This window comes from Aptenodytes forsteri, unplaced genomic scaffold, assembly GCF_000699145.1.
Source record: "Aptenodytes forsteri isolate BGI_AS27 unplaced genomic scaffold, ASM69914v1 Scaffold2, whole genome shotgun sequence".
In the NCBI taxonomy this organism is placed as follows: domain Eukaryota; kingdom Metazoa; phylum Chordata; class Aves; order Sphenisciformes; family Spheniscidae; genus Aptenodytes; species Aptenodytes forsteri.
In genome coordinates, this window is record NW_008795695.1 from 11,937,451 (window position 1) to 11,997,875 (window position 60,425).

The window sequence follows — 60,425 nt, forward strand, 5'->3', positions numbered from 1 at the left end:
AAGACGGTTTTTTTTTTTTTTTTTTTTTAATGTCACTGCTGTGTGGCATCATGTCATGAAAGCAGAAAAGAAACCACCACAGAAAGATGAGAGTACAAGACAGCAGAAGGCGTAGTAAGCCTGTGGCAGAAAAATCACTCAAAGGAGAAGACTGTGACTCTCCCAGCAAACAGCCAGTAATCGTTTAGAATGGCAAAACCCACAGTTTAAGGCACTACTGCTACACATCTCAACCTGTCGTGATGACCATTCTGTAGTACGCAGTCTTGCCAAGACAATTCACCTTCTAACACATCAGTCCTACTTGCACCAGAAGTTCATGAACTACAATGTCTCAGCAGCTGGAGGCAGATGAACAGCAGATTAATCTATTAGATTTCTTCATTGAACAGTTGATTATTTTTGTGGTTGAAAACTTTCCTTTCTTAACTCCTATGTAAAACACTAACTTGGTTCTACAGTTCTGCTCACGTAGCTTCGAGCCTCAAATTTTCTTACCCGCTGTCACAGAGGTGACAATGGAAAGGACGTTCATCACAGTGTCAGAATCTAATGTGTGCTTTCAGTGAGCAGACACTTGTGCATACCGTATCACAAAGGGCACATGTAACATGATTAACTAGAAAAGACAGTAGAAAAAAAGATACTTTCAGTTCTGTATCACAACTTCACCAGGACATTGTCTGCTATGACATGTGACAAAAAATGTATTGAAATATCATATTAAAATTAACATTATTATAATACATTTGGGAATAAAATATACAGAGAAAAAAGATAAAAATGAAATGCAGGTACAATAAAGAGAGTAGTGAAATAATAGCCAGTCCTACAACGTTTCAAGTTACTTTCAAAAAATAGATGGTAAAGGCAAAAGATGTAGAGGATCATGTTTCACTCTCTAGGCGCTAACAAAAAGGATGATTATCGTCTTGCCCTTGGCACTTTGGGAGGATTTCTAAAAGGTGGATGTTGTCTGGAGGCCTTCTGACAGACAAGCACTGGCAAATCTGCTTTTAGTGTTTAAGGTATTACCACTCTTAAAAAGGTGGCAGAAAGAATATATGTCTGTCCTCCACCTCCCCATTTCACATTCGGATATATTTCCTTAAGGCATAATGATGCTAGGTGCTTGCTAAGCTGCCAGACTACGAACTGCAATGGCTGAGGCACAGGTTTGCTCTGACGACTCTGGAACTGGGGAGAACCTCTGGCAGACTGGCAGGCAGGACTGTAACATCTTAAGCTGAACAAACGCTTGTTTTGGTGCATATGTATCAGCAACCTGATGAATGGAGTAGGAACAGTCTCAACAGAGAAGCTTTGGATTTAGACAAAATCTGTTCTATTTAGACAATGCATTATCTTATAATCAACCCAGTGCTTTACAGGTGGCCAAAGAAAAACATGCAGTTGAAGTGCTCATGTTTTCTCAAAAAAGGAAGTAAATAGAATGCACTGTAACTATTCTGGAATCATTCCCTGCACGGGCACTTTTCCTCATAGTTTGTCTTAAACCAGGAAAAATGATTTTTTTTTCCCCTCCTTAAAATAAATAGCTTCATGTGGAAAACTAGTCTGGAATAACTTAATCTGCAAAACTGCATCAGTGAAGCTCAGCAGTCTCTTGAAATGGGAGTATCCAACAGTTTACTTAGTTGTCTGGCATATAAATATGTCCACGTAGGGAGTAATTTCAGAATACCCACAGCGTCTGCATTCACATCACAGCTTATTTCAGAGTAATTTCTTATAGGTAGGCAAGCTCTTTAAAATAAAATTTCAATATTTATCTATACCAGCAAGCTGTTATGAAATACGCTGAGGTAAGAATCTGAAAACGTCATGTCTGCACTGGCAGTCTGCACTAACATGCAGACATGTATGCTGCCAGAATTTTTAAAGAAAGCTGAATCATGAACCAGGGAAGTAACTGGCTCTAATATCCAAAGGGATTTAGGTTGTGCCGAAACAGCTGGACCCAGGAATGCCTCCCAGCTCCCTCAGCCAAGTTCACATTGCAGCTGGTTCGCTGTGGCTTACTGGGACATTGCACCGGTTCACATCATCCTTGTTCCTAGGTCCAGCCACCTTGTGATTTTCCCTGGCTATGCAAGCAGAACACAGTCGGAATTATCAGGGAACAAGGACAGGCAGGCACATTGTACAATTCACAAAGGTTTAAGTGCAGCCAGACTGACCAGAAACAAATAGTTCAGTTAGCCATGCGCTTTATTTAATATATCAAATCTATCTTAATGTGTGTTATGCTTCAATTAAAAAGAAAAGCATATTTAAACTGCCTCATTAGCTAATAAAAACAAAATAAAAAAAAAAAAATCTTACTTTGTATTTATTTCAATTTCTATCCAAAATCATCTTTAGACAAAGTAATAAAACTAGTAAACAAAACAACAATAATTCTCTATTTTCTAATATAAAATTTAAGATATTTTAGTCAGATGCATGTCAATTATAAAACTATTTAAATACGAACATGGTCAGTCCTGGTAGCTCACAGTAAGCACCAAATCAAACGCATAGTTGTTAAGCATCAATGTGTTGACTTGCAGACAGTGAAAAATCACGTTTCCTTAAGAATGCAACTAGAAAGTAGAATCTACCCTGACTGAGCAAGTCTGCACAAAGCTACTTGTATGTTTATACAACCTAAATGACTGGTACCCAGGTCTGGCTACATGGTTCAAATATTCCTATTCCCAAAGCAAAGACTCACCCGCCTCTTGGCTTCTGCGTTTCCTGTATGTCCAACAGCAATATCACATGTTTCCTTGTGCTTAGATGCTGTAGGATTCTTTCCCAGCAAGTCATAGCTGTTGTAGTATAACTTGTGGGAATAATTTGGGGACCTCATGGACATTGTGGTTAGGTCAATGAAGGACTACACTATTTGAGTGAGGCTGATTATGCACTGCAAGGTGAGCAGAGTTGCAGCCCAAGCTAAAACACAGCTTTGGCTTTAACCATGCCCCTAGTCATGAAAGCAAGTAAACAGACATGCAAGTGAAGAATAAGCATCTGCACCGGCGCTACTGCAAAATAGAAAAGCCCCTTAAACTTTTTGGTCAGAAGGCATGAAGAAGGGAATTTCCATGCTTCAGAGGGACTGGCAATGAAATTCTTACTTTCCAGCATTTGTAACACAGTTGCCCTAGTTTTGTATATTAATTTTCTTAGCTGATAAACTACAGAGTTATAAGTATCGTTATATCAAACCTGTTCCGTGCAAGGTGACCTTGAGAAAAGTACGTTTTATTTTAAAAAGCTCTGACTTACCATGTCCCCTCACGTGATCTCGTAGCAGCCTTTCATTAGCAAAATGTTTGTGACAGTTCTGGCAAACAAGTATTTGTTCTGAATTTAAATAGGGACTACTTAGTGGCAATACAAATAACTTATGAAAGATTTATTAATTAATAACCTATAGCTGCCAGTTTCATGAATAAACTAACACAACATTGAGACAGTTTCAATATACTTTTTCATTACCGATACTCTTCAGAAGAAAATTTAGTTTAGGCTTAATGAAAATGATTGTTTATCAGTAAGTTAATTTTATCCTAAACAGAGTAACAATCTGTTCAAAACACTAAGTTTGAAATTTGAGCTCTTCTGTCAATTACCTAGAATGCACCTACTTTCCATCACCAAAACATCCACAATTCCTAAATATATTCCAAGCACTTAAAAACAGAAAAAACAACCACCTCTCCCTTCCTCTTTAGCATGCAGGAAGGCATGCCAACTAATACACAGTTGGTTGAGGTAGGGAGTGTTCTGGTGAAGAAAATACTTACTGGAAAAGCAAAGCTGAAGAGAAAAAAATTGCCTTTTGACCTGAAAGTAGTTGGATGCTCATTGGGATTACTTGCAGAGATTTTGTAATCCAAGCCTGGCTCCCGTGGAGGTTCTCTCTTCAATAATCAAAGGTCTTTCCCATTCACGGGCAGTTTCCCAGTGTCAATGGAATGTCACGCTGTGCTATGGGCACCAAGGGAACAGAGGCAGTGCGATGCCACAGCTGCCAAGTGAATAGCTTTTCTGCTGCAACACAGATCTAAGGGTGTTCTGTTGCTCACTTTCATTACCCTAATTCATCAGACATGCAAAATCAAGAGAACTTCTGTGCTTTATGAAAACAACTTCCTTCCTGGAGTAAACCCTGCTTTCATGCAATTGACTTATATGAAAAATAGAAATATTTATGAAATTACACGTGCACGTTACCACAAAGCGCCTTAAATGAAAATCTCTTAGAAATATAAACAGAAATAAAAGTATATCCACTTACTATCTTCTGAAACTTGTCTCTTTGCATGATCAAAAAAACTTAGTGTTATTGGAGAACATTCCTCCACAAGTAGGACATGCTACAGCTCTTTCTTGAGTGTGGGTTCTTAAATGATCCCATAGCTTATGCTTTCCTTTAAATATGCCTAAACAATCTAAACCAAACAAACAGAAAAAAAGCTGCACGAGTACTGTACTCTTTCTTACACAGAAAAGAGAAACAGAAAAGGCTATTACATACTTACGTCTTACTGTTATGGTTTTAGAAACACACAAAAAAGCTTCTTCTAGGGGAAAAAAAAAAGTCAGACTGGTACTATAACAAACATCACGTGACATTTAACCCTGCAAATATCCATGCCAAAGCCAGATTATTTGTCAGTAATCAGAATTCTTCAGGACATGTTGGCCATCTATCTGTCTTACAAAAATTTCAGTTTTGAATCAGCAGAGAGCATGCTGCTATACTTTCCACCCTCATGTGTCAAAGTTTTTGACTCCACATGTGTGGTGTTACAGTAGAATAGAGATAATATTCATTACTATTTCTGTTGCCCCCCTCATCACAGAACTCCAGCAAACTTCAGGGTCTCTGGAGAACCAGGAGAACAAGATGGGGTAGTGAATACATGTCAACTGTAAATCTCCAAGAACTCCACTTACCGACCTCTTTTTTTTATATTCACATTTTCTATCTTTACATACACATTCACACAGTGGTTAACCACAAGCAATCAGCTATCCACCAAACAACCTTTGCATATAAACAGCTATGTTCTCAGATCTCTCGAGCTCGGGAACAGTCTGGTACTGTAGACACAGTGAAAGTTTTACCAGCACAAGTAGAAAGCTCTGGCTATTGACATGTGACAAATAAGGGGAAAATCCCTAGTAGGTTAATGTATTGGTGTAAATGGAGCTAAGAACTACTTTCAGGAGAAAACTTCAGACAGATGTGAAGGAATAGCCTACCCTCTCACATAAGGAGAAGCAGCCATGAGTCTCTCTCATCTACTGAACAAAAATAACAGCTATGCAGAAAGCTACCTTTTTAGAAAGCTGCAATAATAGCCTGGGCCCAATCAAAGACTCTTAAGAATCAAGAGGACTAAATTCAAATTCAAGAGCAAGAGGTAGGGAAAGTTAAAATATTGTTTTGTGGATGACGCATGATAAGAGTAACCAAGTGAATCAAACTCAACGACAGGTTGAATACCTTTAGGTCTCAGAAATTAATACATAAAATTCATTTAACAAAAAGAATTTGCCTAGTTCATTTAACCAAGTAGGTACATCGTGTGTTCCATTTCTACTATCCATCGGGACATTCTCTCAAGTAGAACAAGAATGTAATAGCCTTGATAACAACCCACATCCGCTCCAATGGGTAGAATATAGGCTGAAACTACAGAACTCCTGGAAAGGAGTTCTGAGCTCCAGATTAACATAGTTAGTGAAGGGACAGAACTCTAGACTCCTTATTAAAAGACAAAGGAAATCCTAAAACCTCACTGTGCCTACAATAAGGAAACAGGATCATCAGTATCTCTTTCACCTCTACTGTGTACAGGATACTTCTGGTTGGGAGGGGCCACAGAAAGAGGACAAGCTCCCACATCTAGGTCAGAAGCTAGAGGACTGATTATTCTTCTAGTGCAACATGAAGATTTCTGTCTCTGTTTAACCCCAGATTCAAAATGTGATATACAGGACATCAGACTGACTCTCTCTTACGTCCTTCCTTTGTGAACTCTGCCAGAGCCTCTGGTTGCCCTGACCAGCCTGTAGCCATCTTTCTTTGTAATCCTCCTCTGCAGCCAATTCCACCCCACACATCTAAGAGTTTAGTTGCCTGTGTTTGAGGTCTGCTCTAATATGGTGATGCTGTTCAAGCTTCAATCACGCTTCTGTGAAAACATCTAAGTTGTGAGAAAGAGCAGCAAGAAGCCTCATCTGGGGCCTCCACTCACACGCCCTGTGCTCTCTGGCTCGGGAGCTGCAGTTACCCACCCCTTGCGCCCCACTGGCCCTGCCTCTGCCTTGCTATCTGGACTTCCTGGCTTGACCTCAGACCTGTCTTGTCACAGTGGACTTGGCTGGTGATCACTGGGCTGTGGCTGACCCTGGCTAGCACCACCAGACCTGCTCTGTTCTTCTTATTCAGGTTCTGTGAGACTGCACCCTGTCAGTGAGGTCCCTGCCTGCCTGTCACCCTTAACTCCCAGTTTGCCGTCCCTTGCAGAGCAGCCCACTCTTCCTGTACCCTCACAAATTCAAACCAACTCAGACCACCAGCTAGTATACAGAGGGTCCCTGGAAAAGACTGATCACTTTCTATCTGTTGTCCCAGTTCCGTAACAACTGCTTCCTCACAGAGGTGAGACCTTACTGGCCTGTCCTTGCTTGTTAAGTTTGGGGGTGTGAATGAAAAGGTGTCTTTCACTGCCTGGACATTATGATGCTGCATGTCACTTTCAAATGTATACCACCACCCTGAATGTCAAGATCACAGACTACAACAGACCTTGTAAAACCCAGGACCTATTCTTTTGTTCCGAGGCAGGATCAATTACACCTTGGTCTCAGAAGAGGTCTTCTCAGTTCCCCAGTGATAGACAACCTCCATAATATCAACAGGCAACTGCTACAGTATTTTAAAATACCCTATTAAAATGGCTTTCCTAACTTACAACTTGCACCTCTCTTGTTACAACTTTTAGTGGGCATGGTGGTGTTGGGTTGACAGTTGGACTCGATGATCTTAGAGGCCTCTTCCAACCTTAATGATTCTATGATAAGTGAAGCTCATTACTTCTCATCCTTTCTAGCACAGGCATGGAGAACAGATGATTTCACTGTTCCTAACAGCAGGGCATTTCTTAAACATATTTGAAGACATATCATATTCCTTTTCTTCCGCATTTCCCTTTTCCCCATTCTGTTATTTAGGCTATACAGTCAGAGGAGTCCCTACACCCGTCCTAATGGGCTATATTTTCTAAAGCTATGGTCACACTGATGCGTGATTTTTGTTCCTCTAAGGACTACAGACTCTACATTATCAGGTCACTGGAGTGAGTTCCCCAGCCAAAAAATAGTGCATCTGTCAGCTAACCTCAAAAGCAAAAAGGAACAAAATGATGTCGCCTTGCATCCACTGATGGGATTTTTGTCATCATTGCAGTGAACAGCTAACCCAAAAAGTAACTTTAACACATACATTGAAAATACACATATCTGGGGGGGTTCACCAAGAGGACTCCAATCAAACCTGGACTTTGTTGACACATTTTACAAGACACAGCCAAATTGATTGGTTTAAAGCAAGCACAGAATGATCTGTTCCAGGACCAGAGTCCCACAAATTGTCTCATTATTTTTCAGCAGAAAGTCTTTTCTTCTGGAGAGGTTCTGTTCATACACTTTGTAGGTCTGAAGCTGAATGGCATGCACATCAAATGGCAGTCCATAGTTTAGCCCTTACTCAAACAATCAAGGCATCTGCTGTGAAAGACTGTCAATGGAATGTGGCTTCTACAACAGAGCCAAGGGCAGAACATCAGCTTTGAAGCCATGACAACAATTTTAACACAAGAAGTAGCTAGCAATATAGAGAATGCATTAAAAATGCTCTTTCTCACCACAGAGTTGAGAAAAACTAGGACGGCGATAGGTGTACTTCCCTTGATTTGAAGGGAACAGATGAGGGAAAGTAAAGAGTAAGCTCACCATGAAAGATTATTGTGAGGGAGACAACCTTGATCCTGAGTACTAGAATATAAGTGAGAAGTCTGTTTGAATGGTATATGAACTATCAACCACAGGCAGAATTATGAGGAAACCCAACCCTGTTCAGTACTGGCGATTCTCAACTTAGACTAATTGGGAGTTGAGGGCCTTCAACCCCATGGATGATAGGAACGATTCTACATAAATCATGGTGCCTATAAAATAGAAACGTTTCTGCAACTATTTAAGATAGATGAAAAAATATCTGGAGATCTCTCACAAATTCCTATGCAATACGTAGCACTAAGTGAATTTTATAAGCAACACTGCAGTGAAATACTTTTTGAAATAGAATTTTTTTAATATGAACTACCTTTCCAGTGACAATAAATAGCTTGCTTCTAATCTGTAACAGTTTCTCCCTCAGTATAATAGGCACGAATAGTAACATGTTGATAAAACCACACTGAGTTATTGAAGGTAACCTAAAAACAAAACAGAAGATGGAGAAGACAAGATAGACAGGAACATAGAATTAAGTGTTTTTAGAAACCAAACAGACACCAGTAAACACTGCAGTAACATTTAATTAACTCACCCCAACACAGAGACAATTACATCAACTACAAAAACGTAGAACATTCTGCAGCATCCACCACACAAACCAGGCCCTGAATTTTCACCTACCATCTAGTAGTTGAAAAGTCTGTCCAGACTAATTGAGTGAGTGCTACCCATTCTTTGGGGCAGGGATGTGTCTGTTAATGTATTTCTGTTGATTTATTTCTTTGGTATATTTTTACGTTCTCCCCTCCCTTCACTTCTACCTGCTCCTACTCACGAGAAGGCTATAAGGGCAGCGCAGGTAATTGCAACAGAAATGGGAAGGCTGCACAACGATTAAACTGAATTAGGTGTTACGGACACAGCACTCCACGAGTCAGTACTTATGTGACAAGGGGACCTAAACTTTAATTAGCCTCTGTCTCACTCCATAAAAATCCACACCTGCAGAGTGAAAGTAGACTGCAGATTGCATTTTCTTCAAGTAACACAAGGTGTCATTCAACTGCATGCTGTCATCAGTCGCAATTCAAAGTATTCCTCTCAGTTCCCAATAATTTAACCCCTTAACCTCTCTGCTGTGCTGGCACTATTTAGTAAGGCTACACATTGATTTGGGACAAGGAATTGGTCTGGGACAAGGAATTGATCTGGCTTTCAACGAAATCAAAACACTGGGGAGAGGAAATGGGAAACGGGTGAAACTGCTTAGGCTGATATTGCCTCTGCCAATAACGTACAGTTGATGCAAATTTGAACAGCATTGGGGTTTTTTTTAAAAGAAAAATATATAAATGAAAAAACCTATTTATTTAATATGATCTGGTTTTAATCATCCTAATCTTAGTAGAGTGGATTAAAATAAGCTGCTAGGCATTCTGTGTGCGGAACAGAGCATTCACATGAGGAGTTAATGCAGGCAAACTGCTGCATTTTAAATTCATACTCCAATGTATTTCACAATAGCTCCCTTGGGGAGACAAGCCCTTATTTCCTCTGAAGGGCTTGAAACATGATCTGAGAAATCCAATGTCTTGTGTATATGAAAACATATAGGCGTATTAAGGTGAATCAACTAAAAGTATTGAGCTAGACAGTGATCGAAAGCCTCTTCACTTCTTAATCAGAGTAACCACATGGGTGTTAAACCCATTTTAATTTGTTGGCACCATCTCTTTAAGTGTTTTGCCGGAACTTTCTTGAATATTTCTTTCTATATAAAGAGGAGAGGGAGTTTTTGGGGCTGTTGCCCGAGTCAGAAGCTTTACCTTTGGGGAAACTGAATCTGACACAGTAGGAGGCACCACAAGAGTCGGGGAAAGCTGTATGGGTGATTTTCAAAGAGAATTATATTCATAACTGTGGGAACATATTTGCAGGAGGGTGGGAAAGGTAAGCAGTTTTCCCTGCCCTCAAAGTTCTCCTCTTTCGCAGTGTGCCCTACCCCACCTCCTGGGTCTAGTCTAGCCTGCCTACTAAGTTGGGAAACATTCTTTTAATTAATAAAATTCACAACATAGTTTGAACTTGAAAAAACATGTATAAAAGGATTTAGCAAAATGCTATGGACTAAAGGTTTCCATTAGCCAAAACTGCCCACTTACATAAATGAAAAATGGAACATGAAATCAATTAATGGGAAGATTTTTCTTCTGTTTTTTAAGCATGTTTTTTGAAAGACTGTGCTTACTGACAGATGCAGCAAAATCAAATTCTGAGGGCTTTGAAGTTTTCCTGAACCTCCTCATTTTTAAAATAAATAGACCGATCATAGCAGTATCTGAGTAAAGACTGATTGGTATGTATTAAAAAGTGTTAATAACAAAAATAGCTACTGTAACAAATATGATTCCTATAGGCTATAAAACATAATGGCAATTAAGATTTGTTTGTAACAATAGTTTGTAATCAAACTATGCAAACAATCCAAAAGTTATCATAAACAATGCTCTGTATTATATGTTTAGGCTTATAGCTTTAAAAAGAAGAGAATGGGGTACTTCCATGCTTAATCCACTAGTAAATAAAAGCCTTTATTTACACAGAGATATTCTAAATTGAGACCCAAAAGAGCCAAATGGATATTTCTAGACATTCTGTCCAGTCATAACATACAGATGAGGAGGCACTCACCTTTTATATACACTATGGCACAATCAATCTGTAAGCTGAAACGTTAAGAGGAAACTGGAAAAAAATATAGACCTAGTAAGGAGAAGGTTAGCAAAGCAAAGCAGGGGCTGTAACCACCATCAGAAAACAGAATTTCACTCCATCACTGCAGTATATTTACTCAAACATCACACTGATCCTAATTCAACAATGTGATGCACATGAGGGATACAAGACCTATATAAAGCATCACCAGTCTGACATTCCCTTGCATGGAAATATTTTCATCCTCATTAGTGTTTGTTTGTAACCTCAAAAAGCATAGTTTATGTCATAAATTATTTTTATCACAACTTTGACATGAAAAAGTCATAGATAGTAGAGAACTAGGATTTAAGGATGATAACCCATGAATCACTGAAAGGCCTAGAGTGACATAAGGAAAAAAGGATCAAAGGCCTTTGAAAAACTTTAAAGTTTTTGTTTTGATTTGTAGTTCAACATTACTAAACCTGCATCAGATTTGCCCATATGAGGTTTGCAAAATTGTTTAGTTTTACAGTTTTTCTGATTTCCACAGTACAACATATTTCAGTTGTTTCTTCTTCGCCAATATTTTGTTTTCAGTTATATCATTTAACTCAAATGAAACAAAAAACTCATACAACATGAAAAAATTAATGTAGACCAGATAGACAATTTGCCTGCACTACTACGTTCTCTAAAAACTATCTTGCTCAACAGTTATACAGAAAAGGACATGGTAAGAAAATGTCATCTGCAAAGCATCACACTTGTGGATGCAAAGGTAATGCTCACTAGCCATAAAAAACAGCTGAGGTTCTGAGGCCAACAGCAACAGAGAAAGTGCTTCCCTATAACGTCACATCAATACGAAGCCACTTCTGATCAGGAATGAACACCTCCAAGAAGCAGAAAAAAATTTATATAGGCAGCACTATTTGTGTTAACATTGTCAAAAAAAGGTAGCAACTGCTAATCATCTTGGTTTACTTGATGCAGAAATAGCACAGTCAGAACTGAATGGATAATGATTTTATTTAATACAAGACACCAAAAAGTGGTCAAGATACAAACCGTTTTTAGTTGAAACCAATCTCGGCCACATTTGGACATCAGACTTATACGAACAGCCTGTTGCAAATGTCTGATTTCTGTCCCAGTAAAAAAACCAAAAACATTTCCAGCTGACCAAGGAAACATCAGATACTCTGTTGCCTTTCTTCAGACAAGCAATAAACACTCTGGACCTGTCTACAAACTACCAAGTTCATTAATTTATCATTAAACCAGGTATATTACAGTTTTGCATATATGCTCTTAAAACACAAGAGAAGTTGCACCTTTGTCAAAAAGATCATTTTAGTCACCACAAAAAGAAAGAAAATTTTAATTCGAGGTCACAGATGCTACGCAAATATGTTGTTTACATTTTTGTGAATGCTACCATAGTAATTATCATGTATTACTTACAAAGATGGTGGGAAACATTGGTCAGAGTTAAGACTGAGCAGAAATTCCCAATAGTGAGTGAAATCCAAAGAATGCTGAGGTAAAGTTAGGAAAGGAAAAAAAATAGCAATATCTCAACCTATTTCACTTACATCACAATTCTCCCAATGGCAAACAAACTCTTCTGAAGTCTTTGGTAACTGATGCCAGCTACGGCTGTTCTGCAGACACACTGGCATATTGTGGTGCAATGCCCGTAACTGAGAGCCTATGAACTTCAGTTTGGGGCAGTAACTGTGAAAATTGACATGTGTGATCAGCTCTCTGGGATGTTCGCCCCAAATTCACAACTTCTCCACCAACACCGGTACTGCTCTAAACACAAGAAAGAAGCAACATCTTACAGAACGCTGCATGAAATCTGCAACCGTGTGCCACAACAGTGAGAATGCCAATAGTACTTACATTTGTAGTAACTTCACAATCTGTAAGTACCCTTAGCAGGGAAGCCAGTAATGGCTATCTACTGATAATGCACTAGATAAAACTTGCAAGTCTCAGTGGCAAACAGATTTTCCACTGTCTCACAACTGCAGCAATACTAGAGTGCTTTGTTCCTTAAAACACATTTTTTTGCAGAAAGGCACTTCATAGATTCAATAGGAAAATTTTGTAAAAATAAGTATTTTCTTAGGTATATACTATGACACTCTTCAGCTTAGGTCACAGAGACATTGTTCACGTTGGTCCAATTCTACTTTTTTCACCTTTAATTAAAACTCATTCACCTTTAATTAAAATGTCTACACCTGTAATTATACTTGATTACAGTGTTAAGAATAAAGAGCAGGATGCACAAGAGCCAAAATAGCTATATTAAAAAGTCTAGTATGTTATTGCTATTACATACACAGAGACTGCCTATAATTTTCTGCAGAATCGAATTTTCTTGTTTTTCCTTTTAAGTACATTTAATACTATCAAAAATATGTAGAATATAATACCTGTCATAAAGTAACACCAGTGTAGGTATCCAAATAAGGCAAATAGCATACAAACAATAACGTTTCCATTTTTCCATAAAGATTCATACAAGTGCTACTTTAAACTTAGAATTCTTAAGCAGCAGGCCAGTTCCCTGAAAGGGAAGAACTCTGCCATTCAAAAGCAATTTGCTAAAATCTGTTTTAGACAATTGCACCTGCCGAGGCCCTAATCTTAGAAAAAAAATCCTCAGCAGAAGTTCTCATGACATCACCTCTCCAGTCTCTTTCCACATTAGTAATAGCTATCAATACAAACAAAAATCCAGGACAATCAGATACGAAGCAAAAAGCAGGTGTAAGTCCTTGTCTAAGGGCTTCATGCAGCTGGGCCTTAGGAAAGCTATGAACATCTGCGGTGCAGGTAAACTGAAGTCAGTATTATTTCCTAGGCTAGGAATAATCTCCCAAACTGCAATGTAATCTGTGTGACAGATGAGACATAAACGACCTGCTGTTTCCAAGGGGTGCTGTAGGTATTCTTCTAAGTGTTCCACAATATGATTACAAAATTCCTCCGTGCATTTCCCTACAAAGCAGCATTCTTTCCATTCGCATGGCAATATCAATTCAGCGTTCTTAAATTTGCTTCCAGGGGCCATTGCCTAAAATTTTTAGGAGTACAGAGAAGTTCTAGTTATCATATTACATTTCTGTAAATTTCTTTTGTAAAAATAGCAGTTCAGATTACAGGCTCCTAGATGACATGAACGTTTCTTTTTTGTTTGGGTTTTTTTTATATATATATATATGTATAAAAAGTCCTTGTCTAAGGGCTTCATGCAGCTGGGCCTTAGGAAAGCTATGAACATCTGCGGTGCAGGTAAACTGAAGTCAGTATTATTTCCTAGGCTAGGAATAATCTCCCAAACTGCAATGTAATCTGTGTGACAGATGAGACATAAACGACCTGCTGTTTCCAAGGGGTGCTGTAGGTATTCTTCTAAGTGTTCCACAATATGATTACAAAATTCCTCCGTGCATTTCCCTACAAAGCAGCATTCTTTCCATTCGCATGGCAATATCAATTCAGCGTTCTTAAATTTGCTTCCAGGGGCCATTGCCTAAAATTTTTAGGAGTACAGAGAAGTTCTAGTTATCATATTACATTTCTGTAAATTTCTTTTGTAAAAATAGCAGTTCAGATTACAGGCTCCTAGATGACAAGAACGTTTCTTTTTTGTTTGGGTTTTTTTGTTTGTTTTTTTTTTTTTTTATTATTACTGGATACATTATTTTAAGAATCTAAGGCCATATTTTGCAAACATTTACACCTTGCCAGAAGCCACAAGTTGTAACATTTTCATTACAACCACACAGTAAGTCCTACAATCACCATCCCAAACATCTGCTGAGGATGCCTTCATTGTAATTTAACTCTACAGCAGTACTGTAAAACCTCTTTCCACATAGAAAGCCAAAGTAACCATTACCAAGAGTGCAATTCCACAGTCACTTTAGCCTGACATCAGTGTGGGCTCCCACTGAACAGGGCTGATTCCATGCACCCCTTCTTGTTCTTCTCAAGATCCAGCTCCGGAATTGGCACAGCCGGCCACTAAACTGGTGAGAAAACTGATCCAGCTGAAAGCTAATTCTTGGGGGGAATGATAGACAGAGGGCCGAATCAGTTTTCTGCTCAACTGGATGCATGTTTGTATCAGTATGAAGGAAGCAACAGGAATATAAATGAAGGAGAAATAGTTCCACCGTTTTTTCATGACGCTGAACAGATGTAACGGCAGCAAACTTTATTAAAAACTACTGGCCCTTTCTCAGTGGTTTTCCACCCCCCTACTCTTCCCTGTGTTACTAGCTTCAAAGATCTGCCAGTTCAGCTGCTCAGAGGACCACTCCCTAACTTGCATTATTCCCAGCAATCTGAATTAGTTTTAAGAGTTTAAATAGCTTCCAAGCAGATCAGCTGATGGATCTCAATCAGCAGCAGACTTTGGAAGGAGGATGGTAACAAGCAGCTGGGAGGAGGTTCTTCATTTTCTCATCAACACATACAGAGCTGGAAGACAAACTCTGTCCCATAGCCTAAAGCATCAGTATGAAAGTCTGACTGTGTCTTCCCTGATGCGCTTACTGACCCTATTGATTAGAAGTCAGGCACTGACATAATACCAGATTAAAAAAAAAATAGCATGCAAGTGGAAAAGCACGCAGGAATCAGTATGCCAACGCAATGGCGTTAAGCAGACACCGTCAACATAACTGGCAGTATTTTTGTACTTCCGGCTACTAAAAATGCCAATGTGGAAGCATTCCCCCACTGGCAAGTTAATTACCAGAAAACTTCTCAGAGAACTGATCATCTTACATTGCAAGTGGGACTCCTCTTACATTGTAACAGTTTAATCTAAACTGCTACAACCAACCCTTTCATTTCACCAATGCCTCATCTTACTGACCCGAAGCAGAAAACGCTGGCATCCCCAAAGGCACACTGAAAGGTAAGAAGACTGCCGTTTATGCTACACATTTAATAATCCATTGCCAAGTACTTTATTAAAGTTATTCCAGACACACTATTAATACTACTGGAACAAAATATTTCAAGTTATAATTATTCTAATTGACGAATGCCGGTATCCACAATACCCTAACAAGCAGGCTAGACTAGAGGCAAAAACGACCAGAGAGAAAACTCTGGGAGCGACCTCGAAATCCTCCCGTCCATCACGACACGGACCCTCACCGCCTCCCCCTTCCCCCCGCCGTCTCCACACCCCACCTCAGCCGCCTACAGACCCCCCGCTATCCCTACACCCCCACCTCAGCCGCCCTTAGCTGCTTTCGGCTGGGGGGCGGGCGGGAGAGAAAGCAAGCCCTCCCCGGGCAGAGGGGGCTCTCCACACGCCTGACCAACGGCACTAACGGACCCCAGGGAGGGGGACGGGGGACGCTGCAGAGCGGGACGGGCAAGAACGCGCACCTGCGCCAGCCGCAGGGGTGCGCATGCGCAGAAGCCGAACCCAACGGGGGAAAGCTGCGCCCCCCCCTCACAGCGCGGCGCGAGCGGGCGCGCTCGGGTCGCCGCCGTCCTTCTCCTCCAAGCGAAGGCGGAGCGGTGGCCGAGCCAGGCCGTGGGTTGCCCACCGCGGTGGAAGCCCATGGCTTTGCCTGAAACCGGAGTCAGTGTGCGGCCCGCCGGCCGTTTACGGTCGCGGCGGTGATCTGTCCCCCGCCGCGCTGTGCGGAGGCAGCCTCAGAGGTTTATTCCCCCATTTTAAACCCTCCCCCATCAAGACGTTCCCCAAACCCGAGGGGTGCCCCGCGTGTGGCCGGGCGGTGGCCGGGGCGGGGCGGCGCAGCCAGGGCCGCGCACCTGCCTGGTGCGGGCGGCTGGGTGTGCGGGGACGTGCCTTCACTGGACCCGATCCATTTCGCTTCCTTTGTGATGCAGGGTAACGAGTCCCCGCAGCTCACGAAGGCCTCGGAGGCGGACGGTGGCATGTCCCGCGGGCCCCCATTTCTGGTGCCGGAGCCAAGGCTGAACTGCCAGCTCACGGGCAGGGATGGGGGAGCTGCTGGTGGGAGGCGAATGTCCAGAGGAGAAGGGAAGCAGGCAACGGGCCGCAAAGGCATTTACGGTGGTTAAAACGCATCTTCCTATGACTGCTGTTGTAGCTACCACTGAGCAATCCCACTCACCACCGCCCGCCCTCTAACTCTCCCATTTATAGTGCTGTTAGTTTAGACTAAACCCCACCGTTTTCAATATCCGTCGCACCAAACACAGGCACCCTTAAAGGTAAGAGTGTATTAGCTGGCAATGCACGCTATTGAGAGCTGAGTCTTTGTAGCCAAGTGTAGGAGACCACACACATTCAGTTACTGCTTCCAGACTCCGCTAAGTGTCCCGTGCAACCAGAATTTGTGATTTCTTGCAAGCATTAATTGATTACAGCAAGTTCTCACTCTTCTTGAATTACTTCTTAAACTACTCTTCATTTTGATAAAATGCTTACACTTAATTTCTAGACATTTTTTAAAGTAGGTAGACTCAGAAATACTGGCTATACTGCAAGAAGACAAAGCAAATTAAGAAGGAAATGTGTATGCTGTATAATTAGAATGACAGCTATCCCTTTACTAACTAGAAATGCTCCCAGGGGTGACTGGATTACTTTAAAGCAACAGCAGTAAATAGAGCACTCTTTTCCAAGACTTTTCTGCCAGGAACACCTCGTATCTCTATTCAATCCACTTCTTTCTTAAATAACCACACAAGTATATCATGCCTGGAGGAAAACTTAGTGCGTGTTGGGATTTGCATGTATTTCATGGGAAAAAAAGTAGTGGAAAAGGGAGGAGTGTGAATGAGAAGTACGTGCATTTGCCTTCAGGACAAAGTTTCTCATTTTTCTCTGTGATTACGCAATCTAAGCTCTTCTTTTGCATCTTTAAAAATGGTGCTTTGACATTGATTCCACTGTCTCTTCAGTAAAAATCTTCTGTTTGCATCAGCACGGACTTCACAGGAAGGCAATAAAGCAACTATTCTTTACTTTTTAAGATACCCCCCACACACACACACAAAAGAACCTGCTCCTGCCCAAATACCCCCAACCTATGTACCCATATTTACTTTGAAAACCAATCCTGAATTCTATAGAACTAGGGCCCTTGGGCACAAGCGCCATCTGTACATCAGTCAGACAAAGGTATTTACTCCTTTGAAAGCTCAGACTAGGGTCTTAGCACGGGCATGGGTGTGCGGAGAAGCCCCACACACACAAAAGAACCTGCTCCTGCCCAAATACCCCCAACCTATGTACCCATATTTACTTTGAAAACCAATCCTGAATTCTATAGAACTAGGGCCCTTGGGCACAAGCGCCATCTGTACATCAGTCAGACAAAGGTATTTACTCCTTTGAAAGCTCAGACTAGGGTCTTAGCACGGGCATGGGTGTGCGGAGAAGGGAAGAGGAGCTCACACATGCAGACGACTTGTTTTTTACCTACCTACAACACAGCCAGTGTAACAGATTGAGCGTCATCTCCCTCGCCTTGGCGCAGCAAGGAACTGGGGTCAGAGCTTCCCCACCCTTTCCTTTAATGACCCGATTTGATTTTTTTGTTTTGTTTTTTAATTGTAAAACACCCCTCTCTATTCCAGTGTCATCCCCTCGATGGCACTCCTGTGTCCACCGTGCATGCCGATATCACGTATGCAACAGAGCAGGTCTATTCTGTGCGTGAGAAAGGACAGTCACTCTTGAGAAAACGCTGCCCACAACCTTGCTTTCGCTCTTCCCAAAAGTGATGAAATGTGGACCTGCTTCATTCTCTTATCGTTTGAGCATCTTACCCTTTGGTTTCTGCATGTTGCTGCATATAACACACCGAGTGTGTTTTACGTTTGAATTTAATTTATGGTAAACTGAACACACACTAACACTTTCCCCTATACAAGTAACAGAATATAGAAAAAAGCACCTGAACGCAACAGTCACTAATATTTAGTTAACAGCACTGCATCCACCACAACTTACCATACCGTTTGCTACAGCAGGCTAAGTATGTGTTCTCCCAGCTTTTTTTTTTAGCTGCACTTCCCATGTATTTCATTGCCTCAGCTCTCAGGTCCCTCTCTCTCCCCAGTTTTGAATCTGTTTCTTGACGTTCACTACAGGTGAGAGGTACAAGTCTCAGAGACGCTCACATTCCTGTGAGCTCTGTGAAAACAGCCAGCTGTGTCGGGAAGAGATACTGAAATGGGCACATGGCTTGAGGGGAAGGCTGGCAGAACTCGGCTGGTATCTGCTCTCATTAACAGCACCCAGCGCATCAACCCCTACACGAGTAGTTCTGGCGAATGAGCCAGAACATGTCCCGTCTCCTTCCTTGAGCTAGTGTCACGGCAAGGACCCCAGACTCACGTGGGTAGGAGAAGGGCAGAAATCTGTAGAAAATTAGTATCATTAGTTTCTCCTAATTTTAACTCCTCATTCTGCCACTACTACACTTCTTTTTTTGTAGCCATTTAAATTTTTGCTACATTTACTGATCACCTTAAAAACTTTTTGGAATCCAAATCTATAAGCAAGCAGAAAAATAAAGGAAAGCACTCAACTGATAGCAAAAAGACATTAGAACTTAAAAGCTTTGCTTTAGATGAAATAAATCCCTAAACGAAGTAATTTTAATTGCTTTTGACATCAGCTGCTCTAACAGCCATTGCAACTAATAACCAGCTTTTCAAAAGTGTTAGCAACTAACCAGGCACTGTAACTGGTCCAAACAGCTCATGGATAAGGCAGAAAGAAAATAGCATTACACAACAAACGTCGATGAAATCCTGACTCTAGGGGCGAGACTGAAGTCTCCTGGACAAGTCTCACCTTCCCTGCCACGCTCAAAGCATACCCTCTCTGCCCCTTTCAGCTCAGCTGTTGGGAATTTACGTTTAGCAACAGTGAGCTTGGACTCTCTAGAAAAGCGATCCAACGTGTCGGCCACTGTCAGGCTGTACTGCAGGGGCTCTCTATGCTGAATTCCAGTCTGAACTGAACTGTGCGCTTTGTAGCTGGCTGCAGTACCCATGCAGAACAGCACTTTAGCACCCAGGAGGGAAAATAAATCCAGAACAGCTTTCTCAAAGCATTTTAGGGCAAGAAACGTATTTCCCAACCGTGGTTACACTGTATGGTGAAGTACCTGTGGCTTTTTACAGTGTTCCAACATTTTTAGTTAAGAAAATGTAATGGTTTCTTGCCATATACAGCGCGAATATCATAGTAGCATCTCAGTACTGAGGAAAATCACCTCTAAGATGAGTTGATGACAAACACGATGGAAATACTTTTTTCCTTTCTGCTGTTGCCACCGTGACACTGTGGGTTTGCTATAGGGCAAAAGCGCTTATGTGAAAACAAACCTTGGTAACTAATCTCCCAGATGCGAGTCACTTGGCTGCACACTGTCTCCGAGACTACTTCAAGCAGAGCTTTGCTGTGCATCGTGGTGTGGATCAGCATATCCTCCTCTGGTATGTTTCCTTCTCCCTTTACACCAGATGAGGCCAACACACAACCGCCGTGAAAAGGCATGCCGAAAACACAAACGGTTAAAGATTTTCCAACAGGTATGCTTATATCAATAATAAATGTAAGGCCAAAAGTAATTAGAAGGGGTGACGTTATTATTACTTTAAATAGCACCAAGGAAATCTCGTTACTGAACAAGAATTCACAAAGCAATACTAACAAAGCTATTTACCCTGTCCACTTTCACGTAGTGCCTATCGGTTTTATATGATTGTCATTTGGACGTATGGTATTTTTTTCCCATTCCTAGTTTTCAAGATGAGAAATTCAGGCATCTTTATGTATGCAGAACACCAGCAAATCACTCTGACAAACTGCCAGAAAATCCAGTTCTAGAAATAAATTAATTCAACTGTTTCCTGGCTGTTAACTTCAAACAATTTCTGGAACAATAAAAAGGGACAGAAACATAGCTGGTTAGACCGATAGGAGACTGACTGGTAGGTTTCTGCAAAAATACTCACTTTTCATACTGACACATCTAAAAAGAAAACTTTAATTTTAGAGAGCGTAATAGCACTTGATACAGTAGGTTTTCCTGAGAGAACTCACCACAGACCATAGCCAAGAAAGATTCAATCATCTCCTCTGCTTTCTGTTATTACCCAGTAACAAGCTATAGAATAAATGTTTTAGAACGCTACCCCATGTTTCTGTATATTGTGGGATGTACAAAGTTCTACGAGATGATGATTTTGAAGCTTGCTTTTGAAGCAAGTCTATGTGATTTGAAGAAAAAAACGTTTGATGCATTAATTAAGGAACAGGAAAGAATAACACTGGTAGAGAAAGGGTTCTGTACCTTGATGCTCCTTTACTTCAGAGCCCATGTGCCACAGACAGCATTCAATTAAATAATAGTCTTAGCAATAAACAATGACAATACACAGAACACTACACAACATCACTCCTTTGGCTCAAAGTAATTCCAGTTTGTTACTGAACAGTTGTTACGCAAAATCTCCAACACATGGCTGAAAACAATAACCGTCACCTCCTATAGCTGAAAAGGCTAGTAACAAATTGGCAAAAGAAACTTAGATTGCACATCCCTTACGTGGTTTTCTCTCTTGTGCAGTTCGAAACAGCATCGGTATAACTTTGGTATTCACCTGAAAAAGGCTTAGTTGGGAGAGCAGCTGGCAGTCACTACTTGTCCAAGGTAAGCTCTGTCTGAAAAGGCATCAATTTCCAACGTCCCCAAGCAAAATAATTTGTTTGAAACAAACCCAAACAAAATAATTTGATTTGAAATTTTTCATGTTGCAGCACACCCAAGATACAGTTGTGTTCTCATAGGGATGTTAGTAACAGTAGTAATAACAAAATCACGCTGAAAGATGATGAGGTACCATAGCAATGGTTGCAGGGAAAGTCAAGATCATTTCTAAAAGGAGTGCTCTGGGAAGATCAGCTTTTAGAGAACTTTCTATTGCCTGGCCTAGTCAAAGCCCTTCCAGTGGTTGTATTTTTCCCTCCTGAAGCGGAATATTGTTTAAGATAATTTTTACAGTAAGAACAATCATCCACTGGAACAACCTCCTCAGGGACATGGTAGAGTCCCTGTCACTGGAGGTTTTAAAGATGCGATTGGACAGGGTGCTAAATAATCTTATCAGGCTCCCTTTAAGGTTGGACCAGGTGATCTTTCGAGGCCCCTTCCAACCTGGGCCGTTCTACGATTCTGTGATTTTGGAGATACTGAGAGACTGAAGAGAGACATTTCTTTTCTATGTGACCACCAACATGCAAGCATTTATTGTGTGACCATTCCTTTTTAAATCAGCTAGAATCGATCATTATCAGAAAGGTAAGATGCTAACTTGCCTGGATGGAATTACGCAGGCCAGTTAGCGTGAGAGGGATGCTCAGCAGCGTAAGAGTGCAGAATACCAGAGGATCGTGTTAGGATAAAGAGGTGTTGTGAAGTCGGAGAGGTCTCTGTAACGGTTGATTACCTCCATATGCAATTCTTACCAAATAGGCAATTACATGTTAAAATGGCTGAGGATGATTCAGTGCATCATGAATGCTACTATCAGTAGTATTAACATAGAGCAGATGTACTCACTCTGCAGCTAAGGCAAAAAACCTCTTCTTCCCCACTTAAAAGCTTAATCACCATTTACATACGTCTAAACAAAACCCTGATCTTCTAGAAGCTCTATATGCAGCACTGTGACGCTCCGTGTGCGTGTGTGTATATATATATGGATTTTTTTAGATGTTAGTCATCTTTTATTTACCATAACAACTTGACCTAGGACCTCTACATTTGCTTTCCTTCCCTTTTTTTTCCTTCTCCAAAGTACCCTGCCAAGAGGTAACGTGCTTTTGCCAATTAGGCACCAAACACACATGGGGGGGGGGAAGTTTCAAGTACTTTCAAATACATAAACAACATATTTAATAAATAAAACCTAACTTCGTCTTGACCAGTGGGTTTGGTGTGAAGGGGAAGCATTTGTGGACAGGACAGCTGAGGAGAAACTTAACTGGCTCAGGCCAGTGGTGAAATAATCCAGGTGATAGAGCAGCATAAAACTGTACTGCCCAGGATATTGGGAGGCTAATAAAATTACAGGATCTCATGGTATTGTGTGAAAAGGATCTGGGGAAGACAGAAGGGGCTAGAGAATGAAAAATTCTCTTTCCCACACCCCTAAAAGGTATTTTCTCTTTCTGATGCACATCTTTGTCCCATCAAATATAGGTCCCTCCCATGTGGACATTTTATAGGCTTGTTGACATTTACAGAAAAGTAGTTCTGCTCCTCTGACACACAAAATCTGTCACCAGAAACCCCTTTCCTACACATGTCCTGTTGCAACTAAGCTTTACACAGAGCCTAGCATAGTGAGCCTCTGGACACTGCTATGGCACCAAGAAAACCATCAGAGGTTAATTTTAATATCCAGACATTTATACTTTGGAAGAATTTGTGGTAGAGATTATAAGGCATCCTTTAGGGGACAAGTAGTCCATGTTAATACAGACTTTCAAAGCTGAAGTCACTCCTACTCATATTTTTGCTAATACATAGAACATTTTCATAAATACGATAGGCACAGACAGGATTTTTACAACCATCAATCTATCTTCACTGTCAAACACAGCAGCTGCTTTATCCTCAGCAAAAACCTTCAGCACGGTTCTGTGGCTCAGTCTTCTGCCCCAAAGGACCTTGTTCTTCAGCCATAGCTGGAAGGACAGATTTGCTGTTCAGGATTCCAGGCAGCAACATTTTTTTTTTAGTTTATTCCTTTTTGATATCAGCTGCTTTTTCTCTGTGGGAAAGATACTATCTTCTTGACGTGCAAAAGTCCAGACTGCACATCAATGTATGGAGAATGGAATGGAAGTGTAGTATCAGCAATTGTGTATTTGACCCAACCCACTATTTATATCCCCAGTAGTCATGCAAACCTTGCCCATTATACACTAGGGCATACTGCCTCCATGTGGCAGAATATGCTTCAGACATTCTTTTTTCTTGCATTTCACACACTCTTGTGTGGCTATGAATTTTGGAAATGGTTTTGGAAACAGAAGGAGTAGAATCCATACATTATTTCTGTGAGAAAGGGCAATACGGGGATGAAAAAATTAATGTATCATATTGATAACAGTGTTTTTCACACAAATACCAGGAACACACAGTAAAGTACAAAGGCGCTCTCTCTCTCTCTCTGTGTGTGTGTGTGTATATATATATAAAAAGAATGTTTTCTCAAATGTTTATTACACGATGAAAGAAGACTAATTGAAAAAAATTCACATCCTGAACTTCATCAAAGGGGACCGATTGCTCTTCAGGCCTATTAGCTAAAAGCAAGATTGAAAGAGCAGTTTTGAAAAATTACATAAAACTGTATCACATTCTTTTTTCAGTTCATAACTGGTTTGATTCAAACTTGACTAGAAGACCATAAAAGTTGCTTTAGCATTAGACCAGCTATCTGATTCAAGTAGCACTAACACTGTGTTATGGGTATAGGGTTTCTCCCATGACTAAAATGGAAATACTGTGTGAAATTGGTGTATTTTCTTCCACACCGCACTCATCCCCACCCCAAAGTCCCAACCTCCACCTACTTTACCAATGTTGTTAGATACAAGACCTAAAGAAGATAAAAAACAAGACGATTATTGTTTTGCCCATTTGCGTCTTTACATTTCAGTCTCTACCAGCTGACCACAAGTGCATTCCACCTCACCATGAACAAGGTCTTCATATGTAATTTCCAGACTGGAAAAAAGTGACATGGTATGGCTGAAAGGGTTTTGTAAATCACCAGTGCCGTAATATTTAGGATTTCCCTGCTTTGGTTAAGATGTATTATGATGCTCCTGTCAAATCTCAATCTTACTGCACAAAATACACAGTGCAAGGGGGTGCTAAATTTACGGTCAAATTTTTTTCCTTTTTCTTTTTTTTAAGACAGTGCAAGGTCTAGAGACAGCGTGACAATCTCAAGGTTAGGGTGTTGCAGGGTGCTATGCCAATTTTAGCTTACATTTCATTGTATAAACATTTTCCCATCTGTTTGGTCTCCAGCAAACAATCCTATTGGAAATTTTCCAAACGTCTCTGTGTTCTTGTCTCTAAGTACTGTCCATGTCAAAACTTTTCAACGTATAAATTAGTAGCTATACATCTGTTGTTGTTGCTCTGTTTGAACCTGTTGCTGTCCTGACTGCTGTTGCGTTGGCTGTGCCTGGGGCTGCAAGACATCAGTCTGCGGCACTGACCTCCATGTCAGAGGATGCTGTTCCGTTATCTGGTTCCCTAGAGGAGCAATGGAGTTCACCAAGGTGGTCAGGTTTATAAAGTGGGCCACAGACTGAGGATTGGCTGCCTCTGGCTGCGGCTGGATCTGAATGTCATTTTGGCGGTTGTGCAGCATGGCGGAACCACTGACGGTGTCAAACGTCACGGTGAGAATTGAGTTGTCCAGCTGTAACTGGCGTTCAGGTGCAGTCAGATGGCCCACAGCCACTGGCTGGAGGTTTGTGAACTGGGTTCCAGCTGCCGTCGTAATGGGGGTAACAGTGATATTTGTCAGCCCGACAGAACTGGAAGGGGCTGTGACATTTGGGTCACCAAGGGTCACCACCACCTGAGGAAGAGCAGAAAGGTAACCTCAACCTTATATCTTGCAGCCGACTACCAAATATCAAGCATCAAGAAAGATCACCTGAGTTCTGATGGGCTCACATGTTGCTACTGCCAGCAAGAGAAGTCATACACACAGAGGGGAACACAGAAAGCTTGGAATATAACAACTTCCCCATCTAGAAATAAGAAGGTAATGGGAAGGAGGCATAGGCAACATTCAAAACAAGCAGCCGAAGTAACTTTCACACTTTTAGTCACAGCTTCAGCCTGTTAGTGGTATCTGGCAAACAAGGAGACGGTAACACCAAAGGAAATGAAAACAAACATGAGGAGCTTACTGGTCCAACTCCTTGGTTTTTTAAAGACTCTATTCGTCTTCCTATTACCACAGTTTATCAAACTAGCTCTAAATGTTCCGATCACTCTTTTGGTTTGCTATTAGGAAAAAAGAAGGGTTATCTCTCTAAGCAATGCCTGCTACTCATCACCCTGCTACTGGAGCTCACCTGCTGGATGCTCTGCACAGCTGAATTAGTCTCATCTCCAACATTCCCTGTGAATTCACCTTCCTTCTCTGTGTATTCACTGAAGGCAGGGTCCTCAGGCACTTGAGCTTCCTCCTCCTCACCTGACTTTTGTTTTCGTTTCTGGCCACGTTTAGGAGCTTTCATATGCTGCTTCCCTTCTGGTAATTCTCCCTGTTCCAAGGCTAATTCCGGCTGGAGCAACACATTTCCAAACAAAACATCAAGTCATTTTGCTTAGTGAGGTTCCAAGTAAGAGACTATGACCTGAAGCTGGTTTACTGTCAATTCTCAAGTGAAGACACAAACTTTAGCAAAAACCTGATTTCAGAGAATCAGACCTCACCCTGTAATTACCTCCATTTTACCAGCACCCACGTTATACAACAAAACAGATCAACAGCTTGCATCTGCTTATACATGTTAAGCTGGGCCTGACTCTCTAAAAAAGCACATTCCTTGCCCATCAGCCTACGCCCAGCCATCTTATGTACCAAAAAAGTGACGTCCCCACCTCACCCTCGAGTAGGCCTGGAACCTAGCTGCCACCAGAATTCTGCAACGACCAATTTACCTGAACAATCCCAATTGAGGAGGCATCAATGGTAGTCGTCTCTGGCAGCTGCTCTAAATCATCAATCCTTACCGAAAGAATCTGTAGACAAAGAGGTGTCAGGTGGTGAACTACAGCAGCGCATACCACAGTCAAACAATACAGCATTGCCCTAATAAATCCTGTCACAAAGCAAAAAAGATGTAATCTAACATTTTACACATATCATTTAATACAAGGGATTTAACCATGGCTTTTTTTTAAATAACCTTTTGGCATATAACCTTTTCCTTCTCGCTGAACACCAGCAAAGTTTAAAGACAACAATAGAAGAATATGTTTATTTTCATATTCTAGACAGAACACAACCCACTGGGAAGTGAGGAATTCCATAGAAAACAAACAACGTGAAAAAAATACTATTATTTTAGCATTTCTATTTATAAACCTATCGACTGTGTCCTACTCCATTATTTTCAGCTGAATCTATACATCTCAGCTTATCAAAGAACAGAGACAAATTGCCCTCTGGATTGCAGATATGTAGCTGCATTTTTAATCCAAAAATCAATAAACAAAGCTTTTTGTTGACTTCCTTCCCAGTCATCATGATAAAAAAATGTTCACGGCAATGCAATACTAATGATAAATTGGTAGTAAAAAAAAAAAAAAAGCCTCAAAGGAAACGGACAAGCCTTAGTCAACCTAACCAAGAAATGCTGAGGAGAAACGCAATAGCTATTCAGAAATTTAGAACACAGAAAAAGCCCCATTGGGGTCAGACAAAACATCCCTCTAATCCAGATTGTCTGCAGTCAGCATTCATCTTTAATACTAAGAATAATTTTGTATCATCAGCAGATGCTGCCATCACCTCTCTATTCACCACTTCTTTCAGATCACTTCTGAATACAGAGAACACAATGGGGAAAAAAGAATCAATTATACTCACTAATGGATGAAGACAAAACATGAAAAAAATATACATTTAAGATGAGGCAGAAAAAGAAAAGGGATTTAAATAATCAGAAGAACTTCATTTTTAGTGACTGACAATCAGATATGTTTACTACTGAAACATAACACAATGAAAAGGCTGATTCAGCTAAGTGCACACTTGACACTACCTAAAATTGGCCCCAAAAGAGCAGAAAAAAGAGAGAGGAAAAAAAAAAAGTAATTCCTTTCAGGTCACTGAAGGCCATAAACTTTCTTTACCAAAAAAAGAAGTAAAACAAATGCAAACAAACCACCCCACAATCTACCTGCCAAACTAACTCACCTCTGGATGTTTACGCCTCATATGTCGACTCATGGACGCTCTGGTAGAAACCTTTGTCCCACACAGCTGACAGCTCTGGGCTTCTACCTTATCATGAGTGAGCTGGATGTGCTTCTGTAGCATGTAATCAGTGACATATTTCTTATCACAGACTGAACATGTCCACTGTTTTCCTACTGGTGGCAGACGGAAGGAAACGCTGTTAGCAACAGCCCCCAAAGATGAGTATTGTATTGTCAGCATCTCAACAAGAGGAACAATTTTATGCTGGTAACATGATGTGTAACACTAGTTCCAAGACTGGCAAGTCTAAAGCAAGCCTAGCAATAAAATTAAGATATTGTCTTTGGATACTGTTTTTCAGATGATTTACCTGTATGAATCAACTTATGAGTCTCCATTGTATTTCTCTCACTAAACGTCTTGCCACAGAGCTCACACATGAAATCTTTGATTCCTGCATGAAGAGCACATTTAGCATCAGAGTGAAAACAGTCTAAGGTATCTGGGACAATTCTGAGTCTCGTATTACTAAAAAAAAAAAAAAAAAATCACAGCCGAACAAGTAGAAGCAGCCCAGCTTCACCAGCTATTTTTATCTAAGCCATGCCACTGGACCTGGCAGAAAATGAATCCAAGAGAAATTGATGTGGGAGGTAAAATTTTGTTTTGGGAAATGAGAACCTGAAGACTAACTTAAAACAAAACCAACACTCTAGACCTACCCTAGACCAAAACAACCTCTCTTAAAAAAGCAAAACAACATGAAACCAACTAAACTATGTATCTTAATTGTATAACAGGTGGTCTTGGCTGACGAAAGGACAAAATCTCACTCTTCAAAAAGCAGAATATGCGTATTTTTTTATTGGTGTTTCTCATACTCTCTGACTGTTCTAGAAAAGAGTTCTCTCAGGAAGCATTTAACTGATTCGGTGCAACTTTTGTACATCTTTAGAGACCTCACCCGTGTGTCTTTTGTAATGCTTCAGCATGTTGACTTTCTGTGCAAATTTTCGGTGACATTCCTTGCATTCATATTCTTTAATCCCTTTGTGAAGTTTCATGTGGTGACGAAGTGCATGTTTTGTCTTCATTCCTGTGAGACAAAAGGTACAGCATGACAATTAGTCCATTGCTCCCACCTTCAGAGGAGAACTCAAGATGACCATGTTGTTAGCCAAGAGCTCTAAGATTATATTTGCTGCATGTCCACAATTGCATATTTTTAATTGTTTAGGTAGCAGTGCACATTATCATTATTATTTTAATTCCAGGAAAAAGCTCTGGAAAACATCTGAGTAACCACTGAGGAAGAGGCAAAACAGCAGCGACAAGCAAAGACAAAACATCATTAGAGATGTCAGACTTCTTGCCTTCCACTAAAATACCAGCTCAGATTTGTTCAAGTTATAACGCGAACAATTCAAAAAGTCAAAGCAACTTTGACTCTTAAGGCCCTTACAGAGAGAAATTACTCTCTTTCTTAAGCCTGAAAACAGCCTAGAATGAAAAAATTAACTTGTATTCACTTTTGTGCTGCAAACTCAGTCAAGCAAGCGCTCCTCAATCTGACAGAAGCAAATTTTATTAACATCAGTTTTGTCTTACAGGCCATGAAACCAAATTATAGAAAATTAGGGGTAGTTTATGTAACCGGAAGGTTAATACAGTTTCTACCTCTCAAAAATGCAAGATTTACAACACTCCGAGGACCTTCCCAATATTCTAAGAATGGAAGTAGTTTTAATTCAGATATTCACCTGCTATTCAGTATCACAATTAATGGAAAACAAGGCATTAGACATACCTTTGCCACATTCTGCACACAAGTATTCTCGGATATTATCATGGACTCGCATATGTTCTTTTAACATGTCTTTTCTAGCAAATGATTTGCCACATTGCTCACAAGCATGACTTTTTACACCTTAAAAATAAATTTAAAAGACAACATAAACAAAAAAAATGTTAATGAAAAATGTGCATCTCCTAAAAACTGACTAAACTGGTGAATCAGAGGGCAACAGTCCACCTGTGTTGTCAACCACATCCTTCATGCATATTGTAGCCCAAACTAAATTAGAAGACTTTGGAGAGAGAGAAAAGCTGACCTTTTGTGTGAGATAGATTGGAAAAAAAAAGATAAAGCCTGAGGTAGGAAAATACTGAATAGCATGAAATAATAATGAGCTGTTAAAAATGATTTTGCAATAGCAGTTTTCAGCCTGTGTAATGGTGAGAAGGTGGCATGGATAAGAATTTGGGGAAGAACAGAATACAGAATTAGGATTTTTAGCAGGTGAATCCTGCATCATATTAACTAGGAATCTTGATTGTATGCCTAGACCAAATATCTTCATTAATACTACCTGCTTTAGAAAACCGGTCTACCCTAAAAGCATAAATATAACATTTATCTTATTGTAACTTCCAGTAAAAACCCATAACTTTGCAGGCACTGGCAACAGAAATTTCTTTTTAATATTGATAATAATAAACAAACACAACAGTTTTACCTGTATGTATAAGCTTATGTCTTTCCAGATTTCCTATACTGTTAAAAATCCTTCCACAGATTTCACATGGATGGATGTATCTGAAACCAGAGAGACCAAAAACTGTGATTCTTTTCTTGAGACAGAGGTGTTTTTCAAGCATCTGTGTCAGTAACCGTATTTCATTTGGTAATACTAATTACTATAAAAGTTTCTTGAAACATAAATGCATTTTTAAAATGAGCCTTAAGAAACCCATAAGTTCACTGCAAGCTTGGAGCAGTCTGGCATTGCTATATCCTCAAATCATAGTTTTTAAAAAAATATTTACCAAAATCATAGATTTATACTTTACAAAGCCCAAACTGAGAGGCTGTTGACTAATCATCTGTGTGAAGTGAATCATTAGTGATATATATTTCAGGCTTTTAATAAACGTCTTAACACCCATTACACAGTTTCAGGTATTTCAGTACAGCCCAATTCTCTAAAAGCATCAGCTGGCAGAGCCACTATAACTTCAAAAACATAGCTCCTCTTATCAGTCCAACACATCATCTTACTTCTGCACGTTAGGATCAGGCAGGTTTTCCCGATGAATGACCATGTGTGCGTGGTAAGTTGCCTTCAAGGCAAAACGTCGGTTACAAATGCTACAGCCATAGCCTTTCTCCTTGTGCACGTCCATTATGTGCTTCAGGTACTCCTTCCCTCTGCCGAACGTCAACTGTGGAATGAACCAATAGTGAATGAAAGGGGAAAAAAGTCCTCGGGAACAGCAACAATCTAGTAACACATTACCGGGATCTAGAGTCGGAGCTACTAGACATAAATACCCTGTGTATCACTAGATGAAAAATCTGTGAAAGCTGGATTTAGGCCTGAACCTCTTTGGCCATTACAAGCACATTGCTACAGGACATCAGTTAACTCATTTGGAAAACTAGCTTGAGATGGTATCTCTGCTTCTTACGCTGCACAAGTAGAGGACCTCCAGTTATTTCTGCACTGAGGAACAGCCTTGAAGAGAGCCATGTCTAACCTCCACTAGCTGTCAAAGCAAGGATGCCACAGATGGAAAAAATGTCTTTTGGGCTCTAGGGGCATGGTAAGCTCTAGTCTGCATAGTAAGCTTCAGCATTAGCTCCAGAAGAGTTGGTATTTCTAGGCATTGCAGGGCAGTGATTCTAGCTCAGCTCCTGGAAGTGCTACAACTACGATAGACAGGTGCTCCCTGGGCTAAGTTACTTAGCTCCCTGGGCTAAGTAACCCTGCATACACATATATGCTCCAACATACCAGGGCAAAGTGCCATTATGACATGATCTTTTGCTCCAATTTTCAAACTAGTCAGGGTATTTCTGACAGCGCTGCACAGCTTGGTGAAGGTGTACTTTGGGATGAGAAAAAACTAAAGAGAGAGATTCCTAAGAGCTCAGAAGAGATATTTCACTAAGACTCATTCATATGTTGTTCTCCCTTAGGAATGCATGAACAGATATGTTCAGCCAAAAAGAGCCTCCCCATCTCATCACAGGTTAACACTCATTTTCCACAGCTGTTGCCTTACACAACTGTTTAGGTCACAAACACCTGCAAAAGCGCTAAAAAACCCAGCTTCCAAAAAGAGCTTTCTAATTTGAATGGCACAATTGCCCTCATTTGGAAGCATACAATTTTATATAGTTTATGTACCCATTAAGTGTCAGGTGTTAAAATTACCACATTGAAAGCAAGCACACCATTAACTGCTGTGATACCACATCTTCTTATGCTTACTGACATAAGCTTAAAATCAGTTTGCACTTAAAACCAGTTCACAGACAAGAAAAGAAAACTGAAGTAGTATTATTCCCGTGTCTTTGAAACGAAGATAAGCTAAGCACTTTCACCACAGTAAGTGTAGGCTGTGAAACAAGCTCGGATTTCCAGGGGCCAAGTCAGTGGCTTAACTACCAAAATTCCCCCGTCCCTATGTCAGTTTGGCCAGTTTTGCTGTTCTCACCGATTGCTTTTGCATCCCACCCACCCCAACACAGCGCACTCGCCCAGTAAGGACACAGAATCCAAACGGGCCTTAAGGACCCCATTCTTCCCCACTACTTCTTTACAAAATGGCAAAAGCCATGTAGTAAGAGCTTCAAAAAGTCTTCCTCTCTCAGCTGACAACTGAGTAAAGTATGTTCCAGCAGTACTTCTAATGCCATCCTGTTAGTAATAGAGTAGGCCAAGAATAAGCAGTCATACTGAACATAAGCAGCAGTCTTAATCCTCCAAAGTAGATATCCACTAGAGGACCATCTGATCTCATCAAAATTAATCGATTTGTGGACTGTATCATTCAGAAATGCTGTAATGATTTTAATTTGCACATAATTAAAAGATAGTGTAAGATTTGAATGTTCCTTTATTGTTTCTTCCTCCAGTTTTGCTTGCTTGCTTCCTTGCACACAGGTAAGCGTACGTATGTGTATTTCTCTTTTTAAGTGTTTAGCATTCACCTTACAGACCACCACCTAAAGTCTTAATGAATAGCATCGCTTCATAGATTAGAGGTAACAAGCACTGCAGAAGAGAGCAGACCTGTGGACTGGCCTTCTCTTTGTGAACCCTTAACGTTATTTAAAATTCTGAATGATTTACAGACATCTCCACCCCCTTCCCCATCCCAAAACAAATTAATCTGAAAGTATTTAAAGCTACCTGGCACCTTTTGCAGCTATACTTGTGAGGCTCAGAATCTGCACTTTCATCAGAGTTGTCATCGTTTTCTTCTGATGAGATTCCAATTTTACCAATGAACTCTTCTCTCTGGTGATCATCCATTAGTGCTATGTCCTGTGTAGGGTGGGAAAGAATATTCTGTTTAAATAAACTTCTATTTCAAAAGGTAACACCTAGTCAGCTTTTGTTGCCATGCAGACTGCCTTGCATTAACAACTGCTATAACATTATTTATTTAAAATATCCTCCTGCTTCATTCAATTCAGGTAAACAAAGTTCCTCTGTCCAGGACTAAACAAGGAACAACTGTTTATTCAAACAATACTCCATCTTTTGTGTATAAAAGGAACTTCAATGTAAACAGAGACTCAACTGGTACAGTGTTAGATCCATTAAAGCATCTTTATCAGCACTACTGAGTGACACCAATTCCCTTTCAATTCAATTCCTTACAATTCAGTGTTAACCTAGTTACATCAAAATAATCTGGGTCTGATTAAGCACTATTAATAGGTGGGTTTTTTGTGATTTGGAACATTTTGATAAAACCACGTAAGGAGCTCAATACACAGGCAGTTATGCCGGCATATACAAAAGAATCACAATCACTGGCATGGAAAGGGCAGAAACAATTAGTTCCCTTGTTTGTTTTTTTCCCCACAAAGAGAGGGGATGACAGTAACCCCTCAGCCCAACCAAACTACAGCTGGAACAATACATCTCTCTGCAGCCTTCCTGTTAAGTTATTCTCCCTGCTTTAAACCGAGCAGCCTCTGTGATTCACCCAAGCTCACAGAGGTGGCTTTTCCTTAGCGTTCAGAACAGTGTTCCGTAGTGGCAGCTGAAGTAACTTCAAATATAATAGTCCACATACTCTGTAGCAATCCAGATGTAGAAACAGAGCCATGTGTAAATCAGAGCACAGCTCGTGCTAGGCTGCTGTAGAAACATCACTGCACAGGGTACATAATCACTGTCGTGTTGCCAGTATGAACATGTGGCCATAACAGTCCCAATATATTTATTGATATGTTTATATGTCTGCTAAGTAACATGCCTTTTCTAATAAATTATTAACACAATACCTTAAAATGGACATGAATGTGATCTCTCAACACATCCACCCTGAAAAATTTACGTCCACAGATTTCACAAGTGTATTTCTTGTCTCCATGTGTTAAAAGGTGTTTGTTCATATTGCTCCTACATGAAAATACCTAAAAGAAAAGAAGGAGGAAGGGTTTTTGTATCATGTCCAGCAGGGCTACAGTTCTTTGCAAGTTATCCGATGGATAGCATGGAACATATTTACTGTCCTGTTTTATTCATTCTGGCCAGAAACATGTAGGAGCTCCTGTTATCCAGCCAGCAGGCTACCTCAGAAACTGCTGGCACAGCAAAATACAGGTGTACAGTTCCAAGGAACTGACTGAAATGGGCCGTTCATCAGAGGTGGACTTCCAAAAAAGCCACAGCAGAATTACATAGGGTAGATTTAGAAATATTTAGACAGTGTCGTTTGAATCATGAATGTTCCACCTATCTATAAAAAGACACATCCACAAAATCTACCTTCATTGATAAGTAACATATCCAAAGCATCAAAAACAAAGGTCTACACACCAACGTAAGAGTTGTTTGAGTACACCTTGCACCATGAATCATTAAACATTTATAAAATCACTAGTTAAACCCACAGTCTTTGTACCTGTCATAACAGCAACTTAAGATCATGAGCGTTAAACACCCAAATACAACAGTGCCATGACTACACCATGAATTCACTTTGATTTCTAATAGAAAATGATTCCCAATGCACACAGTCAACTCCCGTTGTTTACATTCCAGCAGAAAAACTTCACTCTAAATAACATAAGCCATGAGATTTCACTGACAGACACAGCGGCCACGTTACACTCTACGTTGTGCTACATGTCCTGAAAAAAAGTCTAGCCTGAGCTTCAGTTTTGTTCTTATCTTTGTCCTAACAGCTCCCACCATCCATGGCCACAGTGGGCTTGGATATATCATGGAGCTAAGGCAGTGTAAAGAGTAACATCTTGGCTGAGCGACAGGGCTCGCTGGTAACTAACCACGTGCCTGTCCGAGTTGCGAGGTAATCTGACTTGGCACGTACCTCAGTGCAAGTCATCTACCTCAACCTTTTGGCAGGCTGTGTGCCTATTCAGGTAAGCTGCTATTGTGGTTTAATACACGGGTGGTAACTTGTTATGCCACGGTAACTCGTTTGGAGGTGCTGGGTTGAGGCGCGCCGTATCCCTGCAGTATCCTGGAGCTACAATGCAGAGCTTCACATAGCACACGCTGGCAAAGACGCCTACCTTCCCGCACACGGGGCATCCCGAAGGCTCCTTCTTGTAGCGAACCATGTTTTCCGTGCTGTGCTCAAAGTCTTCTCTTTTCACACGCCTCACCCCTTAACAGAACAGTCCCCATCAAAAAAACAAAACAAAAAAAATAAACCATGGTTTTCCACTCCAATCTGCATGCCCTTTCAGGTGAATACTGTAAAGAAGAGTGAAACACTGGGAAGAGCCTCAATGCAGAATTTAATTGCTAACAAAAGGATAATTTCTAAATTAAAACGGTGTCTTAAGAGTATAAAAGCAGTCTGCCAAAGTGAGGTATTACGGCTTATTGGTTACTACACCAATTGTAAAGTGTCTGAAAACAGACATTTATTGTCAACACCTGGAAACAGGCAGATCTAGTAGGCCTTGGCACTTCAATCAGATATCTGGCCCAGAAATTCCCCCTCGCAGTCTCTACGGAGAGAGGCAACCAGCCAGCATCATCTTTAATGCTCAATGAGGATTTCAGACCTCTTTCTCTGCTACTTTCAGGAGGGAAGAGGGCTGCTGCTGTTCTGTGACAGCTAAACACGAGAAGCCTTGCCACTGCCATTCAACCCCTTGTCCTCTAGCTGTCCTCTAGTTCATGACACAAAGGTCTGAATCACAAGAGCAACCAGTGACGGTCGGCTACGTCCAAAGCACCAAATTAGACAGTCTGGCTGCTTTTTTAAAATCACCTTTGGTTTTATCATCTAGATCGCTAGAGACATTTTAATACATATTTCAGCAATCTACCATCACCCAAGTCTTTCCAGAGTCTTTGAGTACCTATAACATCCTTAGATGGTTGAGATTTTGAACAGCAAACTCTTACAATATCATTTTCATATATTCTCAAGGTTTTGAAAGATAACATCACACAGCATTCCATTTATACTATATTTACACAGTAGTCACTTTCAGTTGTACATTTTAAGTTAATTCTCTGCCTTCAAATTTTCAAGTTACATGTTTTTTAAAAAAGAAAGAAAAGAATTCAAAGAAAGAGAAAGATATAATTAAAATCAGCTAAACTACTGCATAATAAGCCAAGCAACTTTCACATGACTGTTAGTAGCACTGGATCCAATCACGTGAGGCTGAAAAAAAAAAGGCAGGTGCATCTCCTAGAAAGTTTTTCATAGAATTAGACAACTCCCCTCCAGGATCCATTACTATTATTTTTAATAAATGACACATTTTGCTGAAACCTGCTATTCCAGATCAGGTAACTGATAAAAAAAAAGAGTTACCATCCAGAAGAATCTAACGCGCAATCGTTTCCTTGGCCTTCCAACCTCTACTGCTGTAGAGTAATAATTAGGTTGATCTGCAGTATACTTACCTTCCAAGTGTCGTCTTTGATGGTCTAGCATGACATCCTTCCGGTAGAACATCTTATTGCAGATTTCACATGCAAACTTCTTATCCCCATGCTTTTTCTTGTGTTTTGAAAGATTACTGTTTGTAGAAAAGAATCTGAAACACATCTCACACTGGAATGTCTTGTCATCTGTAAGCAAGAGAAACCATGCAGCTCTTTACAGATGAAAACAGGTTTTGTATGTTTGTGAGACTGGTAGTTCTTTTGTTAGATCCGAGTTTTAACATATAATCCATCATTATATGGATTGAGGAGGGAAATGCAGAAGCATGCATTTTTCTTTTACTTCACGATTTTTTTCAAAGGCAATAAAGATATATGATGCTAACTTGAACATAGAATCTAGCATTGTAACTTCCTCACATGGGCTATTTCCATTGTGGTCTAGCATACATTAAAATTATGCTTGGAGTGGATTCTGTTACAGTTGATTCAAGTTTTTAATGTTGCTAAAATCACTACACATACAGCAACACGGCATCACATGAGCAGCTGTGTCTAAGCACCAGAATACTTCTGCCAGAACTGGCTCCTAATACCAGCCAGTACAGAATACTCCAGAAGAAAGTATAAAAGCTCAAAAATATACAATTACATGACAATAGGCCTATGGGGAATTTGGTTTGTGTTCAGTAGTTGAGATTTTTCTTGGAATATGAAAGCATGGTCCTATAGATGGAATCTGCCAGTGCTGCAGCAATCACAAAGAAGTAATAGTTTGATGCCTTGAAGAGTAGAGCAAAAACTGCTGCTCGTGTTGGCCAACTCACAGAGAAAATGAGCTGCTGCCCTTGAATAAACAGAATACTGAGGTTACTTGGCATTACTTTCTATTCTTCGTAAGGCTGAGTTTTTATACAAGCTGTACCCTCTGAAAAGAAATGAGAAAACCTACTTTGAATGGTGCTGTAAGGGGCAATTACCCAGGTGATTTTGGACTGACAGTTATCATGGGTCCATAGAAGAAACCAGGATGTCATTTTCTAAGCATAAGATCACTCAGCATAAATACTATGAGTAACCACAAGGGATGGCTATGGGAGAGAAGGACAGGTTCTAGTGATACTAAGAAAAAAACATCTACAGAGACTACTGCAAGTATAAAGAAAGCATGAGAAACCAGAAGAAAACTGTAATCCCAGAAAACTACAAACTATCGATAGTACTGGCCCCCTTTCCAGTCCCTCTGTTTCAGAGAAATGAGGTGAAACTTAGTTTCAGGAAAGAAAATTAAACAGAGATGGTGACAGGGTATCTGTGAACATACAAATGAAATACCAGTGAAGATATTAGACAGGTGAGCAGGAGAGACTAAAAAAAGCAATACGTAAGTGGATGTGTAGCTCTACAGATTACTGGTTACTCTTTTCTTATCACAAAAAGAGTTTTTTTGAGGGAAGTGGGGCGGGTTGCTTGTTGTGATGATGACAATCTCCTACTCCCCTTCTGTAGTTTCTGTGCTGAGATGGATTTGTGGATATCCCCCCAAAATGGAGTAGAGACGCCAGAAGAAGCGGAACGGTTAGCCATTCTCACCTGTCCTGCAGTTATGGAATTCCAACGCACTCTCTATCCGAAAGGCCTTCTCACATGTGGTGCACTTGTATCTGTACTCACTGTCAACCTGAGGATTGCAAACAGTAAGTGTTTAAGTGGGGAAAAAGCCAAGTCACGTCTGACAGAGAAATTCTAAATCTCAACCACTTTTTCTGTTCTCTGTCTTTTCCAATTTTTCTTCCTTCAACGGGACATTTAAATACACATTGATGCAAAATTCTGACACTGTATCATCCTGCCATGCTCCTACATCTGAGCTCTATCAAAAAAAAAAAAAAAAAAAGTAGACCATGCACCTGTGTGCATGTAAGAGTCTTCCTGATAACCCCCGGTCCAACACAGAGACAGAATTTTTGAGAAGCAAGATGCAATCTGACTCATCCTCCAGCTCCAGAATAGATGCCAGTAATCTGGGAGCTTAGGACCTTGATGCCAAGCAGCAATGGAAATACTCACTGATAAGGCCCTGCTACAGGCATGTTTAATATTTATATGGCAGCAGCACTGAAAGGCCATCACCAACAGGCATGGTGCTGCTACTGTAAGAATGTAGGTTCACACACGTACGCATAGCCCTTCATGACACAGCCTTTACCTGGAGAGTTCATGCGTTAAATGACGCTATAGGTAAGGATAAATGAAACGGGACAAGCAAACAAGACTGGAACAATCCTATTTAGTACCATAAACTGAAGTCAGATCTCACTTCTAGATCATGCAGGTCCAGCTAACTCCAGCTTGTCTTGCTGTAACTGATGCCTGAAAACAACCTTCTATAGGAAATTCAGACATGAAAAAGGACTTGTACACTCAAAAGCGTGTCCACACTTTGCAAATTCATCAACTGTTCTAACAGGAGATGTTACCTCTCCCTATCAGCCTTGTCTCACTTATTCACATGGGCATCCGCTCAAATATAATTCACCCAAGCTCCCCAGCTAGCACCTGGAAGCTCACTGTACATTTTCACCTAACCTCAAAAAGAGCCCGCTAGTCATTTCCACTCACTTCGTTCCTGCTGTGCTTGTATGAAACATGCTGCTTCAAGCTCTCTTTACGGCTGAACAGCTTTGCGCATTCCTCACATTTAAATAGTTTGTCACCTGAGGGGATCAATCAAGATAAAATAAAAAAAAGAAAGTAGTCAGCGACTGATAATAAGCAATTCCAGGCAAGACATGGGAAACCAAAGCACAAGCAACTGCAAACGAACAGGCTAGTGATGAGAAGCTTTAGTAATTCAGGAGATCCAAATAGTGGATTTTAACCTTTTCCAACAATTTTGACAATAATTTTGTTTAGTTCCCCCACCCTTTTTCAGTGATTATTTTTCATGGAATCCTTAGAAGTAGATCACGGACCCCTGGAACTGCAGATCACAAGCTAAAGAGCACTCAGCTGACATTTACACAGCAATGTTACCCATGTGCCTGTGAAGGTGGGGTGCGATATATATGTATATATTTAAAGGGAAGAACAGTTTTGGAAAAAACATCACATCCTCGCCTCCATTTAAAATATGTACCTAAATTCAAATTTTAAGTACTCTAATTTCAAATTTCAGCTATTACGTTCTCATGCTTTGGTCTGCAAAACTAAAAGAGTTCCCTAGAGAGAGTTAAAAAAAAAAAAGAAAAAAAGAAAAAAAGAAAAAAGAGTTCTATTAAAGTTATGTATCCCAATATCTAGGAATAGGCTAGCTGTTTTACTCAAAGGTGGAACCACTGAAGGACAAAATCAATATGCAAGTGAGGCAAAAATCAAACCCACCGTGAGAACGGATGTGCCTGCTGAGGTTGCTGCTGTTCTGGAAGATCTTACTGCAGATACTGCATTGATAGACTCGCTTGTGCTCCCCAAGTTGTTTTATCAGCTTCCGCCGTATACCATGTCTACTGGAGAGAATTAAACTTCTTTTGAGGGACATGGTGTTTTGGTGATGAGCAAACCTACTGGATTAGAGAAAGAAAGGCAGGGACTGAAAGGTATCCCACAGGTTGCAAGAAAGAGTCCCACCAGCGGGCAAAAGCTAAAGGAGTGTTATGCTCAGCTTCTGGCAGGAGAGGGGGGCCTGAAGCTTCCTCATTGCCAAGGCGCCCTCCTGGCCACCCCCTGGAAGCAGCAGATGTCGGAGCGCGGCTCACTCCAAATTACCTTCACCCAGCACAAACGAGGAAAAAAGCAGCAGCCACCAGCCTCAGAGATTCTCTTTGCAGGCCCCTCAGAGGAACATAAAGGATCTGTTCTGCTTATCCTCTGAAACCATTAGCGCTATTTCAGCTCAGAAAGCTTGGCAGTTCGCGTGCAAAAGGCGTATATGATTAGAGGGCAGCAGGGCACCAAGAAGCAGTACTGTTCTATTTCCCAGCACAACCACCCGCTGGAATGCATTTTTGATGGCTCTGTGTCTGCTGAGGACTTCAATATATAGCTCTACTAGCTAATTTTGAAAAATCAAGTGCTTTATTATACAAAAAATAATTCAAAAAGCCAATTTTACCGAGACAAAAAGACATAAAAGAATCTAAATTAATCAAATGATATTTAAGAGTCTCTCTGACGTTGTTATATTGAACTTTTCCCCTCCCACCGCTCTAAATCTGAAGTATCACACGCACAAATCAACTTGAAGTCATTCATGAGTTAAGATGACAAGCAAGACTGAATAATAATGGTTAGCATAATTTTTTTAGCAAAAATCTCTTTGCCTGTTTTATCAGCAACATTCAACAGGAGTAATATTTCACCTTGCAGCTGCAGGAGGCTTTTGGAATCACACTGAATGAAAGGAGTAACATGATGGAAAATGAAATTCTCATGGTTTATGCTCCAAAATTCTACCACCAATATCTCACTATCTGTGCACCATCCTCCAGTGCACAAGCCATCTTTGTGGCACTCAAAGTCAGCTCTTGTAGCAGCAGCAGCAGCATCACACAATTTTACACTAATATAAAAGAGCATCTCTGGGCCTGGAAGTTGAGCAGAGCTGTTACGTGCTACATAATCTTAATTAAGCCTAAGAGGAAATTCTGCATCCCAGAGCACTTACTTTGTCACTGAACTCATGCTATTTGTGGTGCTAGGCATCTTTCCTAAAACCAATTCCATAATTCTCTCTTCTGCAGCTGAAGGCAGGGCTACCTCTTCTGGTGGGACCTCAGTTACAACGTCAGCTACACGTTCCGCTGCAAGCACGTCATAAAAATACAGTGTTAATGTGGATAGCTAGAAATAAAACCTCAAATGCAGGAATTTGCTTTTGTAATGAGGTGTGGCACTGAACATATTATTCATCCACGACAAATAATGGATCGCTAATGAGTAGGTAGCACTTGCAAGATAGAGAAAGTGGCTACTGAACGACAAGTAAGAAGAGTCAACATCTCTTACAGAGGTGTAATTTCTTACCTTTCCAACCTATTACTAAGGGGTCAGTTGACTATGCATCATGAAATTTCCTACTACACCTTTCCTTAAAGGAAGGTAAGGCCTTGAAAAAAGCCCCTTTCAAGAATAAACCTTAAGGTAGAGAGAGGAAGGTATCTCCTCTTGAGAGGGAGGATGCTTTCTCTTCTGTTCCTGCAGAAAGCTAGGCAGGTCTCTCATAACCACTATCCTGTGTTTCCCTGGGCCTCTCTATTACTAAAACCGTCACAGGAGAATGCAGGTAATCTAAGTGTAGGTGTTGCAACAATTAGCATAGACAAGGACCTCAGAGATAATTAACAAAGTTTGTAAATTGTCTGCTTTAGTGATCTAACTAAAAACCTCCATCTTGTCTCTGTGCTACTTTTTAGGCCTTTCTGAGAAGGCATCAATACAGACATATAAGAGGATATGTGCTTAGCATTTTCTTAAGTTTTGTTTTACCTGCAGAGTCTTTCTCTTCAACGACGACAAGAGGTGTTTCTGCTTTTGCTGTTTTGGGCTTTCTTCCCCGCCTGGCCTTCCTCCTTGAGTCTGTACTGGCACTGGCTGCATCACAAATCACTGGCTGATCCACCGGGGGAGCCTCCGCTGCTTTCTCAGCAACAGCCTCATTTTGGCTGGTTTGGGGGGCACCTTTAGCTTGTTCCAGGTGACTCAGCAAGTGCTCTGGGTGGATGGGAAAGAACAAGAGAGTAAGGAGGAAAGAAACTGTCATGAAATACTCAAAGGGATAGATCCAGCTGAAGCCTATCTATCAGGTCAACCTCACTTAGCAGAGACTCACTTCAAATTATTTCAAAAGCAGTCACAATACCTTCCTAAACAAAAGCATACAGTCTATTAAACATTGAAACGATTACTCACAGGGACTGAATTTTTTAAGACGTTTGTTAGGTATCACTGGAAAAGGTTGCGCCCCCTGACAATGGGTACATTTTTCCAAATGCCCAAGTTATTTAGCAGCCTAAGTCCCCTTTTCAAAAATGATTCATCAAATGGTCAGAGCTCTTAAATATGCTAAGTTCTTTTGAAAACTGCACAAAATAGCTGCAAATGAAATGCAGGAAAAAAAAGGTATTTCATTACCTTTACTAAATCTGTGCCATAAATACCAGACAGACTAAGCATAAGCTGGCATCACTGACTTTGTACGCTGCTCATGCAGTTCCCCATCCTTGATACTCCTAACATTCACATGTCATCTTCTAGACAACAGTTTTGTTTCTTCTGGATTCAACATCACAGTTGTTTGCCCACAGCTTGACCACTGCCATATCCAAAATATCACTGTTTTACCTTCCCTGCTACTGTTTTTCTTAAAGGAACACAAAAATTAAAACCTTTATCTTACTGCATCATGGACAGGGTATGGCTTCACAGTGTCCTGCTCTGTGAAGGACAGAATTCTCTTCAGAATTCTGAAGAGCAGAATTCTCCTGATGCTTCTCAGTACTCTCTCATTAATTTCTAGTGCTTCTTACCTGTCAGCAGCTGAGGCTCCTGGAAAGCAGATGAACACACTTTACACGTCCACTGGCTGGACTCTGCTTCTGCAGCTCCACTGCCTTCTGGAGTGTTCACTAAATCACAACAAGAAGAAATACTGAAAAGCTTTGAAAATGGGAAGGTGGTAAATGGCTGCAGCTTTTGTTTATCTTGCAGTAACTCCCTGGGTATCACAAGTTACGATTTAAGCAGTAAGAGGCCCACAGGGGCAGCTGGGACTACTTCAGGATTTTCCAAACATGAACACTTGAAACATCAGAACAGATGAGAAGTCAGAACAGAAACTAAATGATGCCAGGAGAGAATATCAGTGCTCTTGTAAAGTCTTGAGCATCTCTTTATCACTTTCTAAAGAACTGCGATTATCAAAGGCACAACATAAAGCAATTTTTAGCACCTTTAAAACCGTGGTTACCAGTCCTCTTCTGGGTCAGCTGAGGACAGAAGCAGAAGAAGCCTCCTTGCTCTCTGTGAAGAGCATTGCAGAGTAAGAACATTTGGATTAATGCAAGTAAGGGTGAGGATACAATGAAAACCTGGTTTTGAGTGGTTTCGTTAATTAGATGTTCTATGAAACCACTATATTAATATTTTAATTAACATATCAACTCACGCCAGATAAAGAAAATAAAGAAGAAATTAGGGGGAAAATGGAACTCGAATGAAAAAAAAAGGAGAGGAAAATGGTTACTCTGTTCACAGTCCATTGTCTTTAAGTCCTTGGATGATATGACTGAATTTGACAAAAGGATCTGATAAATCTGGACTGGTTCAGAGATTTTTTTTGGTCCACACAAAGCTGAATATACTCACGCCAGATAAAGAAAATAAAGAAGAAATTAGGGGGAAAATGGAACTCGAATGAAAAAAAAAGGAGAGGAAAATGGTTACTCTGTTCACAGTCCATTGTCTTTAAGTCCTTGGATGATATGACTGAATTTGACAAAAGGATCTGATAAATCTGGACTGGTTCAGAGATTTTTTTTGGTCCACACAAAGCTGAATATTCCACAGTCTACAAGACTGCCCCAGAGAAGGAGGATGACACTGAAATTAGGTTAAGTGAATGGCAGCACAGGAGATTCAAACTGTACCTCAGTTTCTGCCACAGATTTCCTGTATGATCATTAGCAAGTCAGTTAATCTCTCCCTGCCTGAGGACCCCATCTGTAATGGGATGTTATACTTACTTTCTCCTTTTCACTGTTGGCTTTTAAACCAAAATAAAAGATTCTCTGAGGCAGAGGTTGTTCCCTGCTACAAATTACGTTCAACGTTCTGTACTACAGAGGTGTGATCCCATCCATGCCGTAATAAATAAATAAAAAATGACTAGACAATTCAGCAACAGAGATTCCTTCTTCACAGGCTACATAAAGAACTTATCTTGAGAGCTCCGTCTGGGAGGCCAAAACCAGCAAACCTAAACCCCAAGATTTTGCATAACTTTAAAAAAAAAAGTCAGATTGGTAAGCAACATGTAAGCTACTGTATCTGTCTCATGAAGTTGCAGGCTAGTAAAACTGAAAAAGCACTATCTGCAAAACTGAAGTCTGTCTTGGAAAATTGTCCCCGACTCTGCACTTCCCTTGCTCCTTACCTGCCTCCAGCAGTAAACCTAGAAACCCTATAGTTGTGCACTGGTCTGCCAGGAAGAGTCAGGTCCTGTTTAGGTTCCCACTTCTTCAGGCTTCCAGGGTGACTACAGGGCAACCCAGTTTACTTGGAAGCACAGATCTGCCAGTTGGCAATAGCTTTGTACGACTTGAGGCAAACAGTCAGCATCAAAAGAGGCATGTTTTGTTTTCGAAACACCAAAACGCTACTTTAGGGTTCCCGAAGTATAATAGGCAGCATTTTGTTTCTATTGAAGTTGGACTTTCAGACAGTAGGATGAAGGATGGAGGGGCTGTTCAAATTCTTCATGTTTTTTTTGCCCCCCAGAAAAATAAATGACGCCAAACTGAAAGACAACTCCCCAATCACCTTCACATTTTAGCTGTGACAGTATCCAAGTTAAATGAATGGATCTTCTGATGAATTGCTCTGTACACATCTACAACAACTCTCCTACTCCTGGCTACTTTTAGTAGGCAAAATTTAGCAAAGTAACCTTTTCAAAGAACAGACCCAGAATGGTTGTCTTTTGATCCTGATCTCCACACTACGTACTCTGAGTTTACTTTTAGACACGGCAATTTGTGTTAAGTGGGTTCTTAATGTCATTGTTCTGCTTATCAGAGATTACGGGGACACACACACACACACACACACACACGGACACACACGGACACACGGGGACGGGGACACATGGCTTCATAATCGACCTTGGGGACTGAGTTCCTATGACACCACTAGTTATTTCCTGAGCCATATGTTCTTTGCCAAGAGTATCTGTATTGCTTATAAGTTTATCTAAATTTAAGTTCCTGTAATCAAGTTCAGTCTGAACTCTAATAGGCTTCTGGTATCATTGTAGTTTGAGGATGGCCAGGGTTCTTGTCGTTTCCAAACAGCACTGTTCTTACATTCACTCACAGTCTCATGTTTTCTTCTTGAACCTGATCATCTGAACTGAACACATACTACACTTTGCACAGTGAGTCTGAAGATTTTCTTTGGAATTGCCCCCACCCCAACATTAACCACCTCCAAAGTCAGAAGCAGTTGTGGTTTTCATGAAAATCATCTGCCTAAAGGTTTATCGGCCCCTCTGTCACTTTTTAATCTGCATATGTATTTTAAGCACCATGCCCATGAAAATAAAAAGAAAAATCCAGACTTTCAAATCCTCTCTAAATTAATATTTGCTGAAAGTTACATAACCATAATATCTGCATATAAGTGGTACACCTAACAGCTCTTTAGATCTATATCTGTCCTCTATCTCCCTTAAAAATACCATAATTTTGCATACCTGCTGAATCAGCTGCTGGTATGCTGGATTTCTTCGTTTTTTTATGGGGGAAGATAGTAGACGAAGGTTTTGAAGAGATTTTATTCCCCTCTTTATCAGATTCCATCACTACCAGGCACATATCTGTGAAGAGGAAAAACAGTTCCTTTACTTTCCAGACCCTTTGATTCTCTTGCTCTGTGCTGAGGGCAGTAACCATAGTCAGAAAGTTTTGCCCTATAGCAGGCCTGCAAAAAACATTCTCATGTAAAATCCTAACCAGGACATTCTTATGCCTGAATCTCATACAATGTGCCTTTCATATTCTGGAGAGTATAGTGAAAGGGCTGAACAGAGAAAGCAGGACGTACCTAAACGATATTTTAAAATGCCCATATGCACATAAAAATACATGAACAGGTTAAACTAAAGAGGAAAAAGATGAAACCTCTCAGTTAATACCAAATGGAAACATCTTAGAATTCAGAAACCTGTTAACCGCATTGATTCAGCTGTAGCACTTAAGACTGTGCTTACAATCAAGATCAGCCATAAAGCATGCTGATGGCAATGGCCTCTCCCCAAGCCATTTGTCACCCCAAATTATACTCAGTGTAGCAGTAATACCATTCCGGGAGTACTCCCAACTCAAGATCAGAAAGAAAATGCCCTTGCAATGCTAAAGGATCATGCCTTTTAGCTGTAGAAATGCAAAAGTAGAAGAAAATGAAGAGGCAGAGGAACAAAAGCCTTCTGGCAATTCTAATCTGCTGCCTTTCTTTGCCAATGCACAAGCAATCGTGTGGAATGGCAGTTCACTCTTGAGCTTATCTTATTCTAGTGGGTCCCATGTAAGGCTGCATAAAATAAAAGTAGTTTTTTAGAACTGTGTAACAGTCCTGAGCAAAACCAAAACATTTTCACTACAACTGAAAAAGAATGGCTTCCTCAGCAAATCTGCATATACGTTTAGATTTACACTGACACTTAGATTCCTTTGCTCTTCTACCCAGAAATGTTTTTGATGCAGCCACCAGTTCTTCAGTTAAGAACTATTTATCCGGTTTGTTCACTCTGAAGAGGCTGAACTATCAACTAGGCCATCCGTTTTCAAAAACACAGATATTATCATGGTGAAGAATCTATGCTTTCTTCTTGTAGGGCAACCACGTATGCAGGTTAGCCTGACTCTAAAGGCTAACAAATTCAGGGTCAGAGCCTATTTGATAAACAGCACTGTCAACTACAACAGTAGGGGACTATCAGTCCCTATCAGGACTGGGCCCTTAGGAAGGAAAAAAGGCCCCCACACATACCATTGGCAATACTAGTGACCTGCTTCAGCACTGGCTTTTCCATTTTTTTGGCGTAAAAAGCTGCATACCACACTCGCAGCTCAGTTCCTGGTGGGATGTCCCGGGAGGTGGTGAAGTAAATATCATTGTCATGCTGGAAGGCAGTTAAGTTTTGATGCTCATATTCGGTGGCTGGTCGCACCATCATCATCCAGTTGCAATCATCTTCATTTGAGGTGTCAAAATACACCAGGGGCCCATCCTTCTGGAACACCTGCCAAGCAAAATATGCATATAATAAACCCCTAAAATAATACAAAGTTAAGAAGAATTTTTATTTTCTGCTTTTGTAATGGCTTCCATTCAATGTACATCAGAGACAAAGCAAGCCTCAACACTTGCATCAAGCATGTTTCATGTATCAGTCACATCTTCAGATGAGTAAGTCTGAGACACACTATCAGGGGCAGGATGGGAACAAACCGAACTTCTATCCTAAGAATTCTTGCTATAGCCACCAGTTCCTCTCAAAATTTGAATGACTGAATACAGGATAATGGAGGGGAATCCAAACAGCACACTGTGAAACACCCATCAGCCTGAGTCACATTTCTGAATCTTTACTTCTGAGTTAGGTATTACCGAAAACGTAAGGCTGAATTCAATTTTTACCGTAGCATTTTTTCTACCAAAACTTGTCAAGAGAAGAATAAAACAAATGCAAGACAGAAAAAAATATTTATTCTGCACGTTTCATAAACCTAATGCATATGTCACTCATTAAGCAAATACAATCAAATTGAAGAGACTCATTAAAACAACTGAAATGAACTGCCATAGTCATTGTCCCTCTTGTATCTTCACATGCAGAAGGTGAAAGACAAGCAGTTTTGCTGACTGTATCCTAGCCCTACCTCCTATAAGGACGTTCACGTCAAACATGCAGAAAGAGCCTTCAGTTTGGTTCTTCTGTATCCTGCCCAGAGAATGCTTGTTTAGGTAGTCCATTATAGGGCATGCCTAAAAGATGTGCCAAATAATCCCCCTACACACTTTTTTTTCCATAGTGGTAGACAGCATAAAATCATCCTGGGTAAAACTGACTCTGTTACTGCTTTTCATGTGCCGTGTCTTACCTTCAGGGGAAAAACTGATTCTTTTTCCAGCTTGGCAACTCTCTTGGATTCAAATGGGCCAAACTGGGTACGTTTCACTAGCTGAGTCAGAGCAAATACTCCTTCAGTCCCATCCTCCAGTTGTCTTATCTCCAAATTAGAAGGCAGAGATGATCTAAGAATTGAAGAGAGAATTGAGAAAAAAACAATTACACATGGGACAAAACTGCAGGAATCCATGGAAGAAAGAAGTCAGCATCTATTTCTCCAATCTCCAGTAACAGAAAACTTTTTTTTCCGATTTCTATGAGGATTTGTAAATAAACAGAGGAGAACAACTACCAGCAGTGGAGGAAGGCTGAGTCAGTGATTACTTGAGAGAGCTGAACCCATGTAAGTCCAGGGATCTGACAGGCTGCACCTGAGGGTGCTGACAGAGCAGTCCAATACCATAGTGAGACGACTCTCTATCCTCTTGGAAAGATCATGGGCATCAGGGGAGGTGTCTGATGACTGGAGAAAGACAAAGGTTGCACCCATCTTCAAAAAAGGCCAAAAGGATGATACAAGGAACTACAGGTTGGTCGGCCTCACTTCAGTCCCTGGGAAAATCATGGAACAAGACCTTCTGGGAGGCATTTACGGGCACATGAGGTGAAGGAGGCTGGAAACAATCACCATGGATTGATTAAGGGCAACTCATGCCTTATGAACTGCCTTCCAGGATAAAATGATCAGGTTTGTGGATGATGGAAGAGCAGTGGATGTCATTTTCCTTGACTTAGCAAGGCTTTCAACTCTATCTCTGATGATATTCTTGTATCCAAGTTGGGATGTTATGGTCTGAATGGATACACAACTACTAGAGTAGTTCTTACTCTACCTGGAGGCCAGTAACAACTGGGGTACAGCAGAAGTCTGTGCTGGTACCTGCTCTGTTTAACACCTTTATCAACAATCTAGAAGGGGCAATGGAGTGCACTCTCATCCAGTTTGCAGAGCACACTAATTGAGGGGCACAGTCAATACATCTGAGGGCAGGATTGCCATCCAGAGGGACCTGGACAGCCTGGAGAGATACACCAACAGGAACCATACGAAATTCCAAGGACAAATGCAAAGTCCTGCACCTGGGAAGGAAGAAGCCCTGGTGATGGTACCAGCTGGGGGAAAGACCCTAGGGGTGGTGGTAGGCAGCAAGCTGGATGTGAGGCCATAGCATGTCCCAGCAGCAAAGAGGGCCAAATGCATCCTGAATGGTATGAACAGGAGCAGCCAAAAGATTGAGGCAAGCAATTGTCCCCCTCTGCTCTACGCTTGCTCGATCCCATTTACCTATTGCTCCCTGTTTTGGGCCCCCAATACAGGAAAGACATCGACAAACTGGAGCAAGCTCAGGGGACGACCACCAGGATGGTCAGGGTCTAGAGCAGTCACCCTGTGAGGAAAGGTTGGGGAAGCAGGGGCTTGATCAGCCTGGGGAAGAGATGGCTGTGAGGGCCCAAACAGCCACCCGTGCACACCTACAGGGATGTCACTGAGACAAAAGGAGTCGGGCTCTTCGCAGGGGCGCATGGCAAGAGCAGAAGAGACAACACGCATAAAATGAAAAATGAGCAGTTCAGCCTGGATATTAGTTCTGACTGGAATATCCTGAGACCTCTTCCAAAATGAATTATCCTATGACTCTACAGAACTTCGGTTTTGATCATGCTTATTTTAAAAAATAAGCTATATCCCTCCCCAAATTTTAAAACCTTACATAGTTACGCAGATCACAGCCCTTAAGATGAAAGCCCTGCAAGCTTCCCTTCTGTCTTCTAGCCCCCTTATTACAAACATTAATCGCAAGTGCCTCTGTGCTCCCTGCCTCTCTCATTTACCAAACAAGCTTCTGAGAAGAACTGTATGTAGTAAATATTGTTACTATATATAATACACAGAGAACATCTTCCAAAATTACTGGAACCAACATATTGGTTTTACAGACACCAAACGCAACCCTATTTTTTCAGGTCTGTGCTAACAGATGAAAAGCTAAAAATAATCAGACGGGCTACTGACTACTCTATAGAAGTTGACACTGGCAGTTCCGTTTTCCTGTCTGGATGAAGAGAAATACAAAAAGATTGCAATCTTAGTGATAAGCAAACGAATTGAAAAAATGCTTTCAGTTTTAATAACAGAATATGCAATGTTAGAGACATTGAAGTTCAGGAAATGTTTCTTAACACTTGTTTTCTAACCATAAAGCATCCATTTTATCTTTTCAGTAGGACAGAGGAAACAACAATCGTGGTTAAGCAACTAGACTGGTTCTTAAGAGATTCGTATCCAGTTTGTGGTTAAACTTGTCCTCAACCTCAGACAACTCACTCTCAGCTACTGTTCCCCAGATGTAAAATAAAGGCTGCAATTATTTTTCTTCTTTCTCTTTCTTATCTTACCTGTTTTTAGCTGTAAACTCTTCAGAAAAATAAATACATTTTTCTGTAACATGGCCATTTTTAAACTCAGCTTTCAAATCCACTATCCAGCAGCCAACACTTCCACTAGGGAACACTTACGCATCTGCACGTCAGAAAAGGCTGAAAACCAGTGCATGCACCATATTTGCAAACGTTCACAGTTGGAACATCTGGGCACTATGGTAGTTCTCCACCGTACAAATAAATAAGAGCATTAAATTGAAAGGCAAAAAAAGAAAAAAGAAGCTAACAGGTAAGAAATAATAGTTTAACTTGTCATTGAATCTGCTTAGTATGGGCTAGAGACTTACTGCACTGCCCAGTTTCCGTGTATAAGAAAAGCACCTCCATCACCAGTTTCTATTACTCCTACGGGCATTTTGAAATTACCCGCAAGAACGAAGCACCTCTAGTGTCAGGACTGTTAAGACAGTAATCCCCACTAACATTTGCTGCAGGAGTTCATCCACGGCCGGTTTCCAGACATAGGAAGGCAGTGCCTGGCAGGAGCTGCAGGGAGCTTCCTTTCCTGGGAAGGCCCAGAAAAACGGCTGTGGCTCGTGCACACATGCAGCCAGCGTACACTGTGGGACACCAAAAGCATCCTGCCCAGGCAGAGAGGGGTCATGGCACCCACGCGGCAGACCCAGCACATTCAGTATTTGTTACAAAAGGATCCTGGGAATACATGCTATGGCCTACATAGCCAGCATGTGTCAAACTCGCTGCCCACGTGCCCAGGTTTTCTGTCCGCGACTTCCCAAGAAGAAATATGGAAGCCCTAAGCACATTATATAATACATGAAGCCATTTGAACTTTCTTCCGTTTTTGGATTTGTACTGCACCTTCACGATAGTTGTTTCTTTTCCTTAGCCTTACATTTTACACCCTAATATGAATTTTGCTGACAATGCCTGATTGCCTTTCTCTGTAAAAAACACTACTCAGTGTTGTTTTCTCCTAATTAGATTTAGTCTATTTGTTTCTTTTGGCAAGCACAAATGTTTCTGCTATGCTGTCACAGATTTTCTGACAGAAGCATTACCCTTAATCATTCATAAAGACTCAGTAGTAGTAACAACTTGTTTTGCTTCTCAGTGGAGGAACTACAAAGGTTATACCAAGCAGGAGGACACAACCGTTCACATGAATGAGAAATCCTCACACACTTTTCTGAAACTAATACAGTACATCTGACAAGGAGAAAAAGTTGCAGGTACTCGACCAAGACAGAAGTCATCACCCTATCTGGCACTATCTGACTTTTTGCCAGAAACCTCAGCAAAGAAGCCAAGTTATTTTTTTGGCTTTAATTCAGTAGAGCACTTAAGCGTGTGCATCAATTTTTCTATTTAATCAAGGCTATGTGCTTTCCATAGATTGGGACTTCACTTTTCAGCTGTCAGCGTGACACCCATTAAACAGCAAATATGCTTTAAAGAACTAACATGGATGTTGGGTTAGTCAGAACTAACACAAACGTTCCTTACCTTGCCCTGCTCAATACAAAGGAGTCTTTGACTGTCACCACTGGGCCCAGCTCAGGACACTCTGAATCATGGTACTGCCCACAGTCCTCGCACCCTGCAAGGAAGCAGACAGCAGACAGAAAGGTTGATGGAAAACACTTTTGTAAGACAGCTGCCTCCTTTTTTCAAGAGCCAAATACAAAATCTAGCACCAGGCAAAATACATACATATAGAGGCAGATTTTTATTTATATTGCTTAAAAGAACATGTATAATTGATCAAGTTGACAGCTGGCAGCTGTGTAGGTGAGATAACACACACTGTGATCAGTACGATCAGAAGACAATTGTCTAAATTCTCTCTCAAAGGAAAATAATTGCCTTACATCCACAGTAAATATTCTGCTTAAAGATGACATTATTCTTCAGATAAAGTGCCATAACATCTAGCAGCTAAAGAAAACCACATTACTACCTTCACCAGAACCCAGGCTTTTAGAAACAGCTTGGGTAGCTGCTCTTTTTAGCGACAGGAGGCATAAGCCCAGTACCAGTAGCAGAACTGGCACGGGGCCTCAAGCAGGGCACAAGTGTGCCGTGGGAGCCCAGCTCTGCCCACAGCCGCACCTGGCCCGCTCATGATCCTCACCCATGGCGCACGGAGAGATACCTCCAAGATACCTTCTGGTGCCTTTCCAAACAAGTCAGCTGGCTGCGCAATACACTTTGGCCACTTCTTAATTCACTGTCAGCTTACCTAAATTAACTTTTAGTTTAAGTGGCTGTAAATTACCCAGAACTGAATGGTTCCTAAGAAACAATTTTCAGATCAGGATAATTTGAGGCTTTCTAAAATAAGCCAACTTAACAGGATTTCAAATGCATATATATTGCTTCACCATGAAAAATAGCTGCCAAACTGCCCTGCCTGGTCAGCTGCTGACGCAGCTTAAGAAGAGATCATCGCACAGGGGTTATATTCCTATAATGTGATTTCCATTTAAGCTCCATGCTCACGAGGGCAAGTCAGGTAACCCCAGTAAGGATGCAAAGTAGAAGGTGGTTACACCTTGTTTGGGAAGAGAACAAGACAAAAGCCATTTCATTCCAGGGTATGTCCCCCCAGTAAAGCGACTCTGTACTCCTAATTAGAAAACTCTCCCTCCCAGTATTTGTCCCAGTGAACTAACAAAAGGATTTCTTCTAAGACATGGAAAAGGGATCCCAACCTACAATAACATAGCTCCACGTTGTTTTTCCTTCTGGCAAGAAAAACAGCTTAGCAGTGAAAATCCACATACATTTGACAATCGGCAGTACCAGCTCGTGCAACCCCCAAGCCTGACCGCTGCTTCCTGTACAGCTGTTTGTGCTGCCTTCTGGTGAACCAAGGAATGAAACAGCCAGCTTTTCCCATCAGTTTATTTTTCAGCTGAATGAATTTCCCAGTCCAGTTTGCTGCACAGCACCACACAGCTGTATCAGAGGAAAGGATCAGTGGGCGAGTGCTATCCACATAGCACCAGCATCAAAACTAAGCCTACAGCCAAATGGCCTCCCCCCATCCTGCACTGTTTACCATACCACCACCCCCCTTAGGTGTGCCCGTAGCTCACACTGCACTTAATATTACTGAAGTAATCTGGGCTAAATACAAATTTCCAAAACCAAAGAGGGTGGAGGAACCACAGAGGAACGTGTAAACCAGACTGCTGAAAAGAACTGCATTATCATCCACTAAGTGTTGTCATAACCAACGGGGACAGGAAGGAATAGCCGGAGCGACAGCTTCTTAAACTGGCTTTGCTGCCAAAGGAAATGAAGCACTTAGTCATCCCCCTTATCTTTCGACTGCACCTAGGCACCCCTCACCTCTGCAAAGATAGCCACTGCACAGGTTCAACAAGGTGCAGACAGCACTGTCCAAAACTACATGCAGGAATAAGCTACACATTTCTCTCACTCCTTTGCAGATGAACGATCAAAGCAAGGGGAATATGATACTGACATTGTGTAGCATGTCTCTCAAAATCTAAGGGATGCCTTACAGCAGACATTCCCCAAGGCTATTACATGCACCACATGTGACATTTCCAAGAGATTATGGCCACAGGAGAAATACAAAACTAAGCATGGGGATAAATGGTAAAATACCCTGGGGGGAGTATATTCACAGACTTCTATAAAATTATTCCAAAACTCTCTTTATGTCTACGAAATACATATTCAATGATGTTAACTATGGGAGTGCACAATTTCATTTATAACAACTCACTTTTTCAGAACGTAAGCAGTCCCCCCATCCCATGGGAAAAACTTACAGAGAGCACAAGAAAGCTCAAGAAATTCAATGACCACAGCCTCCACTGGAAGGGGGAAAATCGTGTTGTGCGACACCTTCTATCTGCGCAATTAGGGAATGGTATCACATCCCAATCCTTGTTGCTATCCACCAGGGTCTTTTTATGAAGGGGAAGACAAGGTAACTTCACCACTGGTATCTGCAACTCAATAAAAATGCCTATTGAGTCAACACTATTTTTGAAGGAACCCTGGTGAATCGGTGGTGGAGGGAAAAGTGCAACTTTCTTTGCAATATAGTTGCCATAAGGCTAATGTGCAGCTGTGGAGCCATCAAGGGTAAAAAACTGTGGATCCATACCACCAAAGACATATGCTCCATTCTGGTCTTCCCAGATCGGATCCACAATATCTGGGCCCTCTCTGCTCATACAAGTAGGTAAGCAGACTCTACATCTCTTTAACTTTTTTCCACTGTAACACCAGACCCTGCATGTCCAGGCTGGTGACAAAGGAGAGGCTGCAGGGCTAGCATGCCACTGGGAAACGAGCCTACTAGCCAAGCTCCATCAAGCATGGGATTCTGCCCACCGTACTTCCTGGGCACACCACTGCTACAGCCTCTCTTCATGTGCCATGACCCCATGAGTCCAGATCCCAGGTCATGGAGCCCAGTCTGGCACACAGGGTTAAGCAGAAGGCAGATCACAAAGCCGAGCTGCATGAAGCGCAGGCCTAGCCGCAGGGACACAAGAAAACACAGTGAACGCCATGAGTGAGACTTGTCAGGGCAGTCGGTGCATCTCAAACTGGGCTTGTCCAGAAAGAATAAGAAACCTGCATCCTCCTCCTGTGGAGGTGCAGATATCTTCAACTCAGGCTAGAGGTCAGAGTTCCCCACAGACACCTCTGGTTGCTAAAGCTCGCTGTATAAACAAAGGACTTAGACTGCGTTAGGCCTTCAGTCTCACTTACTTCAGCCATGAAAAAGCTGTTCTGCTAACTCACATTCAGAGGTCTCTTTGTGTGTTTGCCAAGAAAACCAGGAGAATGTGTATACTTAAAATTAGCAACCTTCTCTCTACTCCTCTATAAGCTGTTTGAGCTTCCTTTACATAAATACTTTTCTAAATAAAAACTTAGCCTGTTTTAGTCTTTAATTTCAAACATTCTGGGTAGACAAATCGCATCATGAGAAGTTGATAATTTTCCTTTCTAATACTTACAAATAAACATAGTTTCATCACTGCCATCTTCAGCCATTTTTTAAACCTGCCAAAATACAAAAGATGAAGTTAGTTCTGAATTACTTTTACTTCCAAATTATTGAAACATCCCTTTATGGAGTAATGATGCTGACTGACCCAGAGCATACCCAAACACATTACTGCCCCTGCAGGAGTATCAACGGAAAGTTGAAGAAATCAAAGTTGCTAAAAATCCCCCACTGACTGCTGTATCATTACACGTGCTGCTGAAATAACTACCAAGCCTAAATATCTGTAGGTTCACAGGCATTTCTCTCTTGAGGCAATGTTGTCTCATGCCGTTCCCCATCCCTCCTCTCACCAACCTCCAGCCATTCCTGTGTGTCCCTGCACCCCCTGCTATAAGCTCCCGTGGAGCCTCAGAACAAGCAGGGCCAGAGGGCTAATCCAGGCCAGCAACCACCGCTGCAGAAACAAGGCCCATCTAGTTCAGTGCGACATCTTATTGAACAGTAGGTTAAAAAATTATCTCTGAAGGGTGGATTACTTATTTAATAAACACAATAATCTTAAGAACCTAAAAAGTGCAGATATGATCACAGATTTGTTCCAAAGGCAAAGGTATACTGTGGTAACAAGCACCAGAAAACCTGGGAAAACAAATCCTGTCTCTGTCACTGACCTTCCATGAAATGGTAACTCACCAATTTGCTTTCACCTGTAAAATAAGGATAATCTATATCCACTTTTATAAATCAGTTTTGGCAGTATGTATTAAAAACTTGTATAAACACTATTTATTGCTCCTCAACGATGTCTAGACAATCTAAATTGTGGTTGGCAAGTAGGCCAATTATGTATGGGTAAGATCACGACACAAGCAAGATCTAGAAGATAGTTTTCCCTTTTCTAACCATGAAAAGGCTCTCCTCTTCAAATAAGCAATTTTCCCAATGCCCCAGTGAGAGGCAAAGCAACACGAAGATCGAGACCAAAGTCTAAAAGAGACTGAGGCTGCAGAAATAGCGAGCACATTGGTCAAGAAGAGAACAGGAAGGAGTAAGAGACTGAACCTGTGAGAGGGAGGAGGACAGGAGGAGAGGAAACGTGACCAAAGACACACCAAGCTAGCAGAGCCCTGTTCGAAAAAAGATAAAGCATTTGCTACTACAACAACAAAAGCCAAGACAAAGATACGTACAAGCACAGCTGTTACTCAGGATCAGCATAGGAGCAGGAGTCCCCGTTACGAGTTTACTCTTGAACACTGATGCTTCATATGCTCTGCCTGGCTGGGCCCTGGAAATATGCCTCAGGCTGGAGCCCGCAGTGGCAGCTACTTCTGCGCAGGTACCGGCTCTACCGACTTCTCAGCACAAGTGAAGTCCCTGTCCCACACAACCCCTTTCACTGCTTCAGGAAGGACTCCATACTTGCGCCAAGCCTGCTGCTAACGCCATGACGGCACCTGCACGTGGCAGGGAGCAATGTCTGATACACAGCTGCCAGCTGCACCCATGCTCCCCCCCGCCTCAAGCCTCCACCAGAAGCAGAAACAGGTTCCTTCACCAATCCTTAGGCTATTCCTGATTAGCAAAGGACAGTCCATCGCCACACGGAGATGTGCTGGGCGGGAAGCCAGCACGTCAACTGATGGAATATAAAGGGACACCTGGTTGCTGGGGCTCTCGGCCACGGCAGGAGGGATCTTGCTGCTCAGTTATCTGGGCAACAGCCTAAGGAGGATTTTGGTCACCGAGTCTGGGCATTCCTCCACAGCCCACCCCAAGCACCGCCCTCCCCAACTCCACCAAATGTCAAGAGCATGATCCCCCCTAACACCTGCTTCCCCAGTAAGGGGCCAGCACTGCCCACCTGTGGCACAAGCTAGGCCTTCCTTGGCTACGGCTTTTGGGGACTAAACTCATATAATAAAACACTTAAACGTTTATACAAAAGCCCAATGCTGAGCACGAGCAGCAATTCAGGTAACTTCCCAAAAGCTCTTTTCCTGAAAGCACTGTAAACAATGCAACAGGTATTTAGGGAAACCCAGAGTATAACGGTGCAAAACAAGCCACAGAAGGCGCATTGTAGGTTGATGTCAAAAACGGTTTGTTTTGCTTTTTAACCAAGATATTTTGTGGATGCTCTGCACTATTTCAAGAGGTGTACGTCCAGTTATTTTTAGATAGTTTGTGTCCTGACAAGACTTTAATCCTAAATACGGCTGAATTAACAAATACTCTTCTTGGTCACTGGTTCAGATACGCAGGGGACACAGTGCAGCAAGACCAGCAATACTGCTGTGTAACCTGCTCGTCAAAGGCATTCACCTTCTAGGACTTTCCCGTGTCGCATTCTTCACAAACAGCAGATCGATGACATGCAGCATTACAGAAGCAGCAACGTCAGTCTTGATCTAGGGGCAGTCACATGAGAATAGCACCAAAGGGGCGGAGAAATCGTAGTAGCATAAATGTTGTTCAGGGTGATGGGGAGAAACTGGCAAGGTCCCTTAAACATACCTCACGTAGGTGGTAAGGACACTACATCTCGGTCATTATCTGCATTAGCATAATTTTCATTTTTGTAGCAAGTACCTTCATTTTCCACAACGCAAAATTTCTGATTCGTCATCCATCTTCCCTATGCTCAGCACAATGACCTGCTATGCTCTGAAATAAACAGGAATGGGTGACGTATTATGTATCAAATAAGCTCACACCTCAACACGCAGGTGCAAAAAGAGGACTACCTTGCATTAGTATTTGCACCTCGTTACAAATTCCTGCGTGGTCTTTTTTTCCCCCCTTCCTACTTTACAGAAAGCGTAGGAAAGGAAGAACTGCACCAAAGCAGGTTTAACAATTCTGCTTTGCAAACACATACTATTTCTCACCCATAGACTTCAAAACTCATCACAAATCTCAACTGTATTTCCCAAGAGTTCTTGAAATAAATGACATTATGCCACCCGCTCCAGCTCGTAAACGGAGACACAAAGTGCCATGCTAGCTCACACGATGGCACTGAAGATAGACTTTAGAGTTTTTTACCCTCAGCTACTGTTGTTCTGAGCCACGTCTGATTTTTTTTCTTTTCAAGCATTTGTATCAGAAAAATATTCCATTAAGTCACTCATCCTACCGCACATAACTATGTTCTTCTCTTGCAGAGAGAATCAAAGCTTCTGGGAATCCCAGATATTTTTATATAAAACAGAGAGCAATCATTAAGCAGTGAATAATCAGGTGAAAAGCTACACAGACAAAATTAGACCACAGGTACGAGGCCTAATTCTGACTGCAGAAAAAGAGCAGAAAACCAGAATTTTCTGCTTGTATAATTAACCAAGTGACTTTGTGCCCAAGAGTAGAGCACACAGCTAAGCACACAAGCTCTAGCTGCAACATGGGCCTCCGAACACTGCTGAAACTCGAGGGAACCCAAATGACGACACTGAGGGGCTGCAGCGTCACAGGAATCTGCTTGCAAAGCATGACGTGCAGCGTTAGTGTCAGGGAACCACTCAAGCCATAAGCGATCAAAAAATGTAAGACCTGGTGTAAAAGCATACTTTCCACTGGTAAACAGCTGAAGAAAAAAATCAGGCTCCAGTGGTGAGTCGAGTAATTTTGATCTTGCAAATGGATTTAAAACAACAGGTACGAAGAATTAAAAAATAAACCCAATCCCTAAAAATCTGTATTTGAATTTAATGACCAATAAAGTAAAATTAAAGTTTCCCTTTCTTCTTTCTTCAGTTTTCCATTAAAGTTCAACAATGGACTTCTACTAGTGTGAATAAGTAACTTGAAAACAGAAGCAGATGGGTACTGGAAATACATGCGTTCAAGCAAAATGCACTTAAAAATACTCTTTGTTTTCTTCACGATATAAGTCTAATTTGTTCACACTACTGCTCAATGTAATCAAAAACTATCTGGCAGAATATCTGGTAAACTACAGCGAGGCCTTGTATTTCTAAGAAATTACGACCATTCCACCAGTTACTGTTGAGAAGGGGAACAATTTCAGTACCAGTCAGGGGGAGCACAGCGCAACAGAGTGGGTGTTGACTTTACGCCACCTGCCCTCTCCAACATCTCCTGCGATCATGTTCACCCTGCCCAGGGGGAATGAAGTATATGCAAAGTTTAACGAATGTGGCCAGACAACGAGTGTACTGCAGAAAAAATGCGTGTGTGTGAAGCACTGCAGACTGGGGCTTTCATCCTTTCGTCTTGCAATCGACACACCGCGCCTTCTTCCAGAAGGCACGCACCTAGAGAGCCAGGGCAGGGGAAGGGCAGAGCCGCCAGCCAGCGGATCAGCCGTCGGCCCCGCCGCCGGTAAGGGCCGGTTCCCACACTCGGTTTACCAGACCTGCCTCCTCCTCCCATCCTCTTCCATTTGGATCCCGCCTTCACACCTGAAAGCGGC

General features: G+C 41.3%; 1 protein-coding gene and 1 pseudogene across 1 annotated transcript; both read right to left on the minus strand.

The window, feature by feature from the left end:
- Positions 1 to 13,834, minus strand: part of LOC109279557 — a 16,761-nt pseudogene extending 2,927 nt beyond the window's left edge.
- Positions 13,835 to 22,956: 9,122 nt separating this feature from the next.
- On the minus strand, positions 22,957 to 56,048 carry PRDM15 (PR/SET domain 15). The gene is made up of 24 exons (XM_009282997.2): positions 55,998 to 56,048; positions 52,492 to 52,585; positions 48,554 to 48,707; positions 47,439 to 47,691; positions 46,144 to 46,266; positions 43,202 to 43,300; positions 42,162 to 42,386; positions 41,341 to 41,476; positions 40,059 to 40,240; positions 39,297 to 39,391; positions 38,268 to 38,355; positions 36,693 to 36,860; positions 35,336 to 35,430; positions 34,079 to 34,210; positions 32,973 to 33,107; positions 30,833 to 30,996; positions 30,291 to 30,370; positions 29,582 to 29,701; positions 28,739 to 28,870; positions 28,145 to 28,228; positions 27,772 to 27,947; positions 26,511 to 26,591; positions 25,919 to 26,131; positions 22,957 to 25,413 (listed from the first exon to the last, which is right to left on the minus strand). Exons 1-24 carry the CDS (start codon positions 56,032 to 56,034, stop codon positions 24,937 to 24,939), a joined length of 3,543 nt encoding a protein of 1,180 aa, XP_009281272.1. The 5' UTR covers positions 56,035 to 56,048; the 3' UTR covers positions 22,957 to 24,936.
- Between the last annotated feature and the right edge of the window lie 4,377 nt (positions 56,049 to 60,425).

Excerpts from the sequence above, each read along its gene's own strand:
- PRDM15 (XM_009282997.2), bottom strand. The coding sequence starts at position 56,034 with ATGGCTGAAGATGGCAGTGATGAAACTATGTTTATTT. Across the intron at positions 43,301-46,143 it reads ACCAGCAGCTGATTCAGCAG|TGAACACTCCAGAAGGCAGT; the intron begins GTATGCAAAATT and ends GTTGTGATTTAG. Across the intron at positions 42,387-43,201 it reads GGAGCCTCAGCTGCTGACAG|AGCACTTGCTGAGTCACCTG; the intron begins GTAAGAAGCACT and ends CCATCCACCCAG.